Raw genomic sequence first — 64,716 nt, forward strand, 5'->3', positions numbered from 1 at the left:
CCAAGCCACCCCCACCATTATTCTACCCCCTCTGGAATCACAGACCAAAATAAACTTTCTTCTATAAATTGCCTGTGGTCATGGAGTTTTATCATGGCTGCAGAAAAGTAGCTGATACGGAAGTCAAAGGCAACGCCTGGATAGAAAGCCAGACACAAGCCCAGATGGGTGCAGAGAGGGCTTGTCCCTCCCTGTGTCCTTGAGCCTGTCCTGGATCTCACTCTGTAGCCCAGGCTGGCCTTGAACTCACAGAGATCCTCCTGCCTCTGCCTCCCGAGTGCTGGGATTACAGGCTTGTGTCACCACCGCCCGGCCTCCTCCCTGAGTCTTTAGCTCTTAGGGGGAGACAGTGTTGTAATGCACCTGCCTCTGGATTATTTTCTCCCTGCTTTGGCTTGGAGAATGTGCTGGAAGGAAGACAATGAAATGACCCAGAGCCAACATATCCCAAAGACCCCACAGAGCAGGGGAACTTCTGTGGTTCTGCACTGGCTCTTGAGGCCAGGTCATCATCTGTGGAGGATCAGAGGCACAGTGGGCCAGGGAGCTCCTGAACTGCCCCAAGTGCTCTTGATTCAGCGTCTCCAGTGGGCTTCAATCTCTCTCAATAGAAGTTCAATGTTGGACAATTCTAGGTGGGGCCTACCCTCCAATCAAAGGTGTGTGTGGGGAGAGAGAGAGAGAGAGAGAGAGAGAGAGAGAGAGAGAGAGAAGACAGGCAAACAGGACAACTTTGGAACAAGGGTCAAATTAGTTTATCTCCTCAACCCTCTGAATCAGTTTAACTTCTGCATTCAGCCTATGTTGTTATAGGTTATATTGGTATGGGACCTCTGACCTCCGACCTTTCCCCTAGAAAAGCAATGAGGAGTCCAGATTGCCAGGAATGCATCCCCCATGGCCCCTCAGAATGTCCGAAGTAAGCTTTGCACCAAGCTTCAGGAGGCAACGTCTGAGAGACCTGAACCAAGGAAGCCTGTCTTGCAGAAAAGCAGAGAGAGCTTGGACAGAACCATTCTACTAGGTACTCCGCCATCCTGTCAGCCTCTCACTTTTGTCCATTCTTCCAGGAACCATCCAGGCCAGGTAGTTTCCCATTATCAGCTCTCAGAATACAGATTGAGCAATATGGTAGGAGTCCTCAGGTATGGAGTCACAGGAACGCTCCATTGGCTCATCTGTGGGACCTCTGGGTCCGGAGCCAGGTCTGACACACAGTGCTTCGGGTAAATTAGGGAAACAAGGCTTCTTTCTGTTAATGGATTTGCAGCACTGGGGAAGGAACCCAGGACCTTTCCTACGCTGGGCAAGCATTCCACCCCTAAGTTACATCCACAGGCAATGGTCTTTTGAGACATGGTCTCATTATGTACCCCAGGTTGGCCTGAAGCTTACATCCCTCTTGCCTTGCTCCAGGAACCCTGACTTGGGGTGTTGAGGGGATGAGGGAAAGAACAGACCCTAAAGACACGACAGGCATGTACAGAAGAGCTGGGGTACTGGCAGACTGCTGAGATTCTCCAAGATCTGCCAAGAGCAGAAATGGCTGGGATGTGACAGTGAATCAACCTGGATTCTGTGTTTCCTGCCAGCCTCCTAACTTATTCAACCCTGCATCTTGTCTTGTTTCTTTTTCAGTCATGGGGTGGGGGCTTCTTTGTTCCATGAAGGGTCATTTGTTGCCCAGGCTAGCCTGGAACTCACTATGTATCCGAGGATGACCTTGGACATCTGGTCCTCCTGCCTCCACTTCCCAAGGGCTCAGATTAAAGGCTGTTGTCTCTTTACAGCCCTGCCCTATGGCTTCGTATGTTCTCAGCCTGCGGTCTGTTCTGACCTTTTGATCCCTTTCTGCCAGATGTCTGACAGTTGAAAACTGGTACCTCCCCATTCTGCACAGATATTTATTGCATATATCAGTGGAAATTTGGGGTCAAGCGATTTCCAATGTTTTTGAGATGATGGTGAAAGTAGGGTACTTCTGCAGAAAAGCAGAAGTGTAGCCCAGAAAGGAGTTTCCACTGAACTGAAGAGAAAACCCCAGCTTTTTTGGAGAGTTCCCTAGTACCCTGTCAGCAACAGTTACTACAGAGATGCAACCGGGCAGCAGCCAGCAGTCCTCAGTCCGGGGCCAATGTGCCTTTCCATCCTCTACCTCCCTTCTTCTTGGCAACATGTTGTTTGGCTCATTAACCCTGTGTCTCATTGGTTCTCCCACTTCAAGACACCTAAATTCAACAAGTTCCTGCTGCTCTGATTGGCTCATCTGTTGCCTGGGTAAAGGCCTCATAATGATAGTGCTTTCCCAGATTTAGTATCCTCTGATATTGAACACTTTCTCTTTACTCTTAATTCTATTTCCCTTGACCTTACTCCTAACCCCAAAGAGACTCTCCTCTTGCAATTGCACAATAAACAAGTCAATCCAGGGGTGCCCTGAAGACCCCAAGATTCCCATCTGTACTTGTTTGTTTGTTTGTTTATTTATTTTACTATTTTGCTTTTGTGGGGGGCTCGCCACTCAGTTTCCAAATAAATCACACATGGAGGCTTATTCTTTCTTATGAATGCTGGGCCTTAGCTTGGCTTGTTTCTAGACAGCTTTTCTTAAATTATCCCATCTATCTTTTGCCTCTGGGCTTTTACCTTTCTCTATTTCTTTCCTTCTTATTCTGTGTCTGGCTATGTGGCTAGGTGGCTGATGCCTAGTGTCCTCATCTCCTCCTTTTTCTCCTTCTATTTATTCTCTCTGCCTGCCAGCCCTGCCTATCCTTTCTCTGCCCAGCTATTGGACGTTCAGCTCTTTATTAGACCAATCAGGTGTTTTAGACAGGCAAAGTAACACAGCTTCACAAAGTTAAACAAATATAACATAAAAGAATGCAACACATCTTTCATTATTAAACAAATATTCTACAGCATAAACAAATGTAACACATTTTATAACATTCCACAATATTTCCTCCTTTTTGTCCAAATAAAATGAAAGGTTTTAACGTTAACATAGTAAAACTATATACAACAAAAACAGTTATAAAGTAAAAATTAATTTACAGTATTAGTCTACTTGCATTTAGCAAATTCAGAGAAAATACTACATTATCTTATTTTAGTGAGTCCAAAGTTTACATCTAATTCACTTTCTTTCATAATTAAGGAAAACTGTAACTCTATCTAGTCTTAGCTCCATCCAAGACCCCAGAAGGATATAATATTACCTAACAATGGAGACATTTGGCTGCCTGGACAGTCACTCAAAGTTCCTTTGCAGCATTGGGGCATCCATCTTCAGCCTACAGGCCTAGAGTATCTGGCAGACTTTTCAGTGAAGCAGGAAATTTGAAGAACTATCCTGTCTTGTTTTGGCAAAGTTTGTCAGTCTCTTTCCTCTGTGTCCTGCAGAATATCTGGCAGACTCTTCTGTGAAGCAGAACCTCTGCAGGACCATCCACCTTGTTTTTGAAGTTAGTTTCCCTGCCTGGCCCAGTCAGGACAAATCTCTCTCACCCGCCAGGCCCATAGACGCTCAGAATCAACCAAGTAAACACATAGAGACTTATATTGCTTACAAACTGTATGGCCGTGACAGGCTTCTTGTTATCTACTTCTTCTATCTTAAATGAACCCATTTCTATTAATCTATACTTTGCCATGTGGCTCGTGGCTTACCAGTACCTTATGTCTTTTCTGTCATGGCGGTGGCTGGCAGCATCTCTCCTCCCTCAGCCTTCCACTTCCCAGAACTCTCTTCTCTCTTGTCCCGCCTATACTTCCTGCCTGGCCACTGGCCAAACAGCACTTTATTTATACAGAGCGATATCCACAGCATGTTTTGGCAAAGTTCAGCAGTCACTTTCCTGTGGGTCCTGCATAACCATGTATATAGCATTCTGTCAAGCAGTCAATGCAAAAGCAGTTTCTTTGCCCAGTGGCTAAACTTGCCACAATGAAAGCAAACTCCATAAGGTGTTTCTTTGATGCCCATCATCTGAAGTAAACTGGTGCTGCCAGGAATAGATGTGACTCATTTTCATAAAAAGCCCTAAGTTAACAAAACATTTTAAATGCCATATTCTATAGGTCTTTGAAGTGTTTGAAAACCATTTGTCTATCTAAAATATATCTCTGTCTGATCTTGAAAACATGCCTAACATATTTATCTATAAATTTGATTGTCAAATATGACTAACTACTAACCTAGGTTTCTTTTTCTTTTCTTTTCTTTTCTTTTTTTTTTTTTTTTTTTTGATTTTTGATACAAGGTTTCTCTGTGTAGCTTTGTGCCTTTTCTGGATCTCACTCTGTAGACCAGGCTGGCCTCAAACTCACAAAAATCCGCCTGGCTCTGCCTCCCGGAGTGCTGGGATTAAAGGCATGTACCACTACCACCCGGCTGGTTTCTTGATTATACTAAACAGTTTATAATAATAGCTTTCAAAAACTAGAACTTTACATTATATTTTTAAATGAATTGCATAGGAACAATACCTTAAACAAGAGTAGAAACATATATGCAATGTAACAAAAATAACTTTAAATTTGTATCAATATACTATATTCTCCTAAATGGTAACAAACATCCATAACCCACCAAATAACCAAAGAGGATCCACACCCCCCCAACTCCTGGGAATGTGGGTGTCATTTTCTCTAGACTTCTTCCTGTTGTCTGTGGGTGAAGGCATTTTTAGGGGTCCCTGAGGAAATCTGAGATAATGGCCAAGTTCTAGGAAGACCAGCAGTAACTTCTGTTGATTTACATCACCTGTCAAGATTCAGGAGGTCTCCCCCAGTCAAACCTGATCCATATTAACTTGAAACGAATCCACAGCCTCTTGTTTTCTGTGGAAACGAAAGCAAAACCTCTTCCCTAAAGCATTTTTGACTTATATTTTAAGGTAAGCCCTAGAGTCCTGCTCACAATCCCGTGTCTCCCAGCAGCTGTGTCTGGCCCATCCACCATCAAAAAATTCAAAATTAACACAATACTATGCAGGAGCTAGACTCCCTGTGTATTTCCCATCTTTACATGGCTTTTTTTCTTTTACAATACTTTTACTGTCTCTTTAAAGACTTTATATTTGTTTTTAAACTATTTCTTTCTGTGACTGTCTATACCCATTTTCTTTTCTTTCTTAAGCCTACACACATTATAAAATACACTGGAACCTGTTTAGAGTTTTTTCCATCTGGAACTCTTTTAGTGTATATCTCTAGTTTTTTTGACCGTGTGGGCAAACTGTAAACTGCTAAGCTACACCTGAATTCTCCATGGGGCTCTCGGCTGGCTCCGCCCACTTCTCAGGTCATGAAAGCCAAGCCTAAATAAAGCTCATGACCCAATAGGAGGTAGGTGACAAAGATCTGAATTCAACCTTCCTAGAGCTCTAGAAAGCTGATGCTTATACTGTGGCCAGTATTTTTATTTAGTTTTTTCTTCCTACTTAACATACTAGCTGCTCAAGGGCTCCCAAGCAGGCAGAAACTCTTAAAGAGCTGTATCCTCTTTTTTTTTTTTTTTCTTTTCAAGCTTTCTCAGGCTTTATGGTAATTTGAGCTTTACATTGGTATGCCAAAATGTAGTAGTAGTAGTTGTTGTTGTTGTTTTTTAATCTATTGATTTTTGGGGGGCCCACCATCCAGCTCCCAAATAAATCATACATTGAGGCTTATTCTTTCTTATGATTGTTCAGTCTTAGCTTAGCTTGTTCTAGCCAGCTTTCCTTAACTTAAATTATCCCATCTTTTGCCTCTGGCCTTTTACATTGCTCTATTTTTTTCTTTTTCTTTTTTTTTCTTTTTTTCTTTTTGGTTTTTTGAGGCAGGGTTTCTCTGTGTAGCTTTGTGCCTTTCCTGGAATTCACTCTAGTCCAGGCTGGCCTGGAACTCACAGAGATCCGCCTTCCTCTGCCTCCCGAGGGCTGGGATTAAAGGCGTGCACCACCACCATCTGGCTAAACCTTTTTTTTTTTTTAATTTAATCTTATTTTTATGTGCATTTGTGTGAATGTGTCGGATCTCCTAGAACAGGAGTGTCAGACAGTTGTGAGCTGCCATGTGGGTGCTGGGAATTGAACCCGGGTCCTCTGGAAGAGCAGCCAGCATTCCTAACCCTGAGCCTTCTCTATTTCTCTTTATTCTGTGTCTGGCTGTGTGGCTGGGTAGCTGACCCCTGGTGTCCTCCTCTCTTCCTTTTCTTGCACCTTCCTCCCTGACCCTCCCTTTTCTCTTTCTCTTTATCCTCTCTGCTTCCCAGCCCCATCCACCCTTTCTCTGCCTCACTATTGGATGTTCAGCTCTTTATTAGACTACTCAGGTGTTCTTCTAGACAGGCACCATAACACAGTTTCACAGAGCTAAATAAACGCAATATAAAAGAATGCAACACATCTTTGCATCATTAAACAAATGTTCCACAGCATAAACAAATGTAACACATCTTATAACATTCCAGAACACCCATCTTTGGACTATTTGCCATGCCAAAGCTGGATTTGGTACAACCCACAAAGGCAAGGCAATACTGGGGCAATCTGCCACTGCACAGTCAAGAACACATACACCCTCACCACACTGCACAAGAGGCCATCTATAACCACTAAGTCCATCTAAGAGCCGCTCATGCAGGAAGATAGGACTTTGATGAGAGTAGAGGAAAGAAATGGGGGAGCTTGCTAGAACAATCCCAGACTGCTAAAAGTCGCCATTCCGCCTGAAACCCACCAGTTAAAATTTACTTATTTGAGATAGGGTTTCACTATGCAGTTTGGAACTCTCTGTGTAGACCAGGCTGGTCTCAAACTCACAAAACTCTACCTGCCTCTCCAGATGCCAGGACTAAAGGCAAACACCATTATGCATGGCCCCATCAGTGAAATGTATTCCTTTATAGATTTTCTTCTCTCAAAACCGTTAGCCAGGCAGTAGTGGCGCACACCTTTAATCCCAGCACTCAGGAGGCAGAGGCAGGCAGATCTCTGTGAGTTCCAGGCCAGCCTGGTCTATAGAGCAAGTTCTAGGACAGGCAAGGCTACACAGAGAAACACTGTCTCAAAACAAACAAAAACAAACAAACAAAAAAACAAAACAACAACAACAAAACCTCCCTGTTAAGATATAAAAAGCCCTAGAGAGGGCAATATATTAAGTAACATATTCCCCAATTTGTCCTGAAAGAAGAACATGGAAAAGTTTCTTTACGATTAAATACTTTTAGAGATACAATGTATTTTTCAACCCAAGGTAGGTAGCATAACGACCCTTCAAAATGGTTCCTGTGAAGATATCACCTTTTATTGCCAGAGGGACCTGTCAGATGTGCTGAGGGCTCAGGATCGAGAGATGCAAAGGTTCTCCTGAATTGTCTAGGTGAGCCCCATCTAGTCATGAGCCTTTAAAAACAGAAACTTCCTTGACTATAATCAGAAAAAGGCATATAATGGTGAAACCTGGCCAGGGAGAGGCTAGGTCCCTGGCTTTGAGGATGGAAAAGGGAAGCATAAGTCAGGGGATGCTAGGGAAGCTTCTAGAAAACCGGCACAAAAGCAGCACATTCTCCCACGGCAACTCCAGAAAACAAGACAACTTGGAATGTGGCTGTCATCCCCGAGAACCTTCTCAGCCATCAGATGGAAGATAACAAGTCTGTGTCATTTCATGCTGTTGAGTTGTGGGGTTTGGTTCAGGATCAACAGGAATACCGACGACACCCTTAGAGATTCCTGGTGCAATTTGATGGATCAAGGCTTCAAGAGTGCAGTTCGCATAACCCAGTACCTCAGAAACAACTGGACACTGAATCTCCAGTTCCTATAACATGTATTAGTATCGCTGGGCAGCGGTGGCGCACACCTTTAACCCCAGACCTCAGGAGGCAGAGCCAGGCGGATCTCTGTGAGGTCGAGGCCAGCCAGGTCTACAGAGCGAGATCCAGGACAGGCACCAAAACTGCACAGAGAAACCCTGTCTTGAAAAACAAACAAACAAACAAAAAACAAAAACCAATACCAAACCAAACCAAACCAAAACAAAAAAAACACCAAACAACAAAACCACTATCAGGAGCATCTCATCACCATTTACCTCCTGTTTTCTATATAATGGTTAGGCAAAAAAAATGGAACAAAGTCAGGCACATTTTGATGAGGCAGCACGGAGGTCCAAAAGGTGAGACCCGAGTGGGAAACCACCTGGACAGCGGTGACTAGGAGAGGAGGTGGGAATCCACCACAGACGCACTTCAGTTGCTACAGAACTTGGCTTGTTCTGATCAGCAGACTGTGCCAACTCATCCTTCCCCTTCAGGTGCACTGGCTTCTGCAGAGAAATCCCCACAGCTTCCCTTTCTACTCCAGAGCCTGGTTGGAAGCTCCTATACGCTCCTGTGAGCCCCTGGTTTATCTGCTTCTCGCCGGCTATCAATGCACTCAAATCACTTATTTGTTTGCTCCCCACCCCAAAGTTCTTAGATGGCAAAACTCTGTCTAGTCCACTGGTCTCATCTTCTCTGTCCCAACCATGGCTCAGAACATCGAGGCTCTCCAGCTGTCTGTGCCTTTGTCCTAGCCTCTTCCCACTAAAAATGTGTAAAATGGTATGGGCTTCTCAAACCTCAAAGCTCCATCCCCCCCCCCACCACCAAGTGACAGACCTCCTCCAACAGGGTCATGCCTCCTAACCCTTCCCAAACAGTTCCAGTAACCGGGACCGGTGTTCAAACACATGAGCCTACGGGGAGTGGTCTCATTCAAACCACCACCGGTCCTATCCAGTTATAGTCCAGCCTAAGCAGATTTCATGTTCCAAGTAATTCTTTTTTTAGCTGAGGATCGAACCCAGGGCCTTGTGCTTGCTAGGCAAGTGCTCTACCACTGAGCTAAATCCCCACCCATTCTTACTCTCATTTTCATTCTCTCTCTCTCTTTTCTTCTTTGTGTGTGTGTGTGTGTGTGTGTGTGTGTGGTCCTGGTAGCCTCAAGGGCCTTGACACAAGCTAGTCAAGTGCTCTCCACTGAGCCACTCTCCCTCGCCATCCTTAAAAACAAACGAACAAAAACCTCCAACTTTTATTTTGAAATAAGGCCTTCTTTGGTCTTGAACTCCTGATCCTTGTATCTCAGTCTCCCGAGTAGCTGAGATACAGGCTTGTCCACCAAGCCTGACTTTAGCCCCAGGGAAATAAGCAAGGGACTTAGCCTTGTTGTGCAGTTACATCGTAGTTTACAGGACCTCTGGCTAGGCCGTATGAAAGAACACATGGGTACACTTCCAAGATAGTTTAAAGGAAGTGGTGGAAGCCGAGAAGTTGTAGAGGTGAAAGGGCTTATTCTGGGAGAGGAAGTGCCGTGCTAACCCAGGACTGGTGGAAGAGAAAAAATGACAGCTAGAATCTAACTTTTTTTTGTTTTTGTTTTTCGAGACAGGGTTTCTCTGTAGCTTTGCGCCTTTCCTGGTACTCACTCTGTAGATCAGGCTGGCCTCGAACTCACAGTGATCCGCCTGCCTCTGCCTACCTAGAATCTAACTTTTTAAAAGACGAGTTCGATGGGAAACAGCTGGGTGAGAGTGGCCTAAGGATCCCAGAGCAGACTGCAAGATCTAGGGGAGCATAATTACTTGGTCTGAGCAACCTAGAAGAGCCAGGTCAGGCACATGTACTCAAAGACATGTCATAACACTCAAAACATCAAAGAAATCCTTTGTTCTTAAGGTGTCCCTTGTTGGATTCGAATACTTGCCTTAGAATGGAAACTCAGAGCGAACTCGCAGTGAATTCTTAGTGTCTGAGCCTGCTGCTGCGCCTGGAAAGCCATTGGTTCCAGTACCTCTACCCTGGAACTACAACTCCCATTATGCACAGCGCAGCACAGGCTTAAACCCGGGATAAACTGCAATCCCCAGAATGCTTTGGGAGAGAGAGGACCGGGGGCGTGGCTACGTCTGCGGCGAGAGACCGTTAAATTTGAAACTTGGCGGCTTAGGCATGATGGGGCTTGAGGCGGCTGCTGTAGGAAGGCGTTGGCTGCATGCTTTTGTCTAGGAGCACCGGGAGACGGTCTCCGCAACTCCAGGGCCAGCTGAAGGCTGAGGAAGGAAGCTCAGACAGTCGGCACACGGAGGAAAAAAGTCTGCGGACGAGCGAGAGCAAGAATCGGGAATGCAGGATGGCGGCGGCGAGGAAGGAAGGGCTTGCTGCGAGGTGAGGACCGGAGCCAAGCTGCTGCAGCTGGGTGCTGGGTGGGCGAGGGGAGCATCGCCGAGGTCGGGAAAGAGCATGCTCTCCCGAGCCCCCTTCCTGATAGCATGGAGCCCTGCATCCAGCCGCGGGGCTAAACTGGGAGAGCTTGGAATTTGCCTTGAGATCTGAGCCTGCAACTCACTTCAGTCGGTTTTTCTTTCTTTCTTTTCCTTCCTTCCTTCCTTCCTTCCTTCCTCCCTCCCTCCCTCCCTCCCTCCCCCCCCTCCCTCTCTCCCTCCCTTCCTTCCTTCCTTTTTTTAACCTTGAACATGCCTTACATGGGGGCCATGCAGATACTAATGTAATATGCATTTGAATTATGGAATCCATGATAGCTGGGTCATTGCCATGTCATAAGCTTCCATTTATGCGACAGAATTTATTGACCACCACATGAATACTGAAGGTGGACCATAAAAGACACAAAATTCCAACCCTTGTAAAGCTTAAGTTCTGACTTCAACTCACAGAGATCCGCCTGCCCCTGCCTCCCAAGTGCTGGGATTAAAGACGTGACCACCTCTTGCCTGGCTTATGTCTGTTTGAAATTGAAATTAAAACATGGCATATTAGTCTGACTACCACTAAGTTTGAATTAAACCAGATTGTTCCATGTTCCATAGTAGATATAAAACTGCTTCTTAAAAAAAAAAAAATCTACTTTGCTAAATTTATGATGCTTTTAAAAATTACTTTTCCTGGCTTTAACTTCATTTGTATAATATTGCCAACAACACCCTTGCCAAGTGCTCTCTTCTGTTAGTCGTAAACTTGGAAACCAAGTGGTAGGACTCAGAAGCTTAAGAGAGTAATAATGCTACCAGGGTCCCAACTCTGTGTATCCCACCCGAAGTTGCAAAAGCTCACCTGTTCAAAGCCGGCGACACAGTCTAGTACTGTAAGCGTGTTGTGTCAGGGTCACCTCTGTTCCTTGTTCACAGTGAAGCCATGTCCCTGGAGGGAGCTGAGTGGGAGCTGAGTAAAGAGAACGTGCAACCCTTACGGCATGGCCGGATCATGTCCACACTTCAGGGAGCTTTGGCACAGCAGGAATCTGCATGTAACACTACTCTTCAGCAACAGAAACGGTAAGTAGTAGAACTGTTTGATCCGACTTGTTGGCCCCAGCTGTGGTAGGGAGCATGCGCGCGAAGCTGCAGAAGGCCCTGAGGAATACTTGATTGCAAGTTTTGTGTTTCCTCTTAAGATTTATTTAGGTTTTCATGCCCTGGCTTTCCTGGAACTCACTCTGTAGACCAGGCTGGTCTTGAACTCACAGAGATCCGCCTGCCTCTGCATCCCAAGTACTGGGATTAAAGGCGTGCACCACCACCGCTGGCACTTGGAAGCTTTTTAATTGTATGAGATAGTATTTATTTCAGGTTAAAATGTGATGTGTATCCATATTCTCTCTCTTTATTCTCTTTATTTATTTATTTATTTATTTATTTATTTTTAAATTTTGGAGACAAGTTTCTCTGTGTAGCCTTGGCTGTCCTGGAACTCACTTTGCAGACCAGGTTGGCCTCAAACTCAGATTAACCTGCCTCTGTCTCCTGAGTGCTGGGATTAAAGGCGTGTGCCACCACTGCCTGGCAGGATTTCATTCTTAATGCTTATTCCTGGAACCTGCATCTTGGTCCTGAACTTATTTCTCTCCTTGTCTGACTTGAGTTGGTTCACCCCAGGCTCTGCCCTCAGCTGAGCTTTTACAGCTACCATTGACAACTCTTCCTTTCTCAGTGTCTGTTACCAGTGTACAGCTTAAGAAGATTCAGCTTATGATTTTAGGTGGATATGGAAATGATACACAACTTGGCAGAAACCATACTTTGAATTTTGATCTTTTCAAGGAAGAGGGATGCATAGTAGGACTGCTTTGAGATGCCTGGCAGTTGTAGAAAGGGGCAGTAAGTACCCAGTGATCCTGCACCTCTGAGAGGTTGAGCCATGTGCAGTATGCTCTGTTGCTAAGTTGTGGTGTCTGGCAGGATAGATGTATTTAATACATTCTTACCTAGGGTATTTTCTTTTCCTTTTCCTTTTGGGTTTTATTTATTTATTTTTGTTGGGGACTGCTGGCTCCTCAATAATGATACTGAGACTTATTATTAATTATAAAAGCTCAGCCATAGCTTAGGCTTGTTACTAACTAGGTCTTACAGCTTTAATCCCATTTCTATTAATCTTCATATTGCCACATGCTTGTGGCCTTTACCTGTTCTCCAGCATATCTTGTTCCCTCTACATCTTCTGGTGACTCCGCCTTTCTTCTTCCCAGTGTCATGTCTGGCTCTCTCGCCTATACTTCCTGACTAGCTAATGACTGTTTAGTTTTTTATTAAACCAATAAGAAGGCACCTTGGCAAAGACACATCTTCATATTGTACAAAAGATTACTCCGTATCTATCTATCTATCTATCTATCTATACCTATCTATCTATCTATCTATCTATCTATCAAGTTTATTTGTTTTGAAATAGGATTTCTTTGTGTAGCCCTGGCTGTCCTGGAACTCACTCTGTAGACCAGGCTGGTCTCAAACTCACAGAGATCCTCCTGCCTCTGCCTCCTGAGTTCTGGGATTAAAGGCGTGTGCCGCCGCCGCCGCCGCCGCAGCCGCCGCAGCCGCCGCCACCACCACCAGACTACCTAGGGTATTTTCAACTATGACAGGTTTATCCGGATGTAATTCTGTTGTCTGGATAACACACACCTTCACTCCCAAATGACCCTCCTTTCTCTACTTCCCCATTTTAGTTAATGCTACAGAAACACTTCTGAAGGACTCTTAATCATTGCTCTCTGATTCCCTTTTTGTGAAAAAAAAATTATTTATTTTCAATTATGTGTATATGTGTGAGTATGAGCGTGCGAGCGTGTGTGTGTGTGTGTGTGTGTGTGTGTGTGTGTGTGTGTGTATGCGTGTGTACAAGTTCCCAAGGAGGTCAGAAAGGGCTTTGCTCCCTAGGAGCTGGAGTGGGCTGGTTTGAGCTGCCAAGCATGGGTGCACTCTGCAAGAACAGTGTGCTCTCTTTTTTTTTTTTCTTTCGTTTTTCCGAGCCAGGGTTTCTCTGTGTAGCTTTGCGCCTTTCCTGGAACTCACTCTGTAGCCCAGGCTGGCCTCGAACTCACAGAGATCCGCCTGCCTCTGCCTCCCGAGTGCTGGGATTAGAGGCGTGCGCCACCGCCGCCCGGCTTTTTTCCTTTTTTTGTTTGTTTGTTTTGTTTTTGGCAGTGTGCTCTCTTAACCCCTGAGCCATCTCTTCAGCCCTCTCCTCCTTTCTGGGATTCTGGGATTGGCTCCAGGGCCTCCTAAGTACCAAGCATACATTTACCACTGAGCCATTCCCACAGCACTGGAAATCCCTTTTGAGTACAATTTAGAAAGAGTGAATGCTCAGATTTTTTTTTTTTTTTTTTTTTTTTTTTTTTTTTTTTTTTTTTTGTGGAGCTGAGGATTGAACCCAGGGCCTTGCGCTTGCTAGGCAAGTGCTTCACCACTGAGCTAAATCCCCAACCCCCAGCAGTACATTTCATCATAACCCCCCGACTAGGGAGTTCTCTCCTCCTTTCTCTCCTCCTTTCTCTCTTCTCCGTGAAGCACCTGCTGATTTGATTTCTGTCAAAATAAGCCACTTTGCCTGTTCTGGAGTTTTGTTGTTTGTTTGTTTGTGGTAGGCCCTTGCTCTGTAGACTAGTCTGGCTTTAACTTGTGGTCACCTCCTGCGGTCTCCCTGGTGATGGACTTGCAGGTGTGTGTCAGCGTGCCCAGCTTATTGTAGAATCTTATACAAAAAGAATGGTGGTTTGTTTTCACTCTCTTGGCTCTATCCTCATTGGGTGCCTGCCACCTAGCTCCTCAATAATCACACATGGAGATTTATTCTTATGAATGAATGCTTGGCCTTAGCTTGGCTTGTTTTTAGACAGCTTTTCTTAACTTTAAATTATCCTCTCTATCCTTTGCCTCTGGGCTTTTATCTTTCTCTATTCTATATACCTTTCTTTACTTCTTACTCCGTGACTTGCTGTGTAGCTGGGTGGCTGGCCCTGATGTCCTCCTCTCTTCATTTTCTCTGTGCCTTTATCTTCTCTTCTCAGATTTCTCCTCCTATTTATTCTCTCTGCCTGCCAGCCTTGCCTTTCCTTCTCCTGCCTCGATATAGGCTGTTCAGCTCTTTATTAGACCAATCAGGTGTTTTAGACAGGCACAGTAACACAGCTTCACGGAGTTAAACAAATGCAGCATAAACAAAAGTAACACAGCTTCACAGAGTTAAACAAATGCAGCATAAAAGAATGCAACACATCTTTGCATTGTTAAAACAATGTTCTGGGGCTGGAAAGATGGCTGAAGGGTTAAGAGCGCTGACTCTTCTTCCAGAGGACCCAAGTTCAATTCCCAGCACCCACATGACAGCTCACACCTGCCTGTAACTCCAGTTTCTAGACCCCGACACCCATGGCAAAAACACAAATGTACATGAAAATTAAAAAAAAAATTAAAAAAACCAACAACAAATGTTCCACAACATAAACAAATGTAACATGTCTTCAACTAGTTTTCCAAAACATAGAATCATATAGATCTTTCATTTAGTGTAATTTTGAGTACTTTTCATGTTGTATGTATCAGTAGGCTGTCCCTTTTTATAGCTGAGTAAGTACTCTGTTTAATATTTACCAATTGTTGGACATTACATTTCATTCTTGTATGCTTTGTAAATCAAGCTAGTGTGGATATTTGATATTTTGTGGACATAATCTTCACCCCAACCCCTTGGAATGGAATTGTTGGATCACAGAGTATCTTAAACTCAGGACCATAAAGGCAGGTGACCTGGAATAACTCCTTTTTCTTTGATATATTATGGTTGCTTTCTAGTTCCTACCCCTATTCTCACTTTGTGGTTTTTCCAGACAGGGTTTCTCTGTGTAGCTTTGCGCCTTTCCTGGATCTCACTCTGTAGCCCAGGCTGGCCTCGAACTCACAGAGATCCGCCTGCCTCTGCCTCCCGAGTGCTGGGATTAAAGGCATGTGCCACCACCGCCTGGCCCTATTTTCACTTTTTAAAACCTATACTGGAGCCCAGCCTGGTCGTCTTGAAACAACAAAATCTAACAATTATTCAAATTATTCTAATATTAATAAAAATAGAGAGTAGCCCAGCTGACCCTTCTCTCTGCTTTCCAAGATCCAAAAAGGCCCATGAAATTCCTAAGTCCCATCTTCTTCCCTGTGTCTCTCTCCCCACCTGAGTCCACTAAAGAGCTCCCGTTTATTCTGGTCAGTTAGCTTAGACTCCGTCCTGGGACTCTTTCCCCCCTGACCTGCTGAGCTCTCTCTTCTTCCCAATAAGACCGTTCCTGGTTTTGTGTCTCTGCTTGTTAGTTTTGTTGGATTGTAGTTTTGTTTTTTGGGGTGTGTGTGTGTGTGTGTGTGTGTGTGTGTGTGTGTGTGTATGAAAGAGAGAGAGAGAGAGAGAGAGAGAGAGAGAGAGAGAGAGAGAGACCCACTGAGTTGGATTAGGGTTGCTTACATGAATTGTGGGGTACTGGATCACGGGTAACCAAAAGTGACCCTACCCCTGAGGAAATGACTCGACTCTCCAGCCACCATTAACTGCCAGTGTCTCCTCGGAGGAGTGGCCACTCATGAGCCCTTCCCCATGCAGAGTGGAACGTCACTGCGCCTCATCTTGGTTTTACTTCGTTTTGTTTCTTAGGATGCTGTGTTTCTTAGGATGCTGTGTTTCTTAGGATGCTGTGTGTCTTAGGATGCTGTGTTTCTTAGGATGCTGTGTTTCTTAGGATGCTGTGTTTCTTAGGATGCTGTGTTTTTTAGGATTGTGTGTGGAGGTCAGAGGACAACGTGCAGGATCTGTTCCTTTCTTCTACCATGTAGGTTCTAGGGACCCGACTCAGGCTCAGCAGGGAGTGTGCTTACCCACTGAGCATCTTGCTGGCCAGTGGACGCTTTCTTGTTTGTGTCTGTGCGAGCAAGCACAGCTGCTGTGCATTGGTGCTTCACTAGCCATATCATGTCCAGGAAACGGCATTGTGTGATGCGTTTTTCTCTGTCGCACGAGTCCTAAACGGTCTGTCTTATAATAAAAACCCGGAGCCAGATATCAGGGTGAAAGCTGAAAGATCAGAGAAGCAGAGCAAGCCACAGCCACCACCTCTTACCTCACCAACTCCTCAGCCTGAAAGAGTGTGAGTTCCTGTCTCCTCCTGTCTTAGGTTCCTTTCTCTACCCAGCCATATCACTTCCTGTCTCAACCTTCCTAGTGCTTTGACTAAAGATGTGTGATCCCAAGAGCTGGAATTAAAGGTGTGTGCCACAACTGCCCGGCTCTGTTTCTCTTTAGACGGGATTAATCTCATATAGCCCAGTGTGGCCTTGAATTCACAGAAAGCCAGACAGATCTCAGCCTCTGCCTCCCAAATGCTAGGATTAAAGGTGTGTGCCACCACTGCCTGACCTCTATGTTTAACCTAGTGGCTGGCTCTGTCCTCTGATCTTCATGCATCCTTTATTTGCTAAGAGTACAAACAAACTATCACCACATTCTCCATCCTCCATCTCTTAGAATCTTCCCACCCCCTCTTTTGTGCCCTCCCTGAGCCCTGGAGAGGGTGATGCGGATATTCTCTGCAGGCTGAGCACTCAGCAGTCACTGGTCTCAGCACTTTGATCAGTTAGGAGTTGCCCACCTTCACAAAAACAAGCTTCTCTAACCAAGGCTGATACATACATAGTCCCTCTTGGACACCTATACTACTACCCACACAGACACAAGCATATTACAACTAAATCTTTAAAAAATATACTACTACAACACAGAGAAACCCTGTCTCAAAAAAACCAAAAAAAAAAAAAAAAAAAAAAAAAAAAAAAATCCTTGCTCAGGTCTGGAGAGCTGGCTCAGCAGTTAAGAGCACTGACTGCTCTTCCAGAGGTCATGAGTTCGATTCCCAGCAACCACATGGTGGCTCACAACCACCTGTAATGAGATCTGGTGCCCTCTTCTGGCATGCAGGCAGAACACTGTATACATAATACATAAATAAATCTTTTAAAAAAATATACTACTACATGCATGTACCCACACAGACACAAACATTATTAAAACTAAATCTTTAAAAAATATAAACAGCTGGGTGGTGGTGGTGCATGCCTTTAATCCCAGCACTTGGGAGGTAGAAGCAGGTGGATTTCTGTGGGTTCGAGGCCAGCCTGGGCTATAGAGTGAGTTGTTCCAGGAAAGGTTTCAAAGGTTCTAAAACTACACAGAGAAACTACACGGAGAATCCCTATCTCAAAAAACATATATGTATGTGTGTGTGTGTGTGTGTGTGTGTGTGTGTGTGTGTGTGTAAATATATATATATATATATATATATATATATATATATATAATTTCTATTCTTTTTATGTGTGTATTTAAGTTTTTTGTTTGTTTGTTTTAAATGAGGTGCATGTGGGTATGGGTGCCTGGTAAGGCCAGAGGCATCGGATCCCTATAACCTGGAGTTCAAGGTGATTGTGGTACATCCTATTTGGGTGCTCTGCAAGAGCCCTGTTTTTTTAAAGGTTCTATTTTTGGAAGGCGGGACTGGAGAGATGGTCAGTTGTTAAGAGCATTTATTGTTCTTATAGATTGGGTTCCCAGCACTCATGGTGGCTCACAGCCATCTTCTCTCATATTCTCTTCCTGCCTCCTTGGGCACTGCACACATATATACATTCAGGCAAACACACACTCAACTACATGAAATAAAGGTGTAGTTAAGAGCCACCTGATGTGGGTGCTTGGGAACTTGTATAGTCTGCAGGAGCAAGCAGTACACACTTGATCTTCAATTGGTAAAACTATTTGGGAAGGATTAGGGTGTGTCCTTGGAGGAATAGCATCACTGGGGTAGGGGGGTGGCTTTGAGGTTTCAAAAGCCCACACCAGGCCCAGCTAGTTCTCTCTGCCTGGTGCTTGTTCAACATCATAAGCTCTGGGTTATGCCCTGGGTTATGCCTGCCTGCTGCCATGCCATGGCCATGGGCCATGGACTCTACTCATCTGAAACTGTTAGCCCCCCCCCCCTTTCTTCTATAGGTCCGTTTTTGGGGCCTGGTGTTTTATCCCAGAAGAGTAGCTGAGCCAGCACTGTTAGCCTAAACAGTATTCTATAATTGATTTGGTGCGATGCTGCCCTTTTTTTTTTTTTTTTGAGCTGGCAACTGAATCTAGGGTCTTGAGTACTGTACCACTGAGCTAAACCCCAAACTATCCTTTTTGTATTTAACAAATTCTCAAACTCTATAGTTGTTTAGCTCAGTATGACAGACTTGAGGAGTGAATAGAATTGTGTGAGCCCTGCTTCCTGGCTGTCATCAAATCCTGGTGTGCTAATATCGTCTGTTTCAATTCCAGGGCATTTGAATCTGAAATTCGCTTTTACTCTGGAAATGACCCTCTGGATGTTTGGGACAGGTGAGTATTTGTCTATGGAAAGAACAACAGAGGCATCCCCAGATGAATCTTCCGGGCCTTGTTTCTCAAATTGAGGGATATGGAGTGTGAACAGAGCAGGAAGTGTTGTCTTGGGGAAACAGACTTCCAGAACAGCCACAGTGGTTTTCTGAGGTGTTTTGCAGGGCTGTGCACAGAGCCCAGGACTTTACACATGCCAAAGAAGGGCTGTACTACTGAGTTGAACCCCGGTTTCCCCGAGGTGTTGAAGATTGGAATATGACACAACTTGGTTGTGTCTTTCCATCCTTTTCCCAGAGCCTTTGTTGCAAGCACTTTGAGGAAGTTTGAGAGACAGAGGCTTAGGATATGTCACCGAGGACTTCTAAAGAAACGTACTTTGAATATATTCTATTTTTTGTTGAAAAATCCAGAATAGAGGGCTGGAGCTATGGCTCCTCTGTCAAGAGCACTGGCTGCCCTTCCAGAGCACTGGGTTGGATTCCCAGCTCTGACATGGCAGCCCACAGCCCTAGGTAACTCTAGTCCCAAGGGATCTGATGCCCTCTTCTGGCCTCTGCTGGCTCTGCACACTTGTGGTACACAGACACATGTAGACAAAACTCCATATACACAATAATAAAATAAGCAAATCCACAATGGTTGGGGGGGGGGGGGCGTGCAGGCCTTGAATCCCAGCATTCAGGAGGCAGAGGCAGGCAGATCTCTGTGAATTGAGTACAGGCAGCCAAGGCTACATAATAAGACTGTCTCAAAACAAAAGCAAAACACCCATTCAGAATGAGGCTTAGAACTACAGCAAAAGTATAAATCAGTTCAAAATATATTCTGTTCCTCCTCCTCCTATTCAGGTATATTGCCTGGACAGAGCAGAGCTACCCTCAAGGCGGGAAGGAGAGTAACATGTCAACGTTACTAGAAAGAGCCATAGAAGCACTACAGGGGGAGAAGCGTTACTATGGTGACCCCCGGTTTCTCAGTCTCTGGCTCAAATTGGTGAGTGTCATCTGAGTTCAAAATAGTAAATTGCTTTTTCCTGTAGAGGTGTTAAGAGTCAACATTTGGAAGTTTCAGTAACCATTTGAGCTGGGCATGGTGATTGAGACGCTGAGGCTGGAGGATCACAGTTTAATGCCATTCTGGGCTACACAGTTAGATCCCATTTTTTTTTTATAAAACTAAAAGCCTTGAAAAAATAAAACAGACATTAAGATTGGGAGAACATCTAAATGCACCATCATTTTTAGTAGCTTCTATGTTTACTTTTTACAAGATTTTATTTATTTTTGTTCTATGTGTATGAGTGTTTTCCCGTATGTAAGTGTGTAAGGGCATTGGGTCCCCTTGGAACTAGAGTTACAGATGTTTGTGAACCTCCCTGTTGGTACTGGGAACTGAACCTGGGTCCTCTGCAAGAGCAAATCCTCTTAACCACTAAGCCCGCTCTCTAGCCCCAACTCTGTTCGGTGAATACCCTAAACCCAGACCTGTTAGTATAGGCCAGTAATGCAACTACTTGGGAGGCTGAGGCAGGAGGATCACAGAGCAAAGGCCTGCCTGGACAATATAATATACTAAATATATACTCAAGGCCAGCCCAGGGACATTAGTAAGGCCCTCTCTCAAAGTACAGTAAGTAATAGAGGACGGGGACTCCCTTCCTGGTGGAGGGCCTTCCTAGTGGTGCAGAGTGCCAGGTTCAGATCCCAGTGGTAGGTGAAAACCTCAGTACACAGTGAAGTAGAAGTCTTCAAACACACGTGCACACTTATCACACTTATGCACACGTGTACACAGCTTCCTCCCTCACGGATAATCTGTAGCATTGGTCTAGACAACCACTACATCAGATGCTCAGCTGTCAGATTGTCAGCAGTAACTCAACGTTGTAGGTGAGCGGCAAAAGCACGTATTAAATTACTTTGCTTTTTCTTTCTTTGTGAGGGTGGTCAAAAGGTGTAATGAAGGATCCCTCACACCACACCTTTCTTTTGCTTTATGAAAAGATTTTTCTAGTCAGTTATTTTATAAATGATTCCTATAGTCTAGCTAAGGAAAAAAATTGTTACTAGAAAATCAGTATTTTTAGTTAAAGAGGTAAATTAGTTTGAATATTTAGAAGTTGCCATAAAATATTTAACTTGAATCTGTTAATCTAGCCACATATTGTCTTTTTTGTTTTGTTTTTTGAGACAGCTCTGGCTGTTTGGGAACTTTTTTTTTTTTTTTTGTGGTTTTTGAGAGAAGGTAGGTGGATCTCTGTGAGTTCGAGGCCAACCTGGGCTACCAAGTGAGTTCCAGGAAAGGCACAAAGCTACACAGAGAAACCCTGTCTCGAAAAACCAAAATAAATAAATAAATAAATAAATTAGATGCAATGTTTGATTTAGTCCACACTTACAAATAAAAAATTTTTAAATGGAATGTTTCATTTATTCCAGACTAGTCACATAAAACCCTGGCTAGAGACAAGGATCTTTGTAGGTAGCAATGCTTTCTACCTTTGTGGAGCCTGTTTTATTAGAGAAGATAAGTTTGAAAACATTGAGTATAAGCGTTAATATTCTGATCCCGGCCCTTGGCGTGACCCTATGCCCTGAAGTAGAAGTCCATTCTTTTTTTTTCAAACCCAGGGCCTTGTTCTTGCTAGACAAGCACTCTACCACTGAGCTAAATCCCCAAGCCCTAGAAGCCCATTCTTAAGAGAAAGCTCCGCCCCTTCCTGTCTGCTCTTCCGCTTTCTTCCCAGGAGTTGTGCACATCTCCAAACTCTCGCCTCCCCATCCCCTCCCTTTCTCTTTCTCTCCCTCCTCCCCTCTTCTCCCTCTGTCTGTCTGTCTGTCTCTCTCTCCCCCTCTTTCTCTCTTTTTGCCTCTTCATCTCTCTATTATAATAGACCATTTCCACATGTATGCAGCGTCTGGGTTTTGTATCTCCACCCTCTGCCCAGTGGCCATGCCTATGTGGACTGGGCCATCCACTATCCCGCTGCTGCATCCGGGGGTCCTGCTGGATACAATTCCTAACACACACTGGCACACCAGCTCTCATACAACACACAGAAAGGGGGAGACAGACAGACGGAGACACATGTAGAGGCATGGTCTCACTCATAGCCCAGGCTGGCCTGGAACTCACTATTTAGACCAGGGTGGCCTTGAACGAATGGTCCTCCTCTTGCTAGCCGTCACAGAGCAGTCACAGAAGCATGGAAAGTGATGCATGTTGTAATTTTGTGGCTCCTCGGGCTGTCAGTCTTGTGTGACAGTCCTTGGCTATTCCTCTCTGCTCACACACATTTAGCTGTGATAATACTGGGTGCTGGGCCCGGCTGCTCACCTAACCTCTCAGCACACAGAACCCAGTTCCAGCTTCCGGAAGTGCTGCTGCTTAGTTCCCAGCTGTCAGTGCTCTTCCTGGGGCCTGTAACCTGGGGCTGCTTGGTGTGGAGATAGAAAGATCCGGCCTCCCCATCTCATTGACAAAACCCTTTAGGTCATCCTAAGCCATGAACTCTCCCTATGGGGTCATGGGGGCTGCGTTAAAGCCGAGTACTTCCTGTCCTTCTGTCCTTCCTAGGTATTGGTCCCCACATGCCCCTCATCTTCCTGCAGTGTGTGTTTCAACAGGACGGACACACAGCAGTGTGCTGGAATGCTCTGTAGTGCATGCAGTCTTAAACTCCGATTGGATTCTTTTCTAGTAGTTTAGTGGCGTGACTGACTAATTGTACTGTGATATCAGTCATAATAATACAAACTATGGAGGCTTGCTATTTATCCTGAATGTGAATTAACTACCTGTTCTAACTATTGATTTTATGTGTTAAATGACATTGAATTATTGCTCTATAAAAATCTGAGGCCAGGTGTGGTGGCCCTGTCTGAACCGATAGACTTGAGAGGCGGAAGAGGCAAGAGGAGGCCCATATGTCCAAGGCCATCCCAGTCTAAATAGTGAGTTCGGGGCCAGCTTGGGCTATGAGTAAGCTGCGCCTCCAAAAATAAATAGATAAATAGTATTTTGTATGTATATATAAAGAATACAGTGAAATAAAATTTTCTTATGGCCAGGAAGTATAGAAATATGTCAGAACATTTATAGTGTGGAACTTTTATTTTCCATCTTTGGCTGTTGAAATTTTCTCCACTATACCTGATTACACAGTTCCTTAAGTACAGACTTCACCAAATCTTGCCTTTGCTTTTAACTCTCAGCACAGAATATATTTGCTGTTAGGTAGAAGCAAAATCCATTGGTTTGACGCATAAGACCTGTCAGAGCCTTTTGCTCTGGACTCCCATTGTGCCCTGCCTGGTAGTTTGTCCCTTTCTTCACATCTGTGGGACAGAAGGGGAGCACCCTGCTCTTCCTTTGTATCTGCTGAAAGTCCAGTTCCCACCAAGTCCGTTCAGTGCCACCTGTTCGAAGCCTTTCCTTCCCTTCCCTTTTCTTGCAAATTGATCTCTACTCTTCTCCCTTCCTTGGGTCCAGATTCCACTACATTTAATGCTGGGCTAATTATAATACAAATGTAATATAATTAGATAATAAGATAAGATCCGTACTCCTCAATGCAGGAAGTGCATGTTGTTTCCCCAGTGGTTCTTTGGCACACAACAGGCTCTTGACAAGTAGGAGGAGATTGGCTGACTGTTGCCACTTCTACTGTGTTACAGGGACATCTGTGCAATGAGCCCTTGGATTTGTACAGCTATTTACACAGCGAGGGGATTGGCGTCTCTCTTGCCCAGTTGTACATTTCATGGGCAGAAGAATACGAAGCTAGAGAAAACTTCAAGAGAGCAGACGCCGTGTTCCAGGAGGGGATTGAACGCAAGGCTGAGCCCCTGGAAAGACTTCAGTCCCAGCACAGGTAGCTTCCCTGGAGCCTGCCTTAACCCTTATTTAAGTATCCTAAGAATGCTTTGTCGAGTTACATTTACTTAATTACCATGGGGCTTTTAAAGACCTTTTTGTTCTAAGGTAAAATCCATTTGGGTGTGCTTGCATGTTTTTTTCACTGTTCTCAAGTATGGGATATTCCATACCCTATGAGAATACACACTCATGCTGGTCTTTGTAGTTAATACTGTTCTTTCCCCGACACTCACAAGCACCCCTCTGCCCCTGTAGTTCCCCTTTTCCAGAATGTCACAGAACAGCCACAGTCTGTAAACGTTTTGTTTGTTTCGAGACAGGGTTTCTCTGTGTAACAGCCCTGGCTGTCCTGGAACTCGCTTGGTAGACCAGGCTGGCCTCGAACTCACTGAGATCCACCTGCCTCTGCCTCTGGATGCTGGGATTAAGAGCTAAAATGGCCTTTATTCCAGCCTTTTTTTTTTTTTTTTTTTTTTTTTTAATGATTTATTTTTGTAACCTTTTCCTTTTGAGTTTAGTTTCTTTAATTGTGCTTTTAAGAATTCCTTATATGGGGACTGGAGAGATAGATGGCTCAGAGGTTAAGAGCACTGGCTGCTCTTCCAGTGGTCCTGAGTTCAATTCCCAGCAACCACATGGTGGCTCACAACCATCTGTAATGAGATCTGGTGCCCTCTTCCGGCCTGAAGGGATACATGCAGGCAGAATACTGTATACAAAATAAATAAATAAATCTTTAAAAAAAACAAAGAATTCCTTATATGTTCTAAAGACAAGGCTTTTATAATATATATGATTTGTAAGTATTTTTTCCTAGATTAAATTTTTTGTTTTTTTGCTTTTTTGTTTTTTTGTTTTTTTTTTTTTTAAAAAGAACCTTCCTGTAGGTGAATTCTCAGTTAATTTTGTGAGCCACCATGTGGTTGCTGGGAATTGAACTCAGGACCTCTGGAAGAGCAGTCAGTGTTCTTAATCTCTGAGCCATCTCTCCAGCCCGATTAAGTAGGTTTTTTTTGTTTGTTTGTTTTTTTAAATTTATGGCCTTGGGAGATGGAACCCAAGGCCTCACTAATTATTCTTTTAACTGTCTTTTTTTTTTTTTGGAGGGGGGGTTCTCTGTGTAGCTTTGCTCCTTTCCCAGAACTCACTTGGTAGCCCAGGCTGGCCTGGCACTCACAGAGATCCTCCTGGCTCTGCCTCCCAAGTGCTGGGATTAAAGGCGTGCACCACCACTGCCCGGCTTTAACTATCTCATAGAATAAAAAGTTTCAATTTTGAAAAGCTCTGCTGTATGAATTAAGCTTTTTGTGTTGTATCTGTCTCGTCTGGTTCCTAGTAGCAATGGCGGCTTCTGTTCTGGGGTCAGAGGACCCGATGTCCTCTTCTGGCCTCCATGGGTACTAGGCATATATGTGGTACACAGACAGACATGCAGACAAAACACCCCTACACATAAAATAAAAATTAAATTTAAAAAATTAAATGCTTTTACTTTTATCTCATGGGTCATAGTTATAATAGTTATTTTTAAATCTGAAAATAATACAATTTTTTAAAAATAAAAAGTGCTGACAACATCAACATTTGGGTAATCTCGATGTCAGTATTTGTCATTGGATTTTTCCCTTGAGAATTAGTCACCTTTTCCTGTTTGTTCTTTATGTGTCAAGGAATTATGAGTTCCGTGCAGGGCATTCATTCTGACAGTGTGCTGGGTCCTGTTGATTGACAGTTTCTGGAGAGTGAGTGGTCCCAGATGTCACAAATTCTTTCTCACCTATGGAAACGGCCCTGTCGTCAGCTGAGCCCTAAGTCCTTTGTGGTGTTTTGCTCTGTCTCCTACAGACTGCTGGGCTAGTGTGAGACTTGGACAGTGCATTGTGTCATAGTGGGGTTCTCAACGCCATCTCTTTGTTCGTAGCGCACGAGCGAGCTCAGGGGAGTTGGGGGTTCCCAGTCTTCAGCGTGTTCCTCTCCAGTAGTCTATTAGTTTCCGGCCCTCAGAATCCCTTTCCCATTCCTTTGGACAGAGAGAGGATTTCTCAAGGGGTTGTAGGTTTCCCAAATCACCAGAGAAAACAGAAGCAGCCAAACAGGAAACAGCCCAGTGGAGGATGTCGAAGCGCCATCCCTCCACAGGTCACCTGCTTTTGTTAGGCTCCAGAGCCATGGGCTTCTCCTCTCACGTGTTCAGAGTCCAATTGGAGCAGTGGGAAAGAGAGGCTGCAGCAGCTGTACCGTGCCCTAGTGAGCACCCACAGTCTAGTGACTTCTTTGTTTCTCCAGTATACTTTCAAACTGTACAAGTTATATTTTCAAGTTTCTGCCAGCTGTGTGAGATGTCATGTTGTATGTAAACTCATTTCATATGGGTAAGAAAAAACTGTGTGGAGGGGCGTGTCAGGATACTAGTGAAAAAACTGTGTGGGGAGGGGCATGTCAGGATACTAGTGAAAAAACTGTGTGGAGGGGCGTGTCAGGATACTAGTGAAAAAACTGTGTGGAGGGGTGTGTCAGGATACTAGTGAAAAAACTGTGGGGAGGGGTGTGTCAGGATACTAGTGAAAAAACTGTGTGGAGGGGCGTGTCAGGATACTAGTGAAAAAACTGTGTGGAGGGGCGTGTCAGGATACTAGTGAAAAAACTGGGGAGGGGTGTGTCAGGATACTAGTGAAAAAACTGTGTGGGGAGGGGCGTGTCAGGATACTAGTGAAAAAACTGGGGAGGGGTGTGTCAGGATACTAGTGAAAAAACTGGGGAGGGGTGTGTCAGGATACTAGTGAAAAAACTGTGTGGAGGGGCGTGTCAGGATACTAGTGAAAAAACTGTGTGGGGAGGGGCATGTCAGGATACTAGTGAAAAAACTGGGGAGGGGTGTGTCAGGATACTAGTGAAAAAACTGGGGAGGGGTGTGTCAGGATACTAGTGAATTTTTTTTTTTTTTTTTTTTTTTTTTTTTTTTTTTTTTTTTGGTTTTTCGAGACAGGGTTTCTCTGTAGAGCTCTGCGCCTTTCCTGGAACTCACAGAGATCCTCCTGCCTCTGCCTCCCAAGTGCTGGGATTAAAGGCGCGAACCACCACCGCCTGGCCAATTCTGCGGTTTTTATTTTAATTTTATAATACAAGTTGCTGAGAAACTATGAATTTCATCAATTTTCTAGTCTTAGCTGATGCTCAGATCAACCTGATGATGATTTTTAAAGTGTTTTCAATGGGTCAAACTTGAACATTTTAACGATCCTGAGTCTTCCTAGCCTGGATGTCCTTACATCTTAAGCTTGCTCTCCTTATTCCTGGGGAACACTTTCCTGGGGATAGCTATACGCTGTTTTCTCTGGTCTGTTTTCATTATGTGAGAACTGGTCATTTAATTAAAAGCTGATTACCCCTTGTCATGCTTTAGACAGTTCCAGGCTCGAGTATCTCGACAAGCTCTCTTGGCACTTGAGAAGGAAGAAGAGGAGGAGGTCTTGGGGTCTTATGCACCACAGAGAAGCACGCTTGCTGAACTGAAGAGCCGAGGGAAGAAGACGGCCAAGGCGCCCATCAGCCGAGTCGGAGGCGCTCTGAAGGGTGAGCTTGTTAAATGTTATTTTGGAGAGCCCGTAGTCTCTTGCGGTGGGCAGATTATATAAGTAAACAACACATACATACACATGTGGACGCTGTCCCAGTTTTCTGAATACTAGGTGGCAAAAAGAAAAGCCAAAAAAGCTAATACCATAGGGTGCAGGAAAGCCAGAGGGGGCAGCTCTGTGTCATGACTGTGAAGAAACCTGATTTTTTTTTTCTTGGTTTTTCAAGACAGAGTTTCTCTGTGTAGTTTTGGTGCCTGTCCTGGATCTCACTCTGTAGACCAGGCTGGCCTCAAACTCACAGAGATCTCCTGGCTCTGCCTCCTGAGTGCTGGAATTAAAGGCGTGCGCCACCACCGCCTGACATGGAAACCTGATATTTGAGATGCTGCTTCATTTTCTAAGCGTTGAAAGAAGATATGTAGTAATGTGTTAGGTATTATGGAAATAAGCTTAAATGTATTAATACCTCAGAGAATACTGTTAATGTAGTTAAGAATATCTTTTCATCGGGTGGTGGTGACCAGAGGAGGGTTTCTAGAGTTACAGTTATTATGAGCCATCCCATCTGGGTGCTAGGAACTCAGCTCAGGGCCTCTGCAAGAACAGTATTTGCTCTTAACTGCTGAGCTATCTCTTCACCCCAATTTAAGGTTTTAAAAGAAAAAAAAAATCTTATCAATCTTGTTTTGACCCTGGTATAGGAAGTATCCCCTTAATTTGGAGCAGACTGTGTTTATCTTATATCTGTCTTCAGTTGATAAAGTTTTTCCATGATATCTTCATATTTTTCTCCTAGCTCCGGGTCAGAACAGAGGACTCCAAAATACAGTTCCTCAGCAGATGCACAGTAATCGCAGGATCACTGTTTTTGATGAAAATGCTGATAACATTTCCAGGGCAGAGTTACCCAAGCCTGCCGTCCAACCCTGGATGGCACCCCCTATCTCTAATGCCAAAGAGAATGAGCTACAGCCGGGCCCGTGGAACGCAGACAGACCCTTGGACTATAGGGTAGGGGCTCATAGTATTTGCCAATCTAATGAAGGTTTCAGATTGGTCTGTCTTGGTTTGTTGTTGTTTGTCTGTCTGTCTGTCTGTCTGACACAGATGCTCTCTTCGTTTAGCTTAGGCTAACTGAACTTGCTGTGTAGCCCAGGCTGGCCTTCAGCTTCCCATGCTCCTGCCTCAGCTTTCTGTGTGCTGTCATTACAGTCACACCCCATCCTGTGCGCCTGTATTTTAACCTCACTTAGTTTCTTGACTATTGAGAGATTATCTGCATAAATTGTGACAGAATGTAAAATAGTCATTTTCTTTCTTTCTTCCTTTTCAGCCTCCTGGCAGTTCGGCCTCTGTAGTAACTGTTCCTCCTTCGCTTCCCAGCTTTACTCCCTATGTGGAAGAGACCGCTCAACAGACAGTCATGTGAGTGACTTCAGATCGTTTGCAGTGGGAATTACTAAGGCTGGCCGAGGTACCTGTTATCTAGTCCCAATGGCATCTTCTGGTGGGAGTGAAGACAGACCAAGCTCTGTGTCTCCTTTGTATTCACCGTATGTGCTGGAGCCGAACAACTGAATGAACTTCATCATTAGGTTTACGATTATATTGATGTAACAGCCACTGCGGTTTGAGTGAGCCATGCTGCTTTGGTATTGACAGTCATAGAAAGGAGTCTCTTTTCTCCTTTCTAACACTTAACCCTTTAAGAAATATCTTCAGTGTCTTAGATTTAAAATTTATTTTAGTGTGTATGGGTGTTTTGCCTGCATGTATGTATGTGCCCCACATGTGTACCTGGTGTCCACAGGGGTCAGAAGAGTGTTTCCATGTGGGTGCTGGGAATCACACCTGGGCCCTCTGCAAGAACAAGGTGCTCTTCACTGCTGAACCAACTCCAGCCCCCTGATAGTATTTTGTTATAAGAGAAATTAGGGTAAATGATAATCAGCTGAAGCTTTAGTCTAACCTTTAAAGATAGTGAGTGAGTTCTAATACTATGTTCAATTCTGGGTTTCAGTGTAAGAGTTTCCTCATAGCTAATATGTGTTTTTATTTTATTTACTTTTTTCTAAAAGACAGTCGCTGTGTAGCCCATGTTAACCTTGAACTCATAGAGATCTACCTATCTGCCTTCCGAGTGCTGAGATTAAAGGCCCACAATACCATGCCTGAGTCTCTTGGCTAATTTAGTACTCACACTATATGATAGGTATCATAGGAATGCAAAACCAATGTGGTTCTGAGCAAAAATTCTTTCCAAGCCAAGCATAAAACAAGGGAAGCCATTGCAACCTTTATAGAACTGATGATATTGAGCTTTATGCCAATTCTATTTTTTAATTAATTAATTAATTATTATTATTATTATTATTATTATTTTTTTTTTTTTGGTTTTTTGAGACAGGGTTTCTCTGTGTAGCTTTAGCGCCTTTCCTGGAACTTGTTTTGTAGACCAGGCTGGCCTCGAACTCTCAAGAGATCCGCCTGCCTCTGCCTCCCGAGTGCTGCGATTAATGGTGTGTGTCACCACTGCCTGGCTCTTTTTTTTTTTTTTTTTTAAAGACAGATCTCACTATGTACCAAGGCTGTCCTGAAACTTGCTACTTAGACCAGGCTGAACTCAGAGATCCTCCTGCCTCTGCCTCCCTAATGGTAGGATTCTAGATGTGCGTCACTACTCTGGCTCCTTTTTTAAAATGTATTTTGACTAGGGTGTGTGTGTGTCTGTGTGTCTGTGTGTGTGTGTGAGAGAGAGAGAGGGAGGGGGGGGAGGGAGGGAGGGAGGGAGGAAGGGAGGAAGAGAGAGAATGCCGTAGTGCGCATGTGGAGGTCAGAGACGACTCACGCTGGGATTATACTCAAGCACCCTCATGCCCAGTCAGGTAGTTTTTCTTAATGATTTGTTGTTGCTATTCCTAAGGTAAGAGAATCATTCTTTGCTGCAGTTTCTCCCACCTAACTATGTTAATCAACTTTCTGTCATTGTCATAAATACCTGAGTCAGGCAGCATATAGAAAGAAAGGCTTATCTTGCTCATGGTGTAAAAGGTTTCAGTGTATGGTCTCTTGGACTTGATGGCCTTAAGTTACTAAGTTTTCTTCAAAGCATAGGTGGTCCTCAGAACTCATACCTCCCCGCCCTAGTGTTGGGCCCAGACTCTGCTCTGCCACTGAGTTCTAGAACATAATTACTGGCGATTCTTGTGGGTTATTTTTAGCCCCATTTAAAATCTTGTTTTTGTTTTGGAAATGAATCACATATAGTCCAAAGGCTGGCACTGTCCATCTGTTTGGGCAAAATACATAAGAAATAACTCATTTTGACTTTGGAGTGAATGATAATTGTTTCACTTCCTTAGGACACCATGTAAAATTGAACCTAGTATCAACCACGTTCTCAGCACCAGAAAGCCTGGGAAGGAAGAAGGAGACCCCTTGCAAAGGGTTCAGAGTCATCAGCAAGGGTCTGAGGAGAGGAAGGAGAAGATGATGTACTGTAAGGAAAAGATTTATGCTGGAGTTGGGGAGTTCTCCTTCGAGGAGATCCGAGCTGAAGTGTTCCGGAAGAAACTGAAAGAGCGAAGGGAAGGTGTGTGCCTTGTTCTAAGAGACAACTCTTTTCAAGTCTAAGAGAGATTGCCTCCAACACGTGTACCTTTGTGTGATGTTTCTATGGCTAGACAATTGTTCTCTGTGTACGTATACATATTGTATATAGGCTGAACTCTTATTGCCGCCTCCCAGGAAACCTTTGATGGAGAAAACAGTCTGTGCTCCAGAGTAAAAGAAGAGAAGGTGGCCAGACAGCAGGGGCACCCATTTCACAACAAAAGCAGGCAGCTGTGACCCCTGGCATGCATATCGGTGCAAATCTCCTTAAATACCTTACCTTTTTTTTATATATCTCTTTTTATAATTTATTTTTTATTTAATGTGTAAATTTATGTATTTTTATTTGCCTAAATCTCTGTCTGTGTGAGGGTGTCAGAAGCCCAGGAACAGACAGGTGTGAGCTGGGATTGAACCTAGGCCCCTTGGATGAGCAGCCAGTACTCTTAACCACTGACCCATCTCTCCAGCCCATACCTGACCTTTCTTAATGTTGCCTGAAATACTCAGCCTCAATTTCTCTGGCAGTTTATATTAACATATTCAGTCATATCTCAGCCACTTACGCAGGTATTTATATATTTCTTCAAGTCATTATCTCATTCTGAAATTAGGGGAAGATTGAAAGTTGAGGGGAACTGAAAGCAGTTCCTGTTCTGGAACTATCTGTTTGGTGTAGGTAGAGATTTCGTGTCCCATAAACACTCAGAGGCTCAATATTAATTACAAATGTTCAGCTGATAGCTCAGGCTTGCTACTACCTAACGCTTACATTTAAATGAACCTATATTTCTTATCTATGCTTCGTCACACGCTCGCGGCTTGTTAACCTCATTTTCTACACATCCTGCTTCCTCAGTGGCTGGCTGGTGTTTCCTCTGACTCCACCCTTCCTCACCCCATCCTTTTCACTTTGGCTTTTCCACCTAACTTCATCCTGTTCAGCTCTTGGCCAGTCAGCTTGTTTATTAACCAGGCATTGTGACATGCATTCACACAGTGTACAGAAGGATTACCCCACAGCAGTTCGGGGTGTTAGGAGGGACAGAATGGACTGATAAATAAGAAAGTGAATGTTGGAGACTTTAGGGCTTAAGAACAAAAGGGTAAGATAAATTTCAAATGATTTATAAAAAAAATGGGCCCTATGTGCCAATGTGGAAAGGAGACATGGCTGCAGAGGAAGGGGCCAGGTGGGTGAGGCTTTTTTAAAAAGCTTTTGTTTTTGTTGTTGTTTTTGAGACAGGATCTCATCTCACTATCTAGACCAGGCTGGCCTTGGCCTCCTGGGTGTTGAGATTTAAGGTGTGTGCCACTACACCAGACTGAGTATGGCCTTTTTGAAATCAAGAACTGAAGGGCTGGAGAGAGGGCTCAGCAGTCAAGGGTGTTAGCTGCTCTTCCAGAGGGCCTGGGTTCTCTACCTAGCACAGACAGCAGAACTCACAGCGACCTTACCTCTCGTGTCTGGGATCTGACACCCTCTTCTGGCCTCTGGTAGAAGGTACACAGAAGCACACAGGCATATGCAGACCAAACACCCATATACTTAACAGTGTTAGAAACAACAAACTAAAACCAGGAACTGGGGGTCGCTCCCATGGTTCCTGGGTAAAGGAACTTGCTGCACCAGCCTGGTGACCGGAGTTTGGCCCCTAGGACCTGCATAAAGGTGGAAGGAGAGAACCAGCTCCATAGAGTTGTCTTCTATGGCTGGCACATCACACACACCATGCACACACAATAAAAGTACAAAGATTTCAGAAGAGGAACTGAGCTGGAAGCTGAGGTTCAGTGCTGAGTGCTTGTCTCAAGTGTGAAGACCTGGGGTCACTGAGTCCGGGGCACAGAAAACACCACCCAAACCCCCAAAGAGCCTGTCAACAATAAATGAGGAGGAGGTACCTAGATAAAAATACTTTTCTAAGGAAAATTTCTAGTTATTCCTACTCTACAGAAGTATGATGAAATGCACTCTATTCTCAGCCGAAGAAATCCCTGTGCTGAGGTTTAGCAGGATTTGTGTAGATGAATTTAGTCTTCTGTCATATTTTCGAGTCTTAATCTGCAGCTCTGATTTTCTCCCACAGCTCATTGGGAACTGAAGCATCTCATTCCTTAGCACTGTCAAATCTGCCATCTTACTTGCCATCTCTACCCATTCACCCTCCCAGGCATTCTTTCTGTGAATACTGTTTACATTTCTCTGTTAATTTTAGAGTTCATCTTTTGTCATGTCAGGTATTTGGCCCAGACAGTTTTTCTTCCCTCCAGCATTTTCTCTTTCCCATTTTTTAAAGTTCTTTATTATCCCTGTGTTCTTCTCAAGCCATTGGCTCATCTTTCTACTTCCCCAAAGTGCAAGCTTCCTTCTCTTTAGAAACAAAATAACAAAAACAAAAACTTGCTCATTATTCAGGCCCCCTTCGGGAGGCTGGAGGATGACACTCTTCAATTGTTTCTCTACCTTTGGGTGGGCTCTGGAAACTGAACTCAGATTGTCAGGATTGCATCTTGGGGTGACAAAGGCTTTTACAAAGGCCATCTTTGTGGCCCACTTTATGTGCATGGGGAAGGTACAGGGTTTGCATTCTGTCGTAGTATCTGTTCTGTCTCTGTGAAGAGACTCCGTGAGCAAGGCAACTCCAAAAAAGAAAGCATTTACTTGGGGCTGGCTTACTGTTTCAGAGGGTTAGTCGATGGTCATCATGGTGGGGAGGAAGCATGGTTGCATGCAGGCAGACATGGGGCTGGAGAAGTAGCTGAGAGGAGACACACTGGGCCTAGCTTAGGCTTTTGAAACCCCAAAGCCTACCCAATGACACACCTCCTCCAAAGAGGCCACACCTCCTCCAATAAGGCCACACCTCCTAATTCTTCTTTAGTAGTGCCACTCCCAAAACACATTTACATATGTGTGTGTATTCACATGTTTGCAGTCCCAGCACACATTTACATATGTGTATGTATTCACATGCACATTTGTGTGGAGACCCGAGGTTGACAGGGGGAGTTTTCCACGATTGCTTTCCTCCTCTTCATTGAGGTGGAGTCCTGTACACTGATCCAGCCAGCCAGTTTGCTCTGGGAACTCCCCTCTCCCCGCCTTCCAAGTATTGGAATTGCCAGTGGGCCAGTCCGCTCAGCCAGCGTTTACGTGGTGTTAGGAGCCTAAGCTGCTTGTATGGCAGGCATTCTAACACTGAGCCATCTTCTTAACCCTCGACATCCTTGGGAGTCCAGTCAGCCTTCTTTTCGCCGGTGTTCTCTTAGGCACTCCTTTTTTCCTGTCAGACAGCTCTGGTCAGGGTCATCATGGCCCTAATGCCAAACCCGGTGTGGGTGTTTTCACGGCACCGCTTGACTACCTCTCCAAACCATCTTTTACTGCTTTCCTTCTTACTATGCTACAGGCAAGCTGGCTTGGCTTTGGATTCTTCAACACAGTAGTCTTTCTTCCTGTATTAACGGACTTTCCCGATCTTTATATGACTGGTCCCTCTGCATTCAGGTCTTAGCTTTGTCATGGCACTTTATCAAAATGATTACTGGTCACTGGTCTTTAGTAGCCGACCTTCACACCTCCATCTACTATACACAGTTTTAAAGATTATTTATTTATTTTATATGTATTATGAGTGTTCTATCTGCACTTATGCCATTATGCCAGAAGAGGGCATCAGATCGCATTAGAGATGGTTGTGAGCCACCATGTGGTTGCTGGGAATTGAACTCAAGACCTCTGGAAGAGCAGCCAGTGCCCTTAACCTCTGAGCCATCTCTCCAGCCCTATATACAGTTTTATGCCCCCTATTTGGGGGTGCTGTTGTTTGGCTTTTGCTGTGCTGAGTATTGAGCTTGCACTATAAGCTCTATCAGTGGCCTATACCCTCAGTCCCGTGTCCCCCTTATTTTGGTGGTTTCCTTTTTTTGCTGGCTTATTTGTTTGAGAAATAGTCTCATGTAACTTACTGGCCTTGAACTTATTGTGTATTTGAAGATGGTATTGATTTTAGGATCTTCTTTCTCTGTCTCCTAAACACTGAGATTACAGGCGTACATCACCATACCCTGGTTCGTGCAGTCCCAGGATTTTGTGATAGGCAAGCACTCTAACCAAGCCATATTCCCTGCCCTGTGTTAGCTGTTTTGGTGCTTTTGAGAAAGTCTTGCTTTGTAGCCCAAGCTAGCTTAGGACTCTAGATTATTTTCTTACATCTTTGTGTTTCTGCCATATTTGGATGTTAGCATCCTACAGCCAAGGACTTGGTATCACTGGAACCTCTTTTCCATTGGACTTGTGCATGATAGGCATTGCTTTTTTTCCTGATTACATACATGATAGAGGCCTAGACCTCAAATTGAGGACTCATTCCCTCGTTCTCATTTTCATGTTATTAACACGAGACTGTGAGCTGAGGCAGTCTTTACATTAACTTGACAGTATGAGCCCGGAGACAGTCTTTCCAGGAGGAATTGTTGTGAGGGGAAACGCCTTAACTAACTTCGCTGTTTTGCAGCTGAACTGCTGACCAGTGCAGAAAAGAGGGCAGAAATGCAGAAACAGATTGAGGAGATGGAGAGAAAGCTGAAGGAAATCCAGACTATTCAACAAGAAAGAGCTGGTGACCAGGTAAAAAATAAGTTTTTGTTTTTTGTTTTTTTTACTATTTTTTTATACAGAAAACTCAGGCATGGCTGGTAAGAGTTTTGCCTTTGATCTATATGTCCAACCTAAAAAAGACTTTTTTGGTAGTTTTTCAGTTACTACTAGCACAAAAATAATGTAACAAGTGATTTCAAATGAGATTTATGATGTGAAATAAGTGATGGAACTCACTGACTTCTAGATTATATTCTTATTTTAGTAATTCTGATATTAACTTTCTAGTTTAGTCATGGTCTGTTATAATGGGGTTATTTATTTGTTTGTTTGTTTGTTTATTTATTTTGAGACAGGGTTTTTCTGCTTAGTTTTTGGTGCCTGTCCTGGATCTCACTCTGTAGACCAGGCTGACCTTGAATCTCACAGAGATCTGCCTGCCTCTGCCTCCCAAGTGCTGGGATTAAAGGAATGCACCACCACGCCAGGCTAAGATGGGGTTAATTTTTAAAATTCAATATATACTTGCCACTGCCCGGTTGAGTCCAACAGTACCAATTTGACTAGGAACCTAGGTTATTGGAGAGGCCTCTTGTGGTGCTGACATCTGATGTGGTTGGTAGATGTCTACAAGAAGGTGGTAAAGCAAATGTTAGCACTAGAGTTTAAAAACAGCATTTTCTGTATGGGAAGGACACTGGCTTTATTTGTGTTAATGTAAGCAGCAAGAAGAGAAGGTGCCTCCAGAGGAGACCGCCAGACTGCAGATTACTTCGGAGTCCCAGGAAAGGCTGGTAACATCTCTGTCCCGTTCTGTCTGTCCACCAAGCTCTCACCCCAGGTAAGTCCACTTTGGTGGAAGGCATGGTGCTGACAGATCATACAACTTGGCTCTGGAGACTTGAAGTCCCCTTAATGTCTTGACAGTACTGAGTCATGAGTTTTACAAATTATTTTAATATGAGGTTTCGTATTAATGAGGGAATATATGATACTGTCTTTTCCTTTGTGAAAATAAAAATAAATGTTTCTAGAGCCTGGTGCATGTACAGTGGTACATCCTGTAACCCTGGCACTTAGATGAAGGCAGGGGAGTCAGGAGTTCAAGGCTAGTAGCCATTGAGACTGGCCTGGGATACATGCGGCCCTGTGTCCCTGACAAAAAAATACAGATGCTAGTATTCTGGTGGCTGAAGCAGAATGATCAAATCACCAAAGCCAGTCCAGCCTACATGGTAAGATCTTATCTCAGGAAAGCAAAATGTGAGATGGAGAAATATACTGAAAGGGTATCACATACTTGTATGAAATGTCCTTATGAAACCCAGTACCAATTAAAATCAGAACTCAAAATTACCACACAAGCTAACTGCTGTTCACACTAATATGTGTCTTCTTTGGTACTGTTATTTTTGTTTTATAAAATTGGTGGCTTACCACTTTATAGTCTGCTTTATCAGCTCTTGTGTTACCACATATATTAGAGCATTTTCAATGTGTCTCCTCAACAGAATTTGGATTAATAGTGGTAGGATAATTTGTTTCTCTTAGGACGAACAAAATTACATTTAATGGAAAGTCTTCAACCTTTAAAAGCAGTTTGAGGGAGTACGTGGCAGACACTTGTAATCCTAGCTCTTGGGAGGTAGCAGACTACGACCACCCTGCACTGTAGTTAGGAGAAGGCTGCCCTGGACAGAATGGGATCTCTCTCTCTCTCTCTAAAACAGAAGGCTCTTCCTGTGGATATTGAGCACAGTTGTTTTTTTTTTTTTTTTTTAAACAAATTTCTTCACAGGGAAACTTCACGAGCTAAAAACATTTTGCAAGAACAGCCTGACTCTAAAGGTAAGTTGTATTTGACAGCATTGGGAGGACCCCTGACAGCAATGTACTATGTAACAGTCAGAAATGCTTTTAATTATAGTAAACTAACTAAAGATGACACAGTGGGCATAGAGCTTTCTTTTGTCTTTAAATAAGGGAACTCATCATAAGCACGTAATTCATTATATGTGATTTGAGAGACTACTTTCATAAGGTTTTTCACTAATTTGAAATCTTAGTTTAGGGCCAGCAGAACGACAAGTAGACGCTTGCTGCCCAACAACCTGAGTTTGATCAGAACCCACTGACCTTCATGTAACAGGTCTTTGGACTCTCAGCTCCTGAATAGTGACATGGAGGTTTCTTATTAATTTTGAAAGCTTGGCCTTAGCTTAGGCTTTTTCCCTACTAGCTCTTATAACTTAAATTAACCTGTTTATATTAATCTATGTTCTGCCATATGGCTTGTAATCTGAGTACCATATGTCCAGCTTCCTCTTGCATCTGGCTGGCAAATCTCTCACCTCAGATTCTTTTCCAGAGTTCCTATCTCTGTCTGGAAGTCCTGCCTAGCCTCTCCTGTCTAGCTATTGGTTGTTCAGCTCTTTATTAAACCAATCAGAAGGTGCCATGGGCAGATGAGGTTGAATAGACATATCTTCACAGTATACAAAAAGATTACCCCAACACCTTCACAGTCATCAAGACACACATGTGACTGCACTGATATGCTGACCCACATGTAAACAGTTGTGTTTCAAATCCTCCACTTCCATTACTCTGCACTTAGACAGCATTAACAAGTAGTAGCAGCCAGCCCTGTAAGGAAAGTAGCCCGTCGAGAGGGGATGCCTTGAACATTCAGACTGGTTGGTTTGTGGGTTTTTTGGTTTGGTTTGGTTTGGTTTGGTTTGGTTTGGTTTGGTTTGGTTTTTCAAGGCAGGATTTCTCTGTGTAGTTTTGGAGCCTGTCCTGGAATTCTACTCTGCAGACCAGGCTGGCCTCGAACTTACAGAGATTAGCCCGCCCCTGCCTCACAAGTGCTGAGATTAAAGGCATGTGCTGCCACCACCTGGCTTTTTTTAAAACACACTTTATTTTATTAATTTTTTAATGTGCATTGTTCATGGGTTTTTTGTTTTTGTTTTTTTTCCTGAGGATATTTGAACTGGAGTTACAGAGAGTTGTGAGTTACCACGTGGGTGCTGGGAATTGAACCTGCTCAACCACTTTTGGAAGAACAGCCAGTGCTCTTAACCACTGAGCCATCTCTCCAGCTCCAGATTGGTTTCTTTCCTAAGAGTGTTAAAAATACTAGGCTTCCCATCTGTTAAGCTTAGTTGAAAAAGATTATACATTTTTCCTCTCAGTTTCTTTCTGTATCAGTGATTATTGTTGTATAAAAGCTATCAAAGAAAAAAAATGTAAGCTATGAAAAATATAAGTAAAAAGAGACCTCAGAGCCAGTAAAGGCACTTGCCGCCACGCCTGGTGAGTTGAGTTCAATCCCAAGACCTGTGTGGTGGGTGGAGAGAACTGACTTCCACACGTTTTTCTCTGACTGTCACATGCTTGCCTAACCATATACACACAAAAAATAAATATTTAACAAAAAGACTTAAGGCATACTAAAATGTTTGAAGTGGTAAAAACATGAATATCTACTTAGAAGTAGTTTTGTAAAACATAAATCTAGTGGGCCTCTGATTCCAGCCAAGATATAGGGAGCACAAAGCAGAGAGATGCATGTTGAGGAACAGAGGGGAAATAACTGGCAAACTCGAGCATGAAGGGACCAAAAATTAAGTAAGTAAGTAAGTAAGTAAGTAAATAAATAGATAGATAGATAGATAGATAGATAGATAGATAAATAAATAAATAAATAGAAGATTTAAGAGGTTTTTTTTTTTTTTCAATTTGTGTATGTGTGCGCATGCATGTTCTGGTACACAGGTGGAGGTCAGGAAAACAAGTCAGTTCTACCTGTTGTCATCCCTCTGCCAGGTCAGTTCCTGGGGTCAAACTCAGGCCGTCAGCCTCGGTAGTGAGAGCCTTTTGTCCACGGAGCCATCTCACCAGCTCCAGAGTCAAAGGTTTAGAGGCGTTTGGATCATTGACAATACACAGATCTCATTATGTATTTCCAGTTCAAACACCTGCAAAAAAACATTGTAAACAGTTACTGAAACGTAGAACTGGCTAGATATTCAGAAATTATTAGTTATATAGGTATTATGTCTTAAATAATAAAAAAAAGAACCTTTTAAAGGGCTTACAGAAACATACTAAAATATTTGCAGATGAAATGAAGTGTTCTGGATCTGCTTCAGGGCTATGTCAGGTAGATTTGGGTAGTAGCCTTTCTGGGGACATAGATGAAGTAGGATCATGCATGTTTAGATAGTTATCTAAATGGTAACTACTAAATGTGATCTAAATGATCTCTACTTAACTTTTTTTTAGTTATTTAAATAGTTATTTAAATTATCTCTACTTAACTTTTTCATTATAAAAACAGATCAGGGGCTAGAATGATGCCTTAGTGGTTAGGAGTGCATGCTGCTTACCAAGGATCCCCGTTTGGTTCCCAGCATTCATGTTAGGTGGCTTCAGGGGATCGGATGCACCTTTCTGTCCTCTTCAGACATGTGCATTCACTCACGTGCATACACAAGACACACAATACACACATAATTATAAATCACATCTGTTTTCAATATAACACAGCCTTAGCTACTTTCTATAGTGTTCTTGAAGAGTCAAATGCTCCTGAAACCCCTTTCTCTTTCTATAGGTCCCAGCATGCCTTTTTCCATTTTTGATGAGTTTCTTTCGGACAACAAGGACGAAAGGTTTGGTTTTATTGTTTTTTTGTTTTTTTTAGGAATAGATCTTTCAATATATGTACATTTTTTTTACTTAAAATTTTAGGTTTTTAAAAAATTAAAATAAAAGTATTTTTATTTGTATGGGTATTTTGCCTGTATGTATATCTCTACACAAGCTGTGTGCCCAAGGTGCCCTGTAAGGGTATTGGATCAAACAGTTGTGAGCTGCCATGTGGGTGCTAGCAACCAAACCCAGGTCTTCTGCAAGAGCAATCAGTACTCTTAACCACTGAGTCATTCTCTGGACTTTTATCTTAAATTCTTTGAAAAGTGTGTGTGTGTGTGTGTGTGGTTTTTAAGACAGGGTTTCTCCATGTAGTTTTGGTGCTTGTCCTGGCTCTCACTCTGTAGGCCAGGCTGGCCTTGAACTCACAGAGATTGCCTGATTCTGCCTCCCCGAGGGCTGGGATTAAATGCGAGCACCACCGCCACCTGCCTGGATATCTTTTTCTGCCGCTGGCTGAGTCTCAGGGATAGAACTGAACTTTGCAGGCTTGGACTGCAAAGCATCATTACCTAACTGAGCCATGTTGTCCCCAGTATTTGAGTCTGTGTGAGGGAACTGTGGTATGCACAAGGACTGGGAAGAATGAGTTGGGATAGGAAGATGTTGAGTTCAAGGCCAAACTGGGCTATGTAATAAAATTTCATCTCAACAAACAACCAAAATGGCGTGAGTCAGGGCTGCTGCTGTTATTTCTGTATGCAGTAATAGAGCGCGCTAACTGGAATATGTCTTTCCAGTCTGGCTACAGATCCTCTACAGGTTCCCAAAGCCCAGCGAAGACCCCTTGCTGTTCTCAAGACCACGGAAATCATTGCCTCAAATGAGGAGATGTCTCCTGATGTTTGTGTAAGTTAACAGAAATGGGCTTAGCGAATTATTTCACTCACATCTCTCAGAAGTTTAGCATTTGGCTGGTTAGATGGCTCAGCAGATAAGGGCATTTCCTGCCAAGGCTGACAGCCTGAGACTGATCCTGGGTCCCACACAGTGAAAGGAAAAACTGACTCCCCACAGGTTGTCCTGACACGGCCCCCACACACAGGCACAATACAAATACATGTTTAAGTTTAAAACAAAAGTGTAGGGTTAAGTGCTGAGCAAGCTTGTTGTAATCTCAATGGGCAGTGGAAGTAGAGGAAAATCTAGAGTTCAAAGTCAGCCTAGGCTGTGTAGTGAGTGTGAGTCCAGCTTGAGTATGTAGCTAGATCTTGTTCAGAAGGTGGTTAGGGTTAAAATTCAAATCACTAATGTGAACTCAGCACATGAAAAGGTTTTCAGAATCAAGTCCCCAGGAAAATGACAGAAACACAGTGAGGTGCTCCCTTGTACCCCCTGGAGTGTCTGTAACCAAGAGAGGAGTCATAACACGTGTTTGAGGGCAAGGATGTAGAAAAAATAGAACCTTCATACACTGCTGGGACAGCCATTAGAATGTCCAACCTAGGGACCGTTAAGAGCATGTGCTCTTGCAGATGGCCTCAGTTGGGTTCCCAGCACCCACTTGGCAGCCTACAACTGCCTGTAAAGCCCTCCTGTGGCTCCCATGGGTACCACATATACATGATATGCTAACATACAAATAGGCAAAACACCCATACACATGAAATAAAAACTTTTTTTTTAGTTAAAAATAGTTACTAACCAGGCGGTGGTGGCACACGCCTTTAAATCCCTGCACTTGGGAGGCAGAGGCAGGTGGATCTCTATGAGTTCGAGGCCAGCCTGGTCTACAGAGTGAGATCCAGGACATGCACCAAAACTACACAGAGAAACCCTGTCTTGAAAAACCAAAAATAATATAAATAAATAAATAAATAATTAATTAAAATAAGTAAAGGAACTTATAGTAAATATTTTCCATTTACATGAAGTGTCCAGAATAAAGCAGAGTAGTTGGTAATAAGAGAGGGTAGTGGAAAGGGCCTGTTAGTATTGTGGTTTCTTTCTGAGGGATGAAAATGTTCTCAATAGCATACTGGTATAACCACACTAGAACACTGAGATGCACACTGTAAAGTGATGAGTTATATCCCAAAGTTGTAAATGGTAGGGGAGGGTCACGAATTCAACAGCCTTTTTACACTTCCAATTCTTTTTTATCCAGCACAGGTATAAAATGCCTTTTGTATCAGTGGGAACATTGCCTAGACCAACCGTTTTTCCTTCTTGTTGTAATTATTTATTTATACTAGTTGTTTTGTGAGTGTGTGTGTGTGTGTGTGTGTGTGTGTCTGAGTGTGTGTGTGTGAGTGAGTGTGTGTGTCTGAGTGCTGCATGTGTCTATAGCGGTCAGATGTTCTCTGTACACCACGGAAGTGTCACCAGGTTTGGCTCCCTCACTGAGCTGTCTCATGGCCCTTCCTGTTCTGTGTTAACTGCTGTCGTACAGTGTCAGCACATGACAATACCCAGGGGTGAAAGGGTACTAAAGAAGCATTCAAGTCAACCCAAAAAACCATGACCCTTGGCATTTTGTTGAAACTTTTAGGGAAGGAAAAGCATGCTTCTTGGCAAACTAGCACCCGGGCACTTGGGAGCTTGAGGAGGACTGACGTGTCTAATTCAAAGATTTTTTTCTGGGGATGTGATGAGTAGTCCAGTGACAGAACTTGCCCCACAAACAAGAAAGTGAGCAAAGTCATTAGGAGACTTTTTTTTTTTTTTTTAAGATTTATTTATTTATTATTACATATACAGTGTTCTGTCTGCACATATCCCTGCAGGCCAGAAGAGGGCGCCAGATCTCATTACAGATGGTTGTGAGTCACCATGTGGTTGCTGGGAATTGAACTCAGGACCTCTGGAAGAGCAGTCAGTGCTTTTAACATCTGAGCCATCCATCTCTTCAGCCCTAGGAGACATTTTTTTTAAAATATTCTTTTCTTCTTATTTACTTTCTTGAGATATATTTTATATCTAGTTAAGTACACAGATTATATACCTAGATAGATTTTTACATGTGCATATTAATGCTATTTCCAATTTTATATCTGAAATATTAATATGTAATATAAAATATTAATTTTATATCCAAAATAATAGAAATTTCCAATGACCCAGAAGTGCCATGGGCAGATTTTATGACTGAAGTAAGATACTCAGGCCCCATTCCAGGTTTATGCGTTGTAAATTTCTGGAGAAGGACTCTAAGCGCTGGTTTCCCCTGTGTTTTCAGTGATTTGGGAAAGTTCCTCTGTAGTTCTGATAGTTCCCGGGTCACTATGAAAGCATGCTAACTGAAAGGAGTCACTAAGATAGACTTTGTTCTGAAGCACACCGCCCAGTACCTGGTGCACTGGGGAGGGGAGGCTAGGCCTTGATTCCGGGTCAGCTACTCAGTGGTAGCCTGGGTATTAAAGGGGCTGTCCTCCTTCATGTCCCTCCCTCCCCCTACCTCCCCCTCTCTCTTCCCCTTTCCCTTTGTAACTTCTTGCTTGGCTTTTGTTAAGAAGTGCCCACTTGAATTTTTAGTGCCCCTCCAGTCATATTTAAAATGTCTAAACTAATAGATAGATCCATAAATAGTAGTTTATTTTACTTTAAATTTTGTTTTGTTTGGTTTTTGTTTTTCCAGGCAAGGTTTCTCTGCGAAGCCCTAGATGTCCTGGAACTGATTTTGTAGACCAGGCTGGCTACCCAGTTTAAATGTTTTATTATAAATCTAGTATCTACAAGGGTTGAATCAAGTGGGCATTTCCTATATTTACGCAAATATATAAGGTGGTTTACTCTTTCGGAGCAGCTAATCAATACATTAAAAAAAAGAAGAAGAAGAAAAGCTGGGCGGTGGTGGCGCACGCCTTTAATCCCAGCACTCTCAAAGGCAGAGCCAGGCGGATCTCTGAGTTCCAGGCCAGCCTGGTCTATAGAGTGAGTTCCAGGATAGGCACCAAAACTAAAGTTTGTGTCTATTTTAAAATAGTTTTAAGTAGTGAGAAATAGGGAATAACCTGGAAGACTTGATTGAGTTTTCTTACATTTTCCTCCTAGTCTTAGGGCCCATGAATATTTAAATGACTCTGTTCACTGAGTTAAGCCCTAGCCTCTTGGTTAATTTTTTTTAATTTGTTTTTTCAAAACAAGGTCTCACTGTGTAGCTCTGGCTATCCTGGAACTCACTTTGTACACCAGGCTGGCCTTGAACTCAGAGAGCTGCCTGCCTCTGCCTCCTGAGTCCTGGGGTTAAAAGTGTGTGCCATCACATCCGACATTTAAAGAAGTTTTTAAAAGAGTATTTTTACCTTTGTGTATATGTATGGTTATGTAAGTGAATGCCGTGTGCAGGCCTGTGGCGGGGGGTGGGGGGTGGGGGGTGGGGGGTGGGGGTGGGGGGGGTGGTACCAGTGGAAGCCAGAAGAGGGTACCAAACCCCTTGGAGCTGCATGGCCCTGCATAGGTGCTAGGAATTGAACCTGGGTCCTCTGGAAAGGCATGCAGTACTCTGAGCCGTCCCTCTCACGCCCAGAACACTTTCTAAGTGAGAAAAGTAGTATCAGCACTTCGGCTTTCAGGTAAAGTTGTCGGGGAGAGGCCGTTAAGCAGCCTTTCCTGTGTGCAGAGCCCTTACAGTATAGTTTTTGATGAAGTACAAAATCAGTCTCCTCAGTGCTGTCCTGTGTTTTTTAAATTGTTTTTAACTAGACATCCTGGTATGGTATTTCTAAATCTCATGTCAATGCTCTGTTGTCTAAGTGTATATATGCATATTGTTTATATATGCCATTCAGTGTTTGCTGAACAGTTTTCACTGTTTTTAATTGTAGGGTGAACTCACAGGGATTGAACCTTTGAGTGAAGATGCCATCATCACAGGTTTCAGTAATGCGACCATTTGTCCCAACCCCGAGGACACTTGCGACTTTGCTAGAGCGGCTCGCCTTGCATCTACTCCTTTCCCTGAGATAATGTCCTTGAAGGGGACCCCTTCCGGTCCTGAGAGACTGCTGCAGGAAGAGGACCTTGATGGGAAGAGCACCGAGGGCTGCCACACTGCGAGGACCACTATCTATAACCAGCTCCCCAGCGTCAAGAAGCTGAGGTGATTGGAGGGTTTACTCTATGGTCTGTGTGCGTGCCAGTTATAGTGAACAGGCCCCAGGCTCTTACTGGTCTTCCAGGTGCTTAAAAAGAAAGTCTGTCTGTCTGTCTGTCTGTCTGTCTCAGGTATAATGTCAGCGAAGTTGACTGATCGGTTTGGATTTGAGGATTAAAAGAGGTGAATTTTGATGTGATGAGACTCCGAGGTACAGAAAGGAGATGGTTCAGCAGTTAAGAGCACTTGTTCTTGTAGAGGACCTGGGTTTGATGCCCAACACCCACATGGGAACTTACAACTCTCATACCTCCAGGTTTTTTGTTTTGGTTTTTCGAGACAGGGTTTCTCTCTGTAGCTTTGGAGCCTGTCCTGGACTAGCTCTGTAGCCCAGGCTGGCCTCGAACTCACAGGGATCCACCTGCCTCTGCCTCCCGAGTGCTGGGATTACAGGCGTGTGCCACCACCGCCCGTTTTGGAGTATCCATTACCTTCTTCTGACCTCTACAGGTACCAGGCATACACATTGTGCACAAACATGTGAGCAGAACACTTATCTACATACAATAAACAGCTAAACATTTTTTCATCTATTTCTGATTTGGGAAAATGATGTGCTTTAAAAATGAGACTAATAAAAATCATAGCAACTACAAATTATTTTAAAAGAAATTTTATTACAAAATGAGTTCAATGTAAAATTTGTAAATTAAAAATGTATAAAGTTGGGGGCTAAAAAGATGGCTTAGTGGTTACAAGCACTTGCTGCTCTTGCAGAGGTCCCGGATTCAGTTCCCAACTCCCATAACTCACAGCCCTCTAACTCCAGTCCCAGGGGGTCTGACATCCTCTCCTGCCTCTGCAGGCTCTGCCCTTCTGTTGGTGCCCTTCCATACATGCAGGCAAAACACTCAGAAAAGGAAATGAATGTTCGTTCAGAAATTCCAAAGCTCTAACGTAAGTTGGTGTGTACTCTCCCTGAGGACAGCTCACTTTTGTCTCTTGCAGCCCAATAATTGAAGACAGTGGTGAAGCCACACACTCATCCGGCTTCTCTGGATCCTCCACTTCAGTTACGAGTACCTCCTCCATCAAAGGCCTTCAGCTTCCCGAGAAGCTGGAGCTAACTAATGACACCACAGGTAGATCCGTCCAGCCTATGGGCAAGCTTCTGAATCTGCCTGGTGAACATTTATATCCCTCGGCAGACTGACCTGTGAACTAGTGAAGTTGCTACAAATTGTGTTCGTTCTCAAATAAACCCCTCAGTTACTCAACATGATTCATAAGTACGCAAGACAAATGAATGTGGTCAGATTAGCAGTGCTGACTTTGTAATCTTGTTGGATTCCGCACCCCCCCCCCCTTTGTTTGTTTGTTTTTCTGAGACAAGGTTTCTCTGTCGCCTTGGAGCTCACTCTGTAGACTGGGCTGGCTGCAAACTTGATCTCCCTGCCTCTACCTCCCGAGTGCTGGATTAAGGGCACCACCACCACCCAGTTTTTGTTTGTTTGTTTGTTTGTTTTGGGGGATTGGAACAGTTTCTCTGTGTAGCCTTGGCTGTGCTGGAACTTGCTCTGTAGTCCAGTGGTTCTCAACCTTCCTTATGCTGAGACCCTCCAATACAGTTCCTCATCGTGTGGTGACCCCCAACCATAAAATTATCTTGTTGTTACTTCATAACTATAGCTTGGCTACTGTTATGAATCATAATGTAAATATCTGATATTCTACTCCTTCTGGTGGAGAACCACTGTTGTAGACCAAGTTGACCCCTAATTTACAGAGCTCCACCTGCCTCTGTCTCCCAAGTGCTGGGATTAAAGGCGTGCGCCGCTGCTGCCGCCGCCACCACCACCACCCATCCGGCCCTAAACACTAGTTTATATGTAATGCTTATTTCAGCTTTTCTTCACAGAAAATGCTATCCAGTTACCCTGGTGCTCACAATATCGGCTGCAACTACTGAGGTCCCTGCCAGAGTCAAGTACTTCGGCAGAGTTTTCTGTGGAAGACAGGCCAATGCCGACCCTGGAGATAGGGGAGGAGATTGAGTTAGGTAAGTGTTGTTGAATGCCTGTCCTCCTGCATCCGACGACGGCATACAAATAAGTGGTCTGAACACCGTGAACCCTTGAACACTGTAACTATTCCTAGGTTGTAACAAAGAGCATTTTAGAGGCTAACACACAGATCATTTTCATGCCATAGTAACAATAGCACTTTTATTTGCCTTCTTTTTTCTAATATCTTTTAAGATTTATTTATTCACTTTATGAGTGTTTTGCCTGCATGCATGTGATACCTGTTGGATTCCCTAGAATTGGGTTCTACATATGATTGTGAGCTACTGTGTTGTGCTGGGGATCAAACCCAGGTCCTCTGTAAGAACTAGTGCTCTTAACTACGGAGTTGTCTGTTCAGCTCCTTTTCCATTTTTAAACAACTGATTTTGAAAAGGATTCTAGATGATCCTTACTGGTAAATACACTAGTACCTCTCACCCTTAGCCAGGACCTACATTGTTCACGGTGACTTTTTTAATGGAATCAAACCTTCTCAACAGGTGATGAAGACTACTGCATTGAACAGGAATACCTAGTATGTGAGGAGTACAAGTTATTCTGGGCGAAATCAAGAAACTCGGCAGAGTTAACCATGATGAAGGTGAGACCGCTTCTTTGTCATGTCGTTACCTTGAAAATAAGCAAAGAAGACAGTTGTGTCCCCGTGGTACTCACGCCTGTCTCCTGGCTTCTTTACTGGGAAATCTGTGAGCCATCAAAAACATCAGTCACCATTCTATATCAAGGTCAGAGATGAGAAGTGGGGGACTATTGTGTAAAGGTTCTCTTGTGCCCAGGCATCCTAAGAATTCTGGCCTGGAGTGTGGGGACTGCTCCTCCTGGACAGCTGTATTCTAATCTTGACACACATTAGTGACCGTCACTGTAGGGTACTCTCATTCCTTCTCCTTGTATTGGACACCCACATACCCATTTCCCCATTTCTTAGCTGAATTCTGCTTGTTTTAGAAGAGTACTTACTTAGTAGCTTTCTGAGGAAAAGGAGGCAATATAAAGTTTTTTAAATCCTCTGGGTCAGAAAATTCCTTATTCTGCATCTTTTCTTGATTGGATATAGAATTCTTTGTTACTTTTTTTCCTTGGTATTTAAAACCTTTTGTAACCTTGCTTGGGTTTGCTTGTTTATTTTCTGTTGTTGTTCATTTGATTGGTTTTTGGTGTTTGGTTTTTTTTCCTGCAGCTTTAGAATGCAGACATTGTATAGGCAAATACCACACCAGAGCCACATACCTCTAACCTTACTGTTGAAGTCTTTTGCCATCCTAATCTTTTTTTTTTCCCATTTTTTTAAAGCTCAGCAAAGCAATTTTGTTTGCACAAAGGGTGTGCTAGAACCCAAACCAAGCACACCTGGGCATGGATACTCAACTTGATTTTTATTCTAACGCATGTGGTGACTTTGTCTTTTCCTTATTGGCTGGGTTCCACCCTCACAGTCTTTAGCTTTTGGCTAGTTTTAAAAGAATCAGCACAAAGGGAATGAAGGCAGGGGTCAGCCATTCCAGGCTTTCGAGTTCCAGAAGTGCAGTAGACCTTTTGTGTGAACAAAAGTTTTACTCAGTGGGAGTCGTCTTGGGTTTTGAAATAAGGTCACGATATGTAGCCCTCAAACCAACAATCCCTGTCTCTGTCTCCTAGATGCTTAGATTGCAGGCATGTGCCACCACGCCCAGTTTGTTTGTTTTGTTTTGTTTTCTTAACTTTTTATTGATTCTTTGTGGATTTCACATCCTGTATCCCAATCCCTTTCATCCCCCCATCCTTTGATATCTGCCCTCTGCCCTTACAACCTCCCCCCAAAAATAAAAATTTTAAAGAAAACCCGAAGTCTTGGCATGGAAGCTGTGGTATCACACAGTAGTTACAAAGTATACATACTCTTTAGTCCCTACATCTGTACTTGTCAGTGTTCATCATTGGTGGTCTGGTCACCCTCGATGCTGGGCCCTCACTGGGCCCCTCTGGGCATCCTGTTGTTGTCTGTGTCCTGGAGATCCTGCAGCTTTGGGTCTTTTTCATTCCAGCAACTGTGAAGTCTCTCCCTATCTCTCGAACCTGTAGTCTTGCTTGTCACGGGCATATAGCAGTCACGCACTTTGATAAAAGTATTATCACCAGTGTGCTGGGCAGAGCGTCAGTGGACATTTCCATCTGGAGACTCCTTTAGTCTTGACCTTTTCTTTGAAAAAAAATCGTTTCTTTAAATTTTCTGCTTTCTCAATTTTTAATTTCTCACATTAGGGTATAGGTTTTTCCTGAACAATCATTTCTTTGTTTAGCATTGTTTATTTATTTATTTATGGTGTGTGTATGTTTGTGTATATGTATAGATCCAAGGGCAAGTTGTGGGCTTCAGTTCTCTCTCATCATATGGTTCTGGGCTTGATGAACAAAACACCTTTACCTACTGAGCCATCTTACCAACCCTTATTTCCTCTACATTCCCTGCCACCTCCACCCCCACCCACCACCTCCTTACCCCACCCCCTCGCCATCTCTCATTTATGGGGCTGGAGAGATAGTTCAGAACACTTAGTGCTGTTAGAGAGAACCCAGCACTTCGCTGGGCAGCTCACAAGCACCTGTGACTCCAGCTCCAGGGGTTTGCTGTCCTCTTGTGAGGGCACCTGCACTTGGGTGCCCACCACACACAGGCAGACAGAATTACAAGTAAATGTTTTCATTCCTCTGGTTTCTCGCTTGTCTTACCTTCTGCAGTACAGTCCTCTCTGTACTACAGGGGACCTTTTAGAAGACACCTCCCTCCCATTGGAGAACCCACCCTGAGGACAGTCAAGTCCTTTACATCAACTGACACAGGACTTGCAAATACCCCACACATGCCCTCCAATGTGCTGTTTGTTTGTTTGTTTGTTTGTTTTTCGAGACAGGGTTTCTCTGTGTAGCTTTGCGCCTTTCCTGGAACTCGCTTTGGAAACCAGGCTGGCCTCCAACTCACAAAGATCCGCCTGCCTCTGCCTCCCGAGTGCTGGGACTAAAGGCGTGAGCCACCACCGCCTGGCTCCAATGTGCTTTAAAGCACCACTGGTTTTTGTTTTTTTGTTTGTTTGTTTTTTGTTTTTCAAGACAGGGTTTCTCTGTAGCTTTGGAGGCTGTCCTGGAACTCGCTTTGTAGATCAGGCTGGCCTCGAACTCACAGAGGTCCACCTGCCTCTGCCTCCCAAGTGCTGGTGCCACTGGATTTTTCTAATACCTAAGATATTATACATACTATGCTATCTATAGTGTGTTGTCTCCCACAGACCTTAAGTGTTTTCCATTCATGGTTGGTTGACTCCTGCTACATATAACCTGTAGATTCAGAAGACTATTTCATCTACCATAGTTTCAGTCTCTTTATAAGTTTTACATTTCTTTCAAAGGGGGAATATTCTTTTTTTGTTTGTTTGTTTGGTTGGTTGGTTTTTTGTTTTTTGTTGGTTTTTTTTTTTTCCGAGACAGGGTTTCTCTGTTTAGCTTTGCGCCTTTCCTGGAACTCACTCTGTGGACCAGGATGGCCTCGAACTCACAGAGATCCACCTGCCTCTGCCTCCCAAGTGCTGGGATTAAAGGTGTGTGCCACCAACGCCCGGCAAGGGGAATATTCTTTATTTCACTGAGATATCAATGAAGTTTTAAATTGTTTTTCTTTTATAGTTTTTGTTCATTGTTTTTGGTTTGAGATAGGGTTTCTCTGTGTAGCTTTGGCTGACCTGGAACTCACTCTGTAGACCAGGCTGGCCTCAAATAAATTGTTTTTCTTGGGTCAGCAAGATGGCCCCGTGGATAAAGGTGCTTGTCACCAAGCCTGGAAGCCTGACTTCTAGCTCTGAAACTGGCATGGAGGAACATTGCCAACTCCTACAGGTTGTCCTGTCCTTTTACACCCATGCCACGAGACACACACACACACACACACACACACACACACACACACACACACACACTGTTTTGTCAAAGGAGGGAGGAGAAACAGGGTTTTTTTTCTCCTCTCCCCTCCAATCTTTTTATCTGTTTAAAGTTGTTTGTTTGTTTGTTTTAGACCAGGGCGGGTCTCACTCTGAAGCCCTAGCTGATCTGGAACTCAGTGTGTAGACCAGGCTAGCCTAAATTTATGTTAGTCCTTTGCCTCTTCCTCCTAAGTTCTGCAATTTTTATTGTTAGTATTGTGTTTTGGGTTGGTTGGTTGGTTTTAGTTAGCACACAAAATAATGGGTTTCATTATAACATACAGGTGTGTGTGTGTGTGTGTGTGTGTGTGTGTGTGTGTAATTGTACTGTGCTCATCTGTTGCTCCCCTTCTGTCCCCCTCTCCCCACAGCTGTCCTCTCACAGTCCCCTCCTGCTTTCATGCATATATAGTTAAATAGAAAAAACAGGGTGTTTGTCTTTCTGTGTCCGGTTTATTTATTTAACATAGTCTCCATTTCTATCTACTTTCTTACAAATAATATGATTTTTTTCTTTATGACTAAGATGTGTTTTTCAGCCAAGCACAGTAGTTTAGTATACACAGAGGCAGGTGGTTCTCTATGAGTTCAAGGCTCCCCTGGTCTATATGAGAGTTCTAGGCCATAGTGAGACCCTGTCTCCAATTGCGTGTTCAGGCTGTCAGCCATCACCACATAAATGATTGCCTTCACATGTTAAGTGTTATGTCTTACAGGCATCTTTTCAGCCTATCCCATGGGATTTTTATATCCACCTCAAGTTAAAGGAGCGTCTAAAGGAGGACTGTGATCAGCTGTGTAACTACCATCAGTACCAAGACGGCCACATCGTTTCCTACCAATATGTAAAGTGTTGCACCCTTCAGGTTTGTGAGAACACTCAGAACATATACTTAAAATGAAATGTATGAAAGACATGTAATACAGGGCTGCTGAGGTAGCTCAGCAGCTGGGGCACTTGCTGCCAAGTCCAATGACCTGCGTGTGATCCCTAGGACCCAAATTGTGATGAGAGAGAATTAAACCCTGTAAATTATTCATGGCATGTGCATAGACACACACAAATAGGTAAATGTAGTTAAATTGTTAAGATATTTAATATAAAATTCCTTTCAATCATCTAGAAATAGACCAGTTTTTCATTTTTATTTTTTTAACTTTTATTGTGTGTGTGCCATGATATCCATGTGGAAATTTGAGGATAATTACAAGTCAGTTCTCTCCATGGGCTCCAGAGATCAGACATAAGTCAGCAGACTTGGTGGTAAGTGCTCAGACCTGACTGGCCTTTAAAAGTATCGGTGACTCTCTTCTCAGGTGGGACTTTGTTGGCTGGTTGGGGTCTTTTTGTCATTGTTGTTTTCAGTTTGGTTTGGTTTGGTTTGGTTTTTGGTTTTTCAAGACAGGGTTTCTCTGTGTAATACCCTTGGCTGTCCCTGAACTCACTCTGTAGCCCAGGCTGGCCTCAAACTCACACAGAGATCCGCCTGCCTCTGCCTCCCGAGTGCTGGTGTGTGCTTGTTTGTTGTTGTTTTTCTTTTGAGGGGTTCTGGCTGGTGTTTGGTGCTGGGGGTTGACCAGGGTCCATACATCCTAGTCAATCACTCTACCGCTGAGCTACCCTGGCCTCCTTTCCAGTGGAGTACCTATTTGGTAGTTTTTAACTTTTATACTGGGGGGGTAGGGGGGGGAATGAATGAGTCACCTAACTAGAATAATTATCAACTCATTTTAAGCAAAATAAAATTTTTGTCTTGACTGTTCTGCTTCTCCTGTATCCTTTTTAAAATACAGACACAATATGTCATTTTACTCTTTTCTGTGTTCTTGAGGTTTTGCTACCAAAATTAAAATTGTTTTCAATGCTTTACTTTATGTGTTAGTGTGTTCACGTGTAGGTGAGCATGCACACGCTTGTGTTCAGAGAACGTGTGCAGGGGTCGGTCCTCTCTGTCCACAGTGTAGGTTCCAGGGGTCAAAGGGTCTTCTGGCTTGGCAGCAAGCACCTTTCCCTTTTCTTCATGCTCTTCATCTTCAGGAGACCCCAGTTAAAGTGGGGCTAGGGTCCAGGCTGCACTCCAGTGGGGAGCGGGAGGGAACACAGCTTGGCAGGGGACTTGGCTGTAGATGCACCAGCTGGAGAAACAGTTCTGTCTTTCTGTTTCCAGGATCTTCTCCAACACAGTGAATCTGTCTCTCATGAAGTAACAGTCTTGATTGTTTATAACCTCTTGACAATAGTGGAGAAGCTCCACAAAGCTGACATAGTTCACGGAGACCTGAGTCCAAGGAGTCTGATCCTACGAAACAGGTGCATCCTTTTTATTTCCCTACCTTGGCTACATTTTTTTTTTTTAAAAAACATAGATAATTGTCATATTAATGCCTGAAAAAATGTGTGTAAGTGTTTTTTCTCCTTGTTTGTCTGTGTACCACTTACATGCCTGGTGCCCACTGAGGCCAGAAGACAGAGTCAGGTTCTCTGGAACTGGAGTTACAGATGTTTGTAAGCTGCCATGTGGGTGCTGGGAATGGACCCTATGTCTGTGAACATGTAGGTGGTAGGATGCTTGCCTTGTATGCATAAGGCCCTGGGCTTCAACTTTATCTCTTATTTAACAAATTTGATAGAAAATATTTTATAGAGTCGTAAGATATTAAAAGCAAGAGCCTTTTTATTATTTTTTATTTTATACATATATATATATATATATATATATATATATATATATATATATATATATATACATATATGTGTATATGTGTTTTTGTTTGTTTTGTTTTGTTTTTCCAGACAAGGTCTCTCTGTGTAGTCCTAGCTATCCTGGAACTCACTCCGTAGACCAGGCTGGCCTCTAACTCACAGGGATCCGTTTCCCTCTACCTACCAAGTGCTGGTATTAAAGACCTATGCCAACCCCCCCCCCCATGTATTTTATTTTTTTTATATGTGAGTGTTTGATTGTGTGGGTGTGCACCACATGCATGCTTGATGCTGGTGGGAGTCAGGAGAGGGCATAGGATCCCTGGAACTGAAGTTATGGACGGTTATGTACCACCATGTAGATTCTAGAAATTGAGCCCTGGTTCTCTGCAAGAGCAACAGGTGCTTTTAACCAATAAGCCATATCCAGCCCCTGAGAAAGAGACTTAGAATCAGTCAGTTTATTGCTTACATAACTTGTGAGAAAGATGAGGTCAAAGGGTGAGGGTATTGCTGAGCAGTAAAGAGATTGCTAAGCTGGGTTTGATTCCCAGGGATGTGGGGAGGAAGAGAGATTTTTGCCCTTGGCCATGTGAATAACTGAGTAGAGAAAGAGCTAGAGAACAGAGTAGTCATGCTCTTCTTTAATCTGGAAACAACCTCTCAAGCTTAGAAAAAATGTTTTAAGTGATCATAGTTTTAGAAAACAAAATTAAGTTGGCTCTGTGCCAAGAGAAAATGGGAGCTGCTGTAAATTCTAAACTCCTGCTGCTGCAGAGGCATGTGATTCCGGTCGGAGAAAGCCTGGAATTAAGACCTGCATTTGTACCAGGGAGGAACTGCAAGAACTAACTGGGAAAGAAAAGACACAAAGGAACAAGTGAAAAGAATCATTGTTGTCATCTCTCAGACAAATTGTTCCTGGATACTCACAGCAAATCACTAGTCTATGAAATACACTTACTTGATGGGAAGTTTGTGTTTTGAAGTATTTTCTTAGGAAGTAGGATATGGGGTTACCAAAAAAAGTAAAGGGAAATATGGTGTTGGTGTAATTGACACAGGAAATTTTACAATGCAGACAGCAGCTCACTAGAAAATAACCTTCTAAATTGTTTTCATTACCTTTTAGAGGAAGAGCCCTTGCTACTTGGAAAGCCCACCTATTCCAGTAACAAGGACAGTATCACCTGCATGGGCCAGAGCCAGCTTCTAATTCCATTACTTACTACATAGCATAAAAACTTGAGACTGTCCTGTGGTGGCCACGCACTGTGGTTTACATTAGATAGATTCTGTGTAGTCAAGCCAAACCAAACTTAACCCTTTGGGCTGGCATTGCCAATGTGTGCATTTTCATATCTAACCACTGGAGGGTACTGTTGGCAAGGCTAAGACACACCTGCAGTCGTAAAAGAAAGAAGGGGGGGGGGGGAGGCAGACCAGCTCTGCAGCTGCTTTCACAGCCTGTTTTATTATCTCCTCTTGAATCTGTCCTCAGAATCCACGACCCCTATGATTGCAATAAGAAGGATCATGCTGTGAAGATCGTGGACTTCTCCTACAGTGTTGACCTGAGGGTGCAGCTAGATGCCTTTTCCTTCAGTGGCTTTCGGACTGTACAGACCATGGAAGGACAAAAGATCCTGGAGAACTGTTCTTCTCCCTACCAGGTAAGTGGAAGACAAGCCTGTGCAAACATGAAGGCTATTTCTTAGCCTCTTCCTTGTCTAGATAAGCCGTGAAAGCTAGTATTTACTGCCATTGACTTGCCTAGAAAAGATGGCCTCATTTCCAAATATTGTATCACCATGCAACTCAGAGATAACGGTCTTTCTGTCCCAGCACTCAAGAATATAAACATACACGTGCAAATACATAACTCAGTAACTTAAGTGCTCAGGCCATTCCTATTGCTCACCATCCATGTCATCTCTTATGAATTATTCTCTTTGCTTTTCACTCTACAGTAAAGATAATAAACCTCTGCTCTTTTTACATCAGACTTGTAAAGATTAAATACAATGATTTATATGAAAAGAACATTAGAACAAATATGAAGTGTCTTATATGATTGTATTAGATGCAAACATAGCTTCTGACTTAGCTCTAGACATAAGGTATTTGCTGATAGGATATGTAGAATGTACCTGAAGTGGTCATGTAGGCCACAGTCCCAGCTGGAGCCCACATAGAGTGGAGTAGGTGTGCTGATATGATTGGTAATTCAGGTCATCTGTTGTCATTGGCTCTTAAAAATAATCCCTTAGCAGGTGGTAGTGACACACGCCTTTAATCCCAGTACTTGGCAGGCAGAGGCAGGAGGATCTCTGAGTTTGAGGCCAGTGTGGTCTGCAGAGTGAGTCTCCAGAAAGCCAAGGCTACACAGAGAAACTCTGTCTTGCAAAAACTACTACTACTACTAATAATAATAATAAATTCCTTGGGTTATATCTGATCATGTCTTTGAGAGGCTTCCCCCCCCCCCCCCCGCATCCTGTAAAGATAAGAACATCTACTAAAATATGTCATAAAATACAGTTAGGCTCTATTGTGCTTTTCAATTCTTATATAAATAAGTTCATAATAGAAGCAGAGACAACTTTAGCTCATGATACGTTTTGTGATTTCAGGTAGATCTGTTGGGTATAGCAGACCTAGCACACTTATTGTTGTTCAGGGAACACCTACATGTCTTCTGGGATGGGCTCCTCTGGAGACTCAGCCAAACTACTTCTGAGTAAGTACTGGATCCTGCAGGGTTCCGCCCATCCCAGTGTTCCCCTCTCTCCAGTGTGGAGGTAACCTTAGTTCCCTAAACCAAGTACTGTTAGTCCAGTGATTTTTCTCTCCATTTGCTAGGGCATCTGCTGAATGCCTGGTGTAGGGGGAAGGAATTGCCAACTAAAACCAAGACATAGACTCCTCCGACTTTAGGGCCTTCTGAACCTTGCTATATTGTATAGGAGTGTGGAAGTTTCTTGGTTTTGAAATATTAGAAACATTTAAAAGAATAATTTTCTAACTGATTGGTATTAGTTTTTTTAACAGCTGTGTTTATCAAAAGTTAATTGTCTTTTGAAGAGAGTTAAGTTTCCAAATAATCTACTGATTTTAGACTATTATTTACTTAAGGAGTAGGTAGAGCCAAGGCATCGAGCAGAATCTCCTGATGCAGAAATGAAGGCTCTCTCAGAAGCCAGGACTCCTCAGGCATGCTTGTGCACCTGGTAGACAGCGCACACTGCTTCAGGTTCTCTCCGCCAGTGGCTTCCCAGCAGGAGCTCACTGAGGAATGGCTTGTGCTCGTCCTTACGTTTGTCTTCACTTAAACCAGTGTTGGAGGTTTACTGCCCTTTCCCACTTTCCAGAACATTAAGTTGAATTTTCTCTTCATTTGATTTAGAACTTGGCCAATCACATTTGTCTCTTGGGTTTGAGCCTGAGATGGTGGCTCATGCCTTTAATCCCAGCACTTAAGAGGAAGAGGTTCAAAGCCAGCCAGGACTATGCAATGAGACCTTGTCTCAAACAACAATAAAAATAAATAAGTTAATGAAATAGCTTGATACATACGTTGAGCTGTGGAGGATTAATAGGCATCTCCAGTTAGCTATGGACCAGCTAGGTGTCGCTACCATAAGCAAAAATGAATGGGGTGAGTTGGCCTTTCCTAACACCCCTGCCCTCTACAGCAATGGATGTTTTCAGATAAAAGACAAGGAGAGTGAGTGAGAAGTTGCTTTCATCAAGTTGAGGATTCTAAGAACTGTGAGGGTGGCAGACCCCTGAGGTGGGCGTGAGGAAAGTTACTGCATCTTAGCATACAGAAGAGGTCTGCAGGGTCGGGTGAGAGAATGGCTTTCCGGTCATGTGTGTTCCCCACACCATGGTAACTTATTTGTAGTGCTTTCCTGTGCTTTCCGAAGAGTGCATGATGTCGAGCCTTAGATTTCTAGGTATTACCTCCGTCACTTTGGCACAGGAATGTACTGCCCAGTTCAACTGAGAAAGAATTCTAATCTTCATAGGTCTGATCCTGATAGAAATGATTTTTATATTTTATTAGGCTAAAGAACAGTGAATTATGGAATAAATTCTTTGTGCGGATTCTGAATGCCAGCGATGAGCCCACAGTATCGGTTCTGAGGGAACTTGCAGCAGAAGTGAACGGGGTTTTTGACACCACATTCCACAGTCACCTGGACAAAGCCTTGTGGAAGGTGGGGAAGGTATTTAGTCCTGGAGCTTTGCTCCTTCAGCAAGACAGGCAATCAAGTCTCTTCTCAGATCGCTGCCTAAGCTGTGCTGGATTGTGGGAAGCTAGCCTGTAGACGCTGTCACTTAATTTAGACACACTTAGACACACCACCAGCCCTTGTCTACCAGAGTTTACTCTAAGGGGCACAGTTTTTAGGAGAACACTGCCTGCCTCACCTGTTTTATTCAAAATAGATTCCATACAAATGGCTACTTTTTAACCCTTTGTTTCTATTTTCCCTCTGCTTCGCTCTTGTAATTTTATGACATGGACTCTCGCACTCACCATATATTTTATAATAAAATAGTTTTTGTTAAATTTGTGCTCCTGGCATTTCATCTACATTTACATACTAAGATGAATGGTTTAATTTTGGAGAGGAATTGTTTTACCATGGAAACTTATGTGTCCTAGATTTAGAACAGCTGCCATTGGGTTATTGCAAGCCAGCTGGCTGGCCATTTCTTCAGATGTCTCTGGCCTTAGCAAGTGTCCAGATGGAAAGCAGGTCAAATGATGTGCATAGGACCAGCTTTTCTTAAGTTTCGAAGCTGTGTTTTGTACATGGCTTACATCTGCTCTTTGCAGTTTTCTTCTGTAGTTGCTGAATGCCTTTACCAACCGTTTGGACTGGAACACTCACCTTTCTGTCATTCTGTGCAGAAGGAAGTGAGGACTGCTGAGGGCCTAGAAGACCGTTTGGCTTGACTTGAAGAAGCAGGAGTCGGAACATAGAGGACTCCGAAGTGTGGACTGATCTGGAAGAGAGGAAGTCTGAAGGGACACTGGCCGGCCCCAGAGAGAAGCACAAGCTGTCCTTGGCCTTGAGGGCTTGTTCTTTCAGTAAGGGTAGTGAAAATCATCAAGTTGTTTGTTTGGTATTAAAGCATCTGAGTTACCTAATGTTCCTTCATCTGGCATCTGGTTTCCCCCATAGTTGTCACTGTTATTGCTCTAAGAATGCTACAAAGCAGAAAATCCTGAGTGAATGTCTCAGTTCAAAACTAAATCTGTACAGTTAAAGCCATGAAACATGCTTTGGATCTGAATGATAATTAAGAAATATTTTCTCTCACCCAAAATACAACTCTTCAAACATCTTTACTTTGCTTCTTTTACTGAAGATATAAAATGATGACGCTGTCTTTCTGTAGTCAAGCCCTCCCTCTCTGCTCTCCTTCGTCCTCGGTTTCCTACAGTGACCCGGGAAATTCAGAGCCTTTAACATAAACTTCCACTAGGGATTCTTCAGCAGGCTAGGCAGCCAAGCTGCTGTATGGATGAACCTTCGTTTCCAGAAGTACAGGTAATTCTCTTCAGCTCTGTGGGTGACTATTTACTTCCTCCATCAGGCGCCTTCTAAATGTCCTCTGGACTACGCCATCCTCTCTGGCCTCCTTGGCCCCGTGTATTTTTCAGAGCACCCTTCACCATCTTGTACACACAGAAGTGATCCTCATGTGTGCATGTATATACAAACCCCTTTTCCACATCCAAGACTATAATTTAAACTCTCTACGACAGGCATTCACTTTAGCTCTCACTCCAATACCTAGAATAGCACCTAAATAAATAAAACCTGTTACCAAAGTTCGAAAAACGGAAGAAAAACAGAACGGGCAGGAAATGAACATCCTAGTAAGACATATAAGTGAGAACTTCGGCGTCCACTAAGGAAGAACATTGAAACGATATCATCATTTACAAGAATGAAAATTGTGTCGGTGAGGGCCTGGAGACATGACTCAGAGGTTAAGAGCACTTGTTGCTCTTCCAGATGGCCCAAGTTCCAGGGGATCCAGCATCCTCTTTTGACCTCTGAGGGCACCAGGCACACATGTGATCTGCATATATGCATGCAGGTAAAACACTCATGAAGTCTAATATGTATATTTTAAATATGTAGATTATATTTATTAAAGAAAAATATACTAGTGAGATTAAGGAAGCAATCGCTCACTAGCAGGTTCATTCTTAGAAGCCAATTTGGCAATCTTTTCTAAATTTAAATATTCTCTAGCTGAGAAGTTTCTTATAAGAATTTATATTACCCAGACATTGCTGTGCTGTGCTCACACTGCCTTCATTGCTTCCAAGACTCATCGTCCCCAGTGGGGTGACCCAAGTGACACCCACACATCTTAGAGATGACAAGCAATCACTTCCAGCTTATGTTTTAGAAAGTTGAGGTGGGGCTGGAGAGATGGCTCAGTGATTAAGAACATTGGCTACTCTTCCAGAGGATTGGGGTTCAATTCCCAGCACCCACATGGCAGTTCACACCCATGGCAAAACACCAATTCACATAAAAACAACAATTAAAAAAAACTTGTTTTGGCAGTGGTGGTGGCACATGCCTTTAACCCAGCACTAGGGAGGCAGAGGCAGGTGGATCTCTGAGTTCAAGGCCAGCCTGGTCTACAGAGTGAGTTCCAGGACAGCCAAGGCTACACAGAGAAACCCTGTCTCAAAAAACAAAACAAAACAAAAAAGTTAGAGTGCCAGGCACGGTGCTGCATACCTTTAATCCCAACACTGAAGAAAGAGACAGGTGGGACTCTGGGAGTTCAAGGCCAGCCTGGTCTACAGAGCCAATTCTGGGACAGCCAGGATCCTGCCTCAAAAATAAATGTCTGAGAAATTTAGGAAGTTTTATCTTTTTTGTCTGTTTATGTTTATGGGTATTTTGCCTGCTAGTCATTTGCTGCCATGTGAGTGCCAGGAATCAAACCCAGGTCCTCATTTTTACTTAAGTTTTTAAAGATTTATTTTATGTGTTTGAGTGTTTTGCCTGCATGTCTGCACTGCATGCATTCCTGGTGCCCATGGAAGTCAGAAGAGGGTCTTGGATCCCCTGGAACTGGAGTTACTGGATGGTGTGAGCCACTGCATGGGTGGGCGATGGAAACTCAGGTTCTCTGCAAGAGCAGCGAGTGCTCTTAACCTCTGAGCCAGCCCACGGGTCTTCATTTCAAAATCATTAAAGGGAGTGTAGCTGAACTTGTATTTGTAGTATGCTGAAAATTCATTTGAGTCTAAATGCTTTGTGATCTGTTAGATACACACTTCTAAAACCACCATTTCTGTCACTATTACACTTGGTTATGACTGTAAATAAGAGATTGAACGACGTGCAGTCCAGCTTTTTAAAAATAAAATATTTAGGTGGGGCAAAGACACTTACTCCAAGCTTAACCACCAGAGTTTGATCCCTGGACCCCACAGGGTGGAAGAAGAGGACCAGCTCCTGACCTCCACACGTGTGTTAATGGCATGTCATATGTGCATGAGTGTGTACGATGAGATAGTTCAGCAGGTAAAAGGTCTTGCCACTGAACCTGATGACTTGAGCTAGATCCTTGGGGCCCCCATGGTGGAAGGATAAACCACCTCTTGCAAGGTGTCTTCATGCACACACACATACACAAATAAATAAAATTAATTTAAAAATACTTCTTTTGAATTAAAATCTTGAGTTGTCACAAGCTGACTGTTGATGATGAAGGGGTTGTTGATCGGCGTGAGGTGAACATCTGCAAATGGGCTGTTTCCCCACCAAAACATCGGCTTCTGCTGTTGCTCTTGAGAGGCCCCTGTATCAGCCTCCCAGACGGCTAGTTTTCAAACCCCTTAGAAGCAAGGGGCTCTGTGTCTACTACCCTGTGTCCAGCAACAGTTATAATTCTCAAAGATGAGAATACTGGGAGGGAGGGGCTACAAATCCAGAGACAGATTATGATTATACTGGTTCTGAGGTTAATGTCTGTCCTTAGCTCTTGATCCCACTTTAGTATGCCTTTTTTTTTTTTTTTTCAGTATGCCATTTTATTGTGCTGCTTTGGCATACTAACTGACTATTAAATTCACACTGTGATATTTCACTGTCTAAGTTATACCTTCAGATTAAAGTTAGGCCAGGTGTGGTGTGCATGCCTGTAATCCAGAGACTGAGCAGGACCTTGAGGTTGAGGTCAGCCTGGGCTCGGTATAGAGACTGTCTCTGAAAGCCGTGTTTCAGAAGTGTACTCTTCATTTCTGTGCATACTAAATTTGGGTTCAGGCTCAGCTGAAACAGTGGGATGTCACTGTGTGCTGCAGATACAGATTCCTTTCAGCTTACCCTGGTCATGTGATGTCTTCTGTCTAATTGCGGCTGTTTTAAGATTTGCAAAGTGAGATTGGACTTCCTGACAATAAATCCTGGAGTAGGGCTGTGGCTCACTTGGTGGAGTTCCTCCCCTGGCATGCTGCACATCCTCCCTTGATTCCCAACACTTGGGAGGTGGAGGCAGGAGGGTCAGACACTGATTTTCCTCAGCCACATAGTGAGTTTGTAGCCTGGACTGAGTGTCACGAGATAAATAGAGCTGTGCTTGATGGCATACACCCTTAATCCAGCATTGGTCATAGAGGCAGGCAGAGCTCTGTGAGTTCTGGGCCAGCCAAGGCTACTTAGTGAGACCCCATCTATAGATAAATAAAACCGCTTAAAGTCTGTAAAGAAGAGATGGATATGTATTTGTTAGCTTTTATATTTTAAAATGAAAGCTGTTCATGCTAAAATAGGTGCTAATAAAGGTGGAAAAGATGTACATATGAACTTTCACCAAGGCTGGCTGAGAGGGAATAAAAAAAAGCTAAGGGTGAGTGAATGAAACAGGGAATGAGAAGTTGTGTTTAGTACTGGCTTAGAAAGATGAGCGAGGCAGAGAGAACAAGCTAATTGTCCAGTGGTTCTTCCATATCAAGGGCATGCCATCACTTCATGGACTAGAAAGCCATTGCTCAGGATTCCAGACAGGCCTGTCCCTCCCCCAGTGCGTGGGCTGGTGGCCAGGAGCCTATGATTAGGCCCATAGCTATGGGCCACCCAGAGCTCTCTGCTTTGCCCTTCATATGCTGTAGCATTCATTTGCCTTGTGTTTACTTTGTGTTTCCAGTTCAGGTGAGCCATTTGTGGAAGTGGGGGTAGGTTCTCTTATCTACCCAGTTAGGATTTACAATACAGGGGTCAACTGTACAAGTCTGGACCTGCTTAGAAGTTCCTCAGTGTGATTCCCTGCCAGGCAAGACGAAGTGTGGTGGTCAGAAAGCTGTCTTTTTTGGTTTTAAGATGGCCTCACTATATAGCGCTGGTGGCCTAGAGCTCATTGAAGAACAGACTGGCCTTATGGTGTTCCTCCTGCTTCTGCCTCCCCAGGCTAGAATTATAAGTGCACTCCACCAGGCCTAGACATGCTGCCTTTGAAGCCAGAATGATTGGATGAGTCTTAGCTGTGTGCCTTATCTTCTCTGAGCCAATGTCATTTTCTAAAATGCTGATACCCCAAGAGCCCACTTCACAGTGTGTTAAAAACGGATGATCTCAGCATATATGTTTGTGTTGATTTAGTTCTAATGTTTAGTGATCTGAGGTTCCAAGAAGACCTGGATCCTGGCTAGTTGAAGCCTTACTATCACACATGTGCATACGAGTGGTCTTCTGTACTTTACTATATAACCTTTACATCAAGATATACCACAATGCTCACAATACTAGCAGGTTTCTCTCTCTCTCTCTCTCTCTCTCTCTCTCTCTCTCTCTCTCTCTCTCTCTGTGTGTGTGTGTGTGTGTGTGTGTGTGTGTGTGTGTTGGGATTAATCACCACACCCTTGCCCACCCTCTTTCACATATTTTCACAAGCCTGTTTCATGAGGTGCTAAGCATTGAACTCAGGGCTTTGTGTTCTCCCCAGCTCACATAGCACACTTTTCAAAAGCAATTGTAACCTAGTGGTCCTATATTTCTAGGTACAGAATCTATTTACAGATAGAAAAATAAAACCACTAGCTTTTATGTATCCTAGCTGTGCTCAGGCTTCAAATAACTTGGGTTCTTTCCTTGGCAGAATAACACAATTTAAAAGAAGCTATACTATAGACCATGTTACCATATTGTAAAACATGAGTGGCTTGTTGTAAGATGGTTACAAAGAAAGGACAGAGGTGATGGATAGTTGTTGGGGGGAGAGGGGATGTGTGTTTGGGGGGGGATAAGCTCTCTCTCACTGGCCTTTCTCAGGCCTGCTTGGGGCTAGTGGCTGTCTGGCTTCAGAAGTGTTTGTGAGGCTGGGGGCTGGGTTTGACAACTCCTTACCCAGGGCAATGGAGGTGACAGCTTCAGTCCCCAGTGCTTTGAAAGAGCTGGAGCTTTATAGGCACCAAATTCTCCGACTCCAACCCTTCCTTTCACTTCAGTGAAGGTGTGAAAAAGCATTTGGGAGCTGGAGATGTAGCTCAGTGGCGGAGTGTTAGCCTAGCTTGCGAGGCCCTAGGATCCATCTCCAGCATCATGAAAATAAGTGATTAATTTTTAATGAAAAGCGAGTCAGGAACAGGGCGTGGCTCAGCAGTACAGCACTTGCTTCACACACATGAGTGAGGCTTTGATTTCAAACCCGGCAGCAAAAAGCAAAATACAACAGCTTGGGGAATTGTTCCTCCAGCCCTGTGGTGGCAAGAGAGTCATGCAGCAGCGGCCTTCCAGGTCACTGGGATTCCTGATGGTTGGAAC

At 43.6% G+C, this 64,716-nt stretch overlaps 1 protein-coding gene across 1 annotated transcript; it reads left to right on the forward strand.

The window, feature by feature from the left end:
• The first annotated feature begins 10,154 nt into the window (after positions 1–10,154).
• Bub1b (BUB1 mitotic checkpoint serine/threonine kinase B) lies at positions 10,155–59,263 on the forward strand. The gene is made up of 24 exons (XM_036185295.1): positions 10,155–10,198; positions 11,179–11,325; positions 18,674–18,733; positions 19,585–19,729; positions 23,413–23,609; positions 27,018–27,187; positions 27,989–28,203; positions 28,526–28,617; positions 30,555–30,784; positions 35,325–35,437; positions 36,133–36,248; positions 37,206–37,255; positions 40,029–40,086; positions 40,867–40,975; positions 44,893–45,167; positions 46,170–46,303; positions 47,080–47,220; positions 47,728–47,828; positions 51,915–52,064; positions 53,367–53,509; positions 55,404–55,575; positions 56,536–56,642; positions 57,972–58,134; positions 58,827–59,263. Exons 1-24 carry the CDS (start codon positions 10,164–10,166, stop codon positions 58,869–58,871), a joined length of 3,168 nt encoding a protein of 1,055 aa, XP_036041188.1. The 5' UTR covers positions 10,155–10,163; the 3' UTR covers positions 58,872–59,263.
• Positions 59,264–64,716: the final 5,453 nt, after the last annotated feature.

The sequence above is a fragment of the Onychomys torridus genome, chromosome 4 (assembly GCF_903995425.1).
Source record: "Onychomys torridus chromosome 4, mOncTor1.1, whole genome shotgun sequence".
NCBI classification, from domain to species: Eukaryota; Metazoa; Chordata; class Mammalia; order Rodentia; family Cricetidae; genus Onychomys; species Onychomys torridus.

Coding starts and splice junctions, on each gene's coding strand:
- Bub1b (XM_036185295.1), top strand. CDS start 10,164: ATGGCGGCGGCGAGGAAGGAAGGGCTTGCTGCGAG. Junction 11,326..18,673: donor ACTCTTCAGCAACAGAAACG/GTAAGTAGTAGA, acceptor TTTCAATTCCAG/GGCATTTGAATCTGAAATTC. Junction 46,304..47,079: donor GCTAACTAATGACACCACAG/GTAGATCCGTCC, acceptor TTTTCTTCACAG/AAAATGCTATCCAGTTACCC.